Below are 70,017 nucleotides of genomic sequence, written 5' to 3'. Positions count from 1 at the left end.
CAGGGTGTGAGTCTTAGCAGGATTGTGTCGTTTGTGAGTACCTATGGGTATGTCTGTGTGCACACATAACATAGCATATGCACTGTATTTTTCAGGTATTTGGTATGCAGTGCAACCTCAGTATTATAAACCCCCTGGTGCCCCAGGGGAGAAGCTCATTAAAAGAGGTTGTTTGCTTTAAGAGGGATAATCAGTTTGCTACATCATTGTCCTGGAAAGATTAGTTGTTGGGTTTGTAAGAGGAGGGCACTGTTATAAACAGGGTTTGTTATTATGAAGTTGTTGTATTGTAACAGTTCTAGCAAATGATAGTTCTAATTTTGTCACCAGAATATAAATAAGGGTCCTTAGAAGAGCCTTTTTGGAGATAAAACTGGAAAATATATATTCATGACACTCTTTAAAAACGATCAGACTTTTTCAATGTGTTTGGCTTGAGAACTCTAAAGGGCAGACACTGATAGACAGGGCAAAGGTAGTAACAGAATCAGGCTAATCATGTAAACTGTGGTGGCTGATTTTAATATTTTATCTTTTTCAGGCAAGTCCAACATAGAAACAGAATTCCCTTGAAGATGGAGACAGGAAGCTGTTATCATTGATTCTTGGACACAGAAAAGAGTGTGTAGGCCACTACTGAGGCAGGCTGGCCATATTATAATGGCCAGCTCCACTGGATTCCTAGAGTTTTCTTTTTTCTCAAACTTGTCAAATAGCTCTTATATTCAGGTTTATTCAAAAGAGGTTGATTTAACTTAATAAACAGCTTTTGTCCTTGTTTCTGTTTTTCTTTTGGTGTTCACAGACATGTTTCCTCAGAACCTGGCTGCAAAACAAGTTCTCATTCAGCCACATATGCAGGTCTTCCGTAGTCTTTAGACATAGGAGCCAAACTTTGAGGACAGAATCCTGTTTCACTTGACCCACCTACATGACAGATGCCCGCCTGTGTAGCTGCTGCTGCTGGCATTAATACTCAGTTTCAGAGTCCGGGGCCCCCTGTGGCAAAGTGGAATCACGGTGTTTGCCCAGATGCATGCTGACAGAAAGGAATGGTTGGCAAACAAAGCCCCTCTTGTGTTTCAGCCCAATTTTCTAGTGGTTAGGGGACATTCCCAATTCCTGAGAGACACTGGTTCTAGGTCCTTCTCACCCAATGGGAGTTTGAACCCATTTCCCAGCACAGTGCCCTAATCTCCAGCTCCAAGTTAGGCATTATCCAGTGCCCCTCTTGGAGCTGACCTGCTTTATTGTGCATGTGACATGCCCCTGAGAGGGCTGGAGCCCAGAAGCCAGGCCTAGAATAATGGGTCATGGCTGTTGTACCAGCCATAGCAAAGCGGCAGAAGCCGAGAAGGCTAGAAGTAAAGAAAGGAAGACCTGAAGTGGCCTAGAGAGGTAGGGTCACGCATCCCACCTGATTGGTGACTCAAAACACCTGTGAGGCATGAGGAGTGGTGTAGGGGAGGAAAGAAGCCATGCAATTAGTCATTAAGGCATGGATCCTGATGCCTAGAGATCATTACTGTAAGATCAGGCCAGCCTCTTGTGCTTTAATAACATTTTACATCAAGACATAGTGGGCAAAAGAAGGGTGGACTGCCCTGAGATCAGAGTGTAAGGAATTTGCTCAGACTTCAGGGACGTCACAGCCATCCCTGGGGATGGTGCCCTGTTATAGTGCCCTAATCACTACGCTACAGATGAACTTTTGCATAGCTACTGTCTCAGGACTTCCTTACCCTGACCTGGGCAGCTATCCAGCATGGCATACCTGCCAGGCAGCTCTCCCTCACTATCTTAGGTTGGCATACAGAAGTGGAAGTGCCTTCAAATCATTAGTTGCTCCTGGAGGCAGTCATTCCTTTGTAAAGCACTTCACTTATCGTGACTGAAGAGCTTGGGGAGTATTGTGGATTTGCTGCCTGAACAAGATTTCACTGATGGCTGTGTGACAGCTAGAAGGAATCACCCTCAGGTTTTGGAAAGCCCAAGGAGTTCCATCACTTCAAAGCAGCAGAGATATGTGTCCTGCATCTTTATTACATCCAGTTAATAATTCTGATGCTTGACCTTACGAAGACAGAAGTACAGGGCTGGGTGACTGCATCACAACCATCAGGTGAAGGTGGGGGCACCCTACTGGCCCATCACAGGCACCACATTGGCCTTCTTCTAATCTTCAGGCACTTCACCAGAGCGCCAGGAGTTCTCTAAGACCCGTGCCAGGGGCTGGGCTATGACGCTTGCCAGCTCCTCGAGTACCCTGGGGTGTAGATTGTCAGGGCCAGCTGACTTGAAGGTATGCAGCCTCTCAAGGTGTTCCTTCACAAGGTCAGCATTGATGGAGGGCAGGGGATCTCCCTCACCTGTGCATTCCTGTCCTGTAATGGGCATGGGCGTCCCATGGGACTGATGAAAGACCGACGCAAAGTACCCATTTGATAGGTTGGCTTTTTCCTGGGTGTCAGTTGTCAGTTGTCCCATCTGGTTTAGCAGGGTCCAATGTTGCCCTTGCTTTTTCTCCAGCTCCCCAAATGTCTGAAAAAGGACTTTTTATTATCCTTGATACTTGTAGCTAGTATCAAGTTGTAGTTGGAGTTCTGTCGCAGCATTGGCTTTCCTGGTTCATTCCCTGCAGATCCAGACCAGGACAGAGTATTCCTCCTTGGAGGTGGATCCTGTGGCAGGAAGCCACCTTTGTTTCTCCCCAAAATCTCTGCTCTGTGACAATGTGATTAGGATGGGCCCAGCAGAGGAGACACACCTTTACCCTATCTCTTTAGGTAAGTTACACTCCTGAGGGAGGGGGGAAACCTGCTCCCTCTGCCTACAGGACTGGTATCACCTACCTGGGTGGGGGGCTCCTACCTGGTGGGCTAGAGCCTGCCTGGCTACTAGTGATGTATTTCAAATTGGTTGGCTGACAGCCAACAGGTGCTGGCCTCCATTGGACCAGGTGAACGAGGTCACGGGGTTATATAAGTTAAGACTGCCCAGGAGGAGGGGGCAGCAGCCATGCGGGGGACTCAGACTTAAAGATGAGCTTTACCATCTGAAACTGGCTCTCTCCCCTATAACTCATGAGCTGGGAATGGCCTGCTTCCAGAGGGAAACTTCAATAGCCTTGGGATGATGCTTGTGAGTAAGCTACTTGAGATCTGGGTAGATATCTAGCTGGCAGTAACTCAGTTGCGTGATCAAAAGGCTACCTCAGCCAGACTGTTTTGCTCGATGGGATTTCTATGCTATTGCTCTATCTTGTACCCTATTTTCACCCTACCCCTGTAATTGATACAGTTCTCCTTTGTGACTGGCGTAGTAGACTTATTGAGGGGTGGGTCTAAGAGGCCCCTTGGGTCTGCGGACTAAGAGGGACTTTCCTTTTTGGCTCCGACTTGGGGAAGTGCCCCAAGTGCCTGTTCTGGGTTGAGTACCCATAGGACTATTAGGCCTGTGTTCCCCCAAGGACACAGGGCCAAGACAGTCCCTTCTCGGGGTGGTGGCAGCACGTTATCCCTGGACTCTGTGGTGGGCCTTGGAAGGGGGTCTGCCAGGGCTTAGATGCCCCTGGAGAGACATGTGGAGCCCAAAAGGTGGATGGGTGTAGTGAGGAGGGAGGCTGAAGCAGGAGCTCCCCCTACTGGTCCACCACAGAGCCCATCCTCCATCATTTATAGGTCTTTCTTTTTAGCCACTAGAGGTCCACTAGTTCCCCAGAGAGCCAAGAAGGGGGCTGCTGTGCCCTCTTGCTGCCTTTCCTTAGATGGAATAGCCTGAGCTTGTGTATCACAGCTTGCTCCCTTGAAGAGCAACCATTCTTCCTGAACTCCCCTCTCCTTGGGGTCAAAGTCCCTTAGAGCCTCATCGACAAGCCTCCTGAGCTTGTCAAAGTTAGCTTTCCTAAAGTCAAGGGCTTCTGTATTGCTGAGAGGGAGTGAGCTGAGAGGACACAACCTCATATGGGTGTGTGAGGGGACACTTAATCCCAGTGTTTGCACAAGGTGTATTTCCAGAATGAAACAAAGGGTTGCCTATTGCCTGCAGTAGTTGTCTAGAGAGTTGTTTGGCTGTATGGCCAGGAAGGATCAAAGGAGTCCATTTTTCCCTGGAGCAGCAGAAGCCTCGCTTCTACCATCTAGTGGCTGATCATAGATATTGTTGCATTGCCATTTATTGCATGGGAGGTGGTTTGTGATCTTAGGAGAATCAATTGGGTTATGGGTAGGGGAAACTGTTTAAAGGGTTATAACCAGGTGAATGTAATTATTGAGGCTGGACCACCCAGTGTGTTGGAATTATCCACCTAATTTTGCTTTGGCAAATTTTATCCAAATTGTTGGTTTGGACGCTAGCTTGGGACTCTGGATATGCAGGGTCCTTTTCCTGCCTCCTTTGTGTCCATGGGGCTCGGGCACTTCATGCCAACATCCAGAGCTGTTTCAGCTGCTGGTTGACACCAAGACAAGGCTCTTCTGGCCAGCCCATGAGAATGTCTCTTGCTGTTCCTCTTCATATAAATTAAAGATAGGTTGGACCAGAAAGGAAGAAACAGCAGGACACCACCTTTCTAGTGGGGAGGCCGGGCATCCACTGGGGTGTGCGATTCCCGGCTTGAAGCCCATGCGAGAAAAAGGAGCATCTCCCCCACACCCCGGGCTGCAGCCCTGATGGCCAGGTGCCAGGGGAGAATCTCTCACACTAGATTTTCCTGAGGAAGGAGACAGGAGCCTCCCTCTGTGCACAGTGAAGAGCCAAAGGGTCTCCGCTGGATGGAGTTGGTGCCCCATAATTCCCACCCGCTTGCCAAGGTGGCTCCTCCCCCAGTGCCAAGACCCTGTGGTTTGGGGCAGAGGGGATCCTTTTTCTCCCTTGCCCTGGATGGCTGAGTGTGAGCTCACCCCGAGGGTCTTGTGCAGTCACCCAAGGGCTGCTCTACATCGTGCGCACAGGGGTCCCCTCCACAGACCCAGGGAGGCCGTGGCCCCCAGGGACTGCCTTGCTGCATGCATGCACTGGTGCCTGAGGTGTGGGCAGTCAGATGGCTGTCGAAGGGAGGCAGCCCCCTCCCGGTCCTCAGGGACCAGCCACATGCTGGAGCACTCGGCAGCCAGGGAAGATGCCAAAAGCAGGTGGCCATTATGGCTACCCTACCCGGACACCCCCTCCTCCCGCAGACATGGCAGCAGCATGGTTGTGCTGCGTCTCACCCTCCCTGTAGCCAGCATCCGGGGCCCAGGACAGCAGCTCCCAAGACCTCACCTGCTCCACTGGACCTCTACCCTCCTCTGCACCGCACGGGACAGCACCGATAAGTCCTGGGTTACCCCAGCTATTCTCTCGGGCTCCGTGTACTGGCAGGTCTGCTTTTCCCCTTAGCTTCCCCCCACAAGCACCACTAGCAAGACACCAGGACCAGCACAGTCTCTCCAGGGATTTTAACTGCCATTCACAGCTTCATCTTTGAGAGCAGACTCTCCTAAGCCAGACAAGCATCGTCTCTTTGGAGCGGTCTCTCTTCCTAGGATGACCCCACCCTGCAATTTTCCTGCTGGCCACCCTGCACAGAAGAGGACAAGTATAGATCAACGGAGATTGGACCTGGACTTTGACCCTGTACAAAGAGCCCCGTCCTCCTCCATGAGCCAAGCAGATTTTCAGTGCAAAGGGTTCACATTCACGGGAGCTTCTCCTCTCCTCCACAGTTTGGCGCTTGTCAGGGTTGTGCCCACTGGGAGTTGCACCGTGCATGCTCCTTCAGGCCTGTAAAAGACAAGGTGAGCGTAAGAGATCTCGCATCAGTTCCCTTGACAGCCTCTTTGGTGGAGGCAGTGAGGGTCTGCACAACCCAGGGTCGCAGCTGGGCTTGGGAAAATAAATGATCAGCCAAGCGACCCTATTGCTGCCCCGCTGGCAAGGGAGCCCCTGCTCTGTTCTCCTCAAGTGTCTGAGACCAGGAGCCCAAATCCTGGTGGGCAGACTGAACAAAAAGTCAAAGATTAAAGTCGTGTTGCAGTGATGGTGTAGCCATGATGGTTTGGGGAGTACACGCGGGGCAAGGATTTTTGTGGGTGGATCTTTTATTGGACCAACTGCAAGGTTGGGAGGTGGAGCCCGACTGCGCCGCTTGCGTGATGAAGCGCTGAGTGTGATGCGGGGGGGACCGGAGGGGCTGCTGGGGCCGGGAGGGAACAGGGCAGGCATTGCAGCCCCTGCAACGTAAAATCTGCCGGCAGCCGAGGGGCTGCTCACACCCTTTGGGCAAGTCAAGAAGGAAAGTTCTTACCGGGGCCATCGGCACACGTGGCTTTTTTCTCCCCTGCAAAGCAAACGGATGGGATTAAACAGCTGTCGGCCACAGAGAGATTCACCACCTTTGCAAGGCTGGGCCTTGCGTGCAGATGCCTGACTGGACTCCCACAGCCAGCGCTCCATTTCCAGCTTGGCCACGGCTGGGGATCTCACGGAGGCCAGAGGAAATGCTACCAGGACAGGCTGAAGGCAGACCTCAAGGAAAGTGTTGCTCGCTCTGACAGTACCGCAGCCTCAACCAAGAGTCAGCCCTTTTCAAGACGAAGCGCCTTGCCCTCAAAGCAGGGCAGAGCGAGCAGAGGAAGAAGGAGAGGAATCCCAAAGACTTGCAACGTCTGCGGATGGGTCTGTGATTGGACTCTTCAGTCCCCACCAGACCCATCCACGAGCATCCTCGGACTGAGGGATGGCCAGTGACGGGGAGATCCTTCAGGCTCCCTCCCAGGCACCTGCTGGGAAGATGGAGAGCCTCACCAGGCAGTGCCAGGAGCTCGGCAAGCCTGGCCCCAGTTTGCAAAGGGGAACAAACCAGGGTCCCCTTCCCCGCTCCCCCCCTCCCAGCACAGCCGCAGTCACATCAGGCCATTGGGACGGATGCTCCTGGGGCTCTGACCATCAGTAATATGGACCGTGAGGCCTGGCAGTCCGGCTGCCGGACACCCATCATGCGAGTCTGCTTGACTCTGGATCAGATCATGTCCTAAATCCCGGGTGTCCCCTGCTCCCGCCTCCCTGAGGCCGCCCGGGAGCGGGTCCCAGCCCGCCAGGCACTCACTGCCCAGGTAGGCGCAGTTGAAGTGGCTGCAGGTGCGGTTGGTGCTGTGCAGCACAATGACACTGCTGTCTCCCTGCCGGGTGACGTTGGACACGGTGAACACCTCGCCGGGGGGGATCAGCACCTCCTTCTCGAAGCCCAAGAAGGAGAGCGCCTCGATGTGGGCCCCGAAGCAGGAGCGCAGCATGAAGACCGTGGTGTTGCCATAGCCCTGCGAGACCGCGGCGTCCAGGGACGAGGAGGTGAACTGTCCGAACCGGACCGGGCCCGCCTTGCGCAGCTTGAAGCGGATGGAGCGGACCCCCCGGTAGAGCTGGCTGCGGTACATGCGCCCGCAGTCCTCCCGCAGCAGCTGCAAGGCTCTGCTCAGGTAATAGTGCAGGGCCTTGAAGGGGAAGGTGTGCAGGTAGGTCTCTCGGGATTTGCCAGCCTCTCCCACCGCCTCGTTGAACTCTTTGTAAAGCTGCTGAGTTCAATGGAGCTTCTTGTACAGATTGCTGGAGGAGTCGGTGTAGACCAGGACGGCGATGCTGTGCGCATCCTGAAAGCCCACGGGCAGACTCAGCCCTTTCTTCTTCTCGGCCCAGACTGCCGACAGGTTTGTCCACATCCCATCCAGCAGCGGGTGTCTGGCTCGCTCCTCCTCCAGCAGCCATGGAGCCACAGCCACCTCCATTTTCTCCGTGCACCCGATGTACTGGTCATCAAAAGAGTCGGGTGCCATCCCCAGGGGCCTGGAGTCGTGGCATTGCACCTGGAAGGGAGAAACAGGGATGCCAGCCAGGTCCTCAGGGACCAAGGGAGCCCTGTGATGTGGATGCTCCCAGGAGCGGTGCCCGTGATGCAGGGACGAGGCAGGGCGCTGGGTGCCCTGAGCTGCATCACCGTGGGCAGGATGGAGCCCGGTCACCACAGGCCCACAGCGCCGGCACAGCAAACCACACAGCTCTGGGGCAGCTCGCTGCGGGGCTGGTCTGGAGACAGAGCCCCACGAGAGCAAGGGACGCAGCACCCCACGGGAAGGCCCAGCTTCGCTTACCCCCATGAAGGCACCTGACCCTGTCTCCTCTCTACCGCTCTGGGGGCTCGGGCCCATGGAGGGGGCTGAAGGGGCGGCCTGGTGTGGGGAGGGGATGATTGCCCACCCCTCCTCTCCCCCACAGGCAGCAGGATCCTGCCCCTGGCCATGGGGTTGCATTGGGATGAGGTGTCGCCGCAGCACAGGCTCCACCTCCTTGCCCCGGGGAACTCCCCGCTGGTGCAGGATGGTTTATGATTTACAGGGCATGGAAGGGGAGGGCTGCGAGCTTGCCAGGGCCGGGAACGGCTTTTGTGCCATACTTCGGGGTGTGGAGCGAAGGAGAAGCGGTCGTCGCGGAGCCCTGCCTGCTCTCATCATGCAGCGGTGACTTCCAGGAACAGGAGTCTTCCTGGCTGGAGGGAGTCTGGTCCCTGCGGGGGGCTCGGCCAGGTCTGTGCCCACAGGGAAGTCAGGGCGAGGGCCAGGGGCCTCATCTCCATCACCCGGTGCACCGCGAGGCAAGGGAAGCCCGGCAGTGATGTCGCGTCCCCATTGTGACGGCTCTGCCACTGCATCACAACAGCAAAGCTTGCGGCCGCTGCGGAGCCCCTGCTCCTCCGCGCCGGGGGGAGTTTCCCTGTGCTGGGAGGGACCCCCTGGTTTCTGGGAGTGACATCTCTAAGCCCACCCGGACTCCCTGCATTGCCCCAGGGCTGGGCTGGCTGGAAAACCAGAAAGAAATGCTGTGAAGGTGTCCAGGTTTCAAACGGTCTGCGGCTTCTTGGTGATTTCTGTCTTCAGACACCTTCTCCCAAAAGCTCCTCTCTTGTGCTTGCTGGACACACGTATAGGCAGACACCCTGATTTAACCCTGATTTTACAGGTGCTGTCTCCTGAATGCTGCACCGAGCGTAGGGTCTAGCTCCCACCCTCCTGCCTGGGATACGAAGGCTTGGAAATCCGGGCTGTGAGCTGGGGCCCGAGGAGTCGGCCTTTTCCATGCCAGCCAAGGGTCCGACCCTGAGAGGTTCATTTTCTGGGGTCGTCGGGCCCTTTCCTGACAGCCAGGCTTCGGTGCACATGGCCAGCCCAGGGGGCTCAGAGGTCTAGGACAGCAACCCCCATCAAACCCCTCCATGTTAGCAGACCTAATAGTACTATGCTAGCAAGCATAGTAATATGTTCACAAAGCACAAATTGACTGGCCAGACCATGCTGAATGCTCCCAGTGTACAGCAGAAACCGCTCCAGATTTGGAAGCAGCAAAGGTTACAGGACACCACGATCATAGCGGAGGCAGCTGGAGCCACTCATGCTTTCTATGAGAGGCTGAAGACAGTCAGCACCAAACCTGCATAAAAATACGTGGCCTGGGGAGCCCAAGCCCGGGGGAGCACAGCCGTGCATGCGGCAGGGGATTTTCCCAGCTCCTGGCAGCCTTGCTCTCAGGTCTGTGCATTCAGACTGAGACACCCCCCGCTCTCCCCATGCTGGCTGTGCCCCCTTCCCTGCTTCGCCTGCTTGCAAGAGACCCTCACAGAAACACAAGGAAATGACCCCGCAGAGACAGCACCCAGAGTGACTTTTCCGAGCCCCCGCTGTCCCTGCGGACTGAGACCTTTGGGAACATGAAAACAGAGAGGGGCTTGATGCGGGCTGCTGCCCCAGACCTCTGAGCCTCCCGGGGGGGAGCAGCAGAGACAAAGCAACAGGCAGCTGCCAGGAGAAGGGAACCATTGCACGGTCCCATCTGGGTGCGGTCGTCTGCACTGATCCAGGAGAAGCGTGGCCAGCGCCTGGCCCCTGCCACGGCCTCTGCTCTGACGGCCGTGCCTGCGCTCACCTTTGGGGCACCCGGGGCAAAGCCCGGCCGGAGAGATGGACCCGCTGGGTGCACACAATGGCAGTGACGAGAGAGGTTCAGTGAACCTGGCTTGTACTTTCATTTTTGTCCTGTGCTTTCACTTTCGCCTGCCAGGGTGCACGTCCCTCTCCCCCCGCAGCTGCGGGCAGGGAAGTGAAGCGCAGCTGCAGGCTTGCACCCGGGCTCGGTGCGCAGGGCCGGCCTGCCCAAGCACCGAGGAGCCCACGGGGAGGTCCGACGGCTGTGTGCAGACAGGCTTAGCCGGCTCCAGCCACGAAGCACGTGCCTCAGGATCGGAGCCAGCTCCAGCTCCCCAGATACACTGTGAGAGGGATCGGAGCTGGGCTGGACGGCGGTGCACGTGTGGGGGGCTCTCCGGATCCAGGAGGGGCCCTGCCCCCTTGCTTGTGGTTACGTGAGCACAGCAGCTATTTCCACCCCCAGTACCCTCAGCCAGGGGCGAATTCTGCAGGCCCCACAGATCCCCCCGGCTGGGAAGTGACGCTTCGGGGTACCAGGGGACATCGGCAGGTGGACCCTGGCAATGGGGTGTCCCAGGAGGGCAGGGGCTCAGTGGGCATCAGCCCTCGGTGACCTCCTCTGACCACATCCCTGCTTGAGCTATTCCAAGGACCCACTGAGATGTCCTGTCTTTAGGGGCCCAGCATCCCTCTAGGGCCTGCGTTGTGGTCTTGCTTCTGCTTGTCCCCGGGACGTGTTCAGCCCTGGCGGAGGACGGGCTCCCGTAAGAGCAGCTTCTATTCCTTGCAAGTCGAGAGCTGGTCTGCCTTCCCCCATCCCCGAGAGTCCTGTTCATGGAGCACGTCCACGTGCTTGTCTATACAGCCATCACCAATAAAGTACCCGTGCCGCACACCTTCGTCCTCCTGCCCTTTGCCACTTGTTATCCAATGGCTCTCCCTCCTCACCGGTGCAGCTGTCTGCATCCATGTGTGCAGCCTCCCCTGGCTTTTGCTGCACAAGCTGGCATCGTGGGCGAAGGTAGTGAGAGCTGTTCGATGCCCAGCTGTGGGGATGGCTAATAAAGCCTGTAGGAGCTGCCACCTGGACCCAGGTCTGCCCAAGGGAGTCAGGTATCCAGGGGTCAGGTTGTAGATCATATCCTTGGCTTATCCCTTCACCTTGAAGGCATTAAGCAGCCAGGGTTTGAGCAGCAAGGCAAGGCAGGTTGGGATGGAGATTAACCCTCCCTTCACCACCCCACAGTGAGCACTGAGCTCCATGGACATGCCTGCCCCATGGCAGCAGAAATAGCATTGAAATGAGCCCTACCCGTGCTCCTCAAGCCCAAAGCGATGTGACAGGGATACCCCTAGCACCCTGCTCCAGGCTTAGGCTTCCAGTCTGCTCAAGGCCTCTGGCTCACCTCTCCCCCTCTCTCCCAGGGGCTGACTTTCATGGGGTGGGACTCACTGCTTTAGCAGCGAACTGAGCTCTGCCACTGCAGCACAGACACATTTGTGGCCTCCGTGTCAGACTGTGGGCTGGAAACGTTGCTACGTTGAGCGGAGCAAGGTGAATTCTGACAGCACAGCACTGCGACTGGTCTGCAAACTAGGACCGTCCAGCACCATGGCTGGAGCAGGGGCTCTGGCTACTGCTAGCTCAGCCCTTACTGACCTCGTTAGGTCGAGGCCATTCTTGGGAAATGCCAGCTCTTAGTTGTCACTGCTTTTTTCATGACAGAAATGTAACGGAGCCATTCTTCCATGGCACAGACTCAGAAAGACCACAGCAGTGCAAAAGGCTGTTATCACTCTGGACTCTTACGTGGGTTTATCTTGCAAATGATGTTTTCATGCCTACCAGTGCTAACATTGCTCTTGAAAGGATTTCCAGGTTTAGCAGCCCGAGCTGTCACACCTGGAACGCTGTGACCACAGTGCCTGGTCAGATCTCACCTCCTGCCTCATAGCACGGGCTTTTCTGCAGCCCAGCGTACTCACTGGGTGCATCTGCATGAGACGCTAACTGTGCACTAGACTAACAACGCTGCGCAGTAGCTTGCTGGACAAAACCCGTGCTAATACACTCCTATGTAGTGTTATAAGACTTCTGCGTAGTTAGTGTCACAGGGCATGTGTAGATGAAATGGGAGTTTATTTTGCCCTAAACTGAAGCGATAGACTTTTAAAAACACTGCTTCAATTTAGGATGAAGTAAACCCCCATGTCAGATACGCCCGTGTCTTGCCTGCCCCTCTGGCGGTGGGGAGGGGTGGGCGAGCTGCCGGTGGGTGGAGCAGTCCCTGGGCTGTGGGGGGGAAGCGGGTAGGTGATGCTTTTGTCCGTGGCAGGGGCGCACCCCCCAAGATGGCATCTGCCTGCAGGCATCCAGCTCGGGCGGTCCTGGGAGTCACCACAGCTGTGTAAGGAAGAACCAGGTCCCTGCACAGCTCGTGCAGGCAGGCAGGCTCTGGCGGGGGATCAGGCTCACCAGGTTTTTTTTTTTTTCTTCAGTGGAGCCTGCTTTCCTGGGCTGCTGCCAGGCTGCCTGCATGGTCTGCCTGCACAGCCCCTGCGCTGCACGGAGCCCAGTCTCCGTGGCTGTAGAGCAGAAAACTAAAACTTAGAGGTGTTTTATTTTGTTGTGCCCCAAAGTCATTTAAGGTGCATTACACTTCTGAATGTGCTACAGAAGCTGGAATTAATGTGAACGTGCAAACACCAGCGCCATTAAAGCAGTGCAAAAGCATTTAACCTGCTTTAAAGTGTCGTGCACACATGTCCCTCGTTTTGTCTACACACGTCCACATGCACCTGTGCTACTGTGCAGTAGCAGCAGTTAATGCACATTGATTTAGTACTTGGTTATAGAAGGACTTAATTTATTGGGCAGTCACTACAGCACATTAATGAATGTGTAGATGCATGCAGTGTGCACCTCATGGACAAGACATCTTCCCTGGAATTTGCATGTGGGGGGACGTCCAGCAGATGACCTTGGAACCAGACCCTGGCTTGCTGCATACTTCTACCCCAGGTGGCTATGGCTTATCAGTCAGTATTCACAATCCCCAGGCCACTTCCATGCCTGGCTCTGCTCACACAAGCGTCCATCTTTGTGCTTCTGCCATTACTACTGTGAAGACTCACCTCTCTGGCCTGCTTCTCCAGCACACAGAATCCCATGGTAGGTTATGCACCCTCAAGGTCTACAAGGTCTGTCTACCCTGGGGAGCTCAGAGCCCTGACAAAGACCAGACCCTGGGTGGTGGCACCGGTTACCTCAGGCTTGCGGGTGTGCTCCAGGAAGCAGGTCGGCTAGATGTAGGTGCTCCAGGAGAAGCACTCAGAGCTTGGTTTTTGGTCGGGTGCAGAGGCAGGTGGCTCAGTGCAAGAGTGCCCCCTACTGTCCCACCACAGAAGGTGTTATGTGTATTCTTAACCAACCAAATGCAATTTCTTTATCTAGGTCATATGAGCATCACTGATATTTAATGGTTGAATACCACAGTGACACCTCAAAGTGTGTATGGGTAATATCTTTGGCTAAATGCCTCTTTTCCTAAGTGTCATCATCAAAATAATATTTGTACTGTTGAGAAACAGATCAACTGGTGTCAAGGAGGATATATTGTCAGATGAGCAATAACAATGAGAATCATACAGTATCAGTTCAAGGGGTGCCTAGCCCATAACCATTTTGGAGATCACAGAATCATAGAAAATGAGGGCTGAAGAGACTCAGGAGGTCACATTTAGTCCCACCCCCTGCTCAAAGCAGGACCAGCCCCAGACAGATCATCCCCGCCAGGGCTTTATTGAGCTGGGTCTTCAAAACATCCAAAGATGCAGATCCCACCATCTCCCTGGGTAGCCTGTTCCAGTGCTTTTACAACCCTCCTAGGAAGGAAAGTCTTCCTAATATCTAACATAAACTTCCCTTGCTGCAACTGGAGCTTATTGCTCCTTGTTCTGTCATTTGTCACCAGTGAAAACAGCCCAGCTCCATCCTCTTTGCAACTCCTCTGCAGGGAGTTGAAGGCTGCTATCAAATCCTGCCTCAGTCTTCTCTTCTCCAGACTAAATAAGCCCAGTTCTTTCAGCCTCTCCTCACCAGTCCTGTCCCCCAGCCCCTCAACCATTTTCATTGCCCTTTGCTGGACTCTCTCCAATGTGTCCACATCCTTTCTGTAGTGGGGGGCCTAAGACTGGACACAGGACTCCAGAAGTGGCCTCCTCAGTGCGGCAACGAGTGATTGTGAGCATGACAGTAATGGTTCTTGCACACACTTTTCCATGTTTGCTCCATGGAGGAGGACTGGTCTTCAAGGGTGGGAGCTGGGGATGCTGTTCTTGAAGACTGACTTTTTAAACATCTTTATGGCTGAATGAGGTTAGCCTGCCAAATCTGTACCTTGCATTGACACGGTGTGGTCCTAGAGGCTGGCAAGGGCACTTGTAGCTGCGCATGTTCCATGCAATCCTTTTCCCAAAATTATGCGATTCAAAGAAAAGCTGCGTAGCTGACACAAACTTTGTTACTTGGGCTAGTGTGATTCTACAGGACGTGGGCACTGCAAGCTTACCCAGCTCAAGCATCCAAGGGACACCAAGGGTGAAAGCAGCCATTATTGCTGCTGATACTTAGTGAGCACTGTCTTCTTCCTGGTTACCCTGAATACCCCAGATCTCTGCCTGTCTATTCTTTATGGACATCCAATGGGTCCATTCTTGAATACATTGCTTTGGAGCAGTAGCTGTTTTGAAGGCATCCATTTTTGTGTGTCACAGGCAGTATCTACATAAGATGCTTCACTGTGCAGTAGACTAATCTAGTGCGCAGCAAAGCATCACTGTCTATACATGCAGACATTTACTGTGCAGTGAATTATCCCACTGGGCAGTAATTTACTGCACAGTAAAGCCAAATAGCATTAACTGCACGTGTAGACATGCCGACAGTGTCACGCATCAAAGAGCAAAGTGATCATAGCCATATTGCTCATAGTTTTTTAGCTATCTCTTATGTAAGCAAGCATGCTCAAGTATAAAACCTAGTTTGCAGGCTCCACATGTGGATTTATGACGCTCCTTTTCCATTTGTAAATCACTGAGTGGGTAACACTGTATCATACTGTGTTTATCAGATTTGACAGAAATATATGCCTAATCCCCAAGAAATCCAAGAAAAGAAAATCAATGTGTATTACTAAGAGCAATTAAATCTATGGAGCCAGATGCATATGGCTGCTTCTTGAGTGACAGATGGGTGTGAAATCCAGATCCAAACCTTTCTGAAGGCTGGAGTGTTTGACCTGAATATCTGGATTTGGCAGTGATGCTTTTTTTCTGCTGATTGAACTCTTGCAGGATGCCTGCACAAGGAAACAGAGCACCGAACATCTCTCAGACACAAATGTGAGGGTTTCTGAGACTGGCGCAATACCTAAACCCTTTCATGTCTTCCTCCCGGTCAACTCAACAGGGGTGACTGGACCAAAAGAAGTCCTGTCACTCAATTGGCTTCTATTGCTGTTTGCTAAGTGCTCTACCATGACTCCTTGGCTTGTATCCATGGAGCCTGGGATTTCAAGATGGTTTACCTTGCAACCCTTGCTGAGGCCAAGTGCATTCAGTCTGGTTTGGCCACATCAATCACGTAGCAGTCAATGCAGGACGTGTACATGGGAGAAGAGGTGCTGGGAGAGGCTGAGGAGGTGTGGAAGGCATGGGGTTGAATTGGCTGGAGGTCGGGGGCAGGAGAAGGTAGGTGGTTTTGCTGCTGAGTTTGTTGTAGGCTCCTATTTCTGCACACAGACCCTGTAGCTGCTTTTTTTCCAGCCAGCTTACCTGCTGCCTTGCCTGATAGGACACAACTTATCTACAGGACCTGGTGAGTGCTAGGATGTCATGGGATTACCCATGGGTGCCTGAGTAGAAGCACATCACTTATTATATTACTCAGCACAAATCCCTTTGTGCATGATAGCTTCATAACACTGTTTAACCTCTCTCCAGCCAGCGTAAGCTGCTTTCGGTCACAGGAAGTTACAAGGGGCTGCCTTCTGCTCTGGTAATGCCTGATAAAAGTCTAAAAGGCATTGAGCAATGGGACGATGGTTGGGTGTGCCTCAGCAAATAGGATTATTTGAGGTGCCAATTCTCAAGCCAGTCCAAGTATTCATCTCATTGTAGCTAGCAGCTAAATTACAGAATGATTTTTAATTGGTTTAATTTATTATGCTGAATTAAAGGATAATCATAGATTTATAGAAAATGAGGGCTGGAAGGGACCTCAGGAGGTCACATCTAGTCCAGCTTCCTGCTCAAAGCTGGACCAGCCCCAGCTACATCACCCAGCCAAGGCTTTGTCCAGCTGGGTCTCAAAAGCTTCCAAGGATGGAGACTCCCCCACCTCTCTGGGTGACCTGTTTCAATGCTGCACCACCCTCCTAGCAAGAGAGATTTTCCTAATATCCAACCTCAACTTCCCTGGCTGCAGCCTGAACCCATTGCTCCTTGTCCTGTCATCTGCCCCCACTGAGAACAGGTTAATCCAACAATAACTAAAACACCCCCAAACCATATACCATTTTTCCCATTGAAACCAATCTACATTGGCTTAGGAATGGGGTGTTTCTAGACTTCCTCCAAGGGGTGCTCACACTGCTTCAAGGGATTGCTCTCTTAGCTTAAGGAACGCAAATGGGGGCTCTGCTCTCTGCTGCCTCCCTCAACACAGAGATCTTCTGGGCACCAGTACAGGCAGCTTCAGGGATATGTGGATCAGCAGTCAGGAGCAAAGTAGTCACAGCCCAGTGTGGGACCTGGGCAAGACCCTGCTGTGGCTTCCCATCTGGGAGCCAATTTCTGGTCGGAGCTGATGGATTGCTAGAAAAGCTGCCCAGACTTGGGGGTTTGAGACCATCCCAAAAGTGGTTGTGAGAAGACCACAACAGCAAGTGCATGCAACTGCTAATAATTTGGTGAGAAAAAACAAGCAGATACAGCCAACAAGGAAAGCAAAGGAGAAGAAAGGAAGCTGTGCGTGAGAACAGGTTGAACTCATTTGTGGGGGCATATTTCTTCTTGGTTGGGAGAGAGAGAGACGTCGCAGTGCCTTACGGGATTCATTTAGAAACTGAGACAGGGAAGAGGATTCAGACTCTTCTGAGCACCAGCTCCAGTAAGTACTCTGCAAACATGCAGTGTGCTCCACACAGCTCAGGGGGCTGAAGAAGAAGCATTTAGCTCATGCGCACATTTAGCTCTTCCACCTAAATAGTGGTTGCTGAAGCAAATGCTGGTTAAAGGAGGTTTTCACACCTGTTCCTGGGCACCAAACGTTTCGCCAAGTTTGTTAGCTACGGATTCAGTAAAGCTGCTGCAAACGCAGACAAGACGACTCCCTCTGGTGTTAAGAGCGGCAGCACCCAGGGGCAACGATCCCCTCACCATTGCCCATTTACCCTGGCCAGTTTTGCAGGGCAGTGTCTGAGTTGTTTCTACGCTTCGTGCTCTCCTGTGCTGCCTGTTCAGGCTGGAAAGGGAATCGGGTGTCCTGTGCAAGCCCAGTCCCATGTTCTTCCTGGAACAGATGGTTTGTCTAATTAATTAGCTCTTTACTAAGAGAAAGAATGAGCTTTCTACTAAGTAAAGTGCTGCACAGTTCTGTACCTTGGTGTTAAAGTCAGCTCTTGGTCCCAGGGCATATTCTTTCAGGAGAAGAATCCTGTCTGGGGGGGCAAGGGATCCTGAACCTGGAATCAGAGGAAGGTAGAAAGGGGGGGGGGGTTGTGGGTGCAGACAGTACCCTGAGGGCCTTCTCAGCATTTTGAAATACAAACCGTGACCTGGAGATGCAACCCAGAAGACCAAAACATCCTGGATCAGAAATTCCCATCGCCGAGCCTGGCACAGTGCAGGCGAGTGAGACAATTAGACGGGTGCTGGTGTTCGCTTTCTCACTTTGCACTAATAAGACCATTTCCTGCAGCCCCACCCCGGCCGTGGAAAGGATGTGGAGTTACGGGATCCTCGTCTTCCTGTGTGTTTTGGGTTCAGCCCAGGCTCAAAAAGGTACAAATGTTCCTTTGAACTCCTCTCCCCTGTCTCTGAGCAGAAAAATGGCTTGTTGCACGTGTGAAGGGCACCAGAGCAGCAGCATCCAACACCTCATGTTAACACTGCCAGGGGGTATGTGCAGGCTCCAAGGAGAGATGATAAGAGCCATCTCCAGACCCTGGCTTGAGACTCAGACCAACTCTAGACCTGGCACCCAGGAGGAACGGGGGTTTCCTGCTTCTTCCAGGGAATGGGTGGGGAAGGGGCAAAGCCTTGGCTTACTGTTTTCTTGCCTGAGCAGCTGAGCACTGACACCAGGTAATGAAGGGGCCTAAAGCAAGCGCTGTTCATCTCTGTGCTTTGTCTGCTCTGCAGATTATCTCGCATGCATCCTTCCTGCTGTTGCGAATGCTTCTTTTTATTAGCTTTCCTTTCCATCCATGCATACAAGCCAGCTCTCTTGTATGTCGCTGGCCTCAGGGCTGAGTCTAATGATTTTAAAGCCCTTATGCTTTGCCCTTGTGCTGTGCTTCACTGCCGTCTTCATTGGGATTTCCCAGGCTATACCGAGCATCAGCAGGCTGCTTTTGCCTGCTTTCTCCCCTAAGGATATTGAACTCAGGTGCACTTTGGGGTGTCTTTGCTAAAGTGATTTCTTGACCCGGCTCCTGTGTTCTCAGGGAAGTCCTGAGCAACGGCCTCTAGCTGTGTGCTGCATTTACCCAAATCCAAGATGACTTCAAACTGAGATGACATCGCCACCCCCCACATCATGAGACTCTATATAGGGAACATGCATAAATTCCATGTATAGAATCTAATTGTCGGAGGTCATTTTAAATTAGTCCCCCTCTGCAGAGAGAAAGGGTGATGGTGAGGTGGGGCAGGTGGGAGCAGACAGGTGCTATGGGTCTAATTCTTGCCCTGACTTGCTCAGAGTCAGAGCTGCAGCACATGCCTGTGCCCCTCTCCTCCCGGCTTGTACTTGAATCCAAGGCGAGGGGCTTTCTTCCTCATGTTGAATGGAGTGGGGAGTCATCTTGGATTCAAGTAAATATGGTAATTGCTCTAAGGAAACATTGAGGTGTCTAGCAACTCTTGGCGTAAACCCTGTGGAAAGGGGATGCACAATAAAAGACCATGTACTTGCTCATAATGGCGTTAATGTGCATTGTGGCAGAAGGCCACCTCTGTGTCTCCCAAAAAACTCTGCTCTGTGACAATTTGGTTAGTATGGGCCCTTTAGAGGGTACACACCTTACCCTGTCTCTTTAGGTAACCTGAGCTGGATACATTGGGTGCCAGGAACGGTTCACAGGGTGCAGAGCTGTGGCTCTGGGCTTCCAGGGGACCCCAGGGAGTTCTTGGGTGAGGATGTCCATGCTGCCCTGATCCTGGGTATCCTGGCTATGCATTACATATTTGCATAACCAAATACTAAATCCATGGCTCACAACTTTTACCGACACTAACTGTGCAGTAGCCTATGCTACTGCAAAAGTTGCATATTAGCTTGGGTTTTACCTGGCACAGTGCTGCACAGTGCTGCTAGGCTACTGCCCAGTTAGCATCTCATGTAGATGCGCTCAGTGAAGAGGGAGCAGAACAGGGTCTGGAGAGAGAAGCCCAGTGGGCTGGGAGCACAGTGTCCAAGTGCCAAAGCCCAAGAAAAAAGGTTACCCCATGCAGTGTGCTAATTGGTAAAGAGCAAAGCTGCTGCAGCCCCTGATGGAAGCATTTATGGAGGCCCTGGAGCCCGTGATAGAGGCTCTGTGAAAAATGATCAATGCAAAATTCAGAGGAATGAGCTGGAGAGACAGCATGCAGTGTGGATTCATGCCAGGAAGAGATGCAAGGGACTCTGCCTGTCCCTGTGCAGCAGCTGCAGGAAAAGTTCCAGCTCCATGAGAGGAAACTGGACCTAATGCGTGTGGAGTGGAAAAAGACACATGATGGATGCCATGGTGGATTGTGTACCCATGTGCCAGGAGCCGAGGCATGCCTAAGAGTCAGAAAAGGCTCACAGAGAAGCCGGGAGGGTGTCACACACACGTGTGTTCCCAGCAGGGGTGGGTCCACATCAGGGACCCAGCGGATGACCCGTGAGTGGCTGCTGCTGCAGCACGGCTCTGGAGCACCGCTGTTAACCTTGATGGTCCTTGTCCATCCTCTTCCCCTTTCCCTTTCCACCACCCCAGGGAGACCCCCTGATGCCTCTGCTCCTGGACCCCCAGCAGCCTAGGGCTGGACACCTCTGCTCTCCGCTCTGCACACAGCTGTAACTCCAACCCACAGCTGCTGGCCACTACCTGCGTGCTGGCTCAGGGGGATACAGATGATCCAGGGGATGAGATACCTCACTTGTGGCAAAGTTTGAAATGAGAAAAGCCACCTGGTCCACAGCCCAGGGCCTGTGTATAGGACCGTGCTGCCCACCAGTCACGCAGGAGCTGCACAGATGTGATGGAGGCAGGATTTCCCCTCTGTACCCCGCCTTGTCAAGAGAAAAAAATGCAACAGAAATGCCCACAGTCAGGGCTAAATAGTTCAAGGGGCTGTTGGACTGGACGGTGGGTGGCCCTAAACTGGACACAGGACTCCAGATGGTCAAACAACCAATCCTGAAGGCACCGCTCTTTGATAAACCCTTCTACGTCGCCACAGACACCTCCGACGCAGGACTAGGAGCCGTACTCCTACAAGAGCACCAAGGGACGTGGCACCCCGTGGTGTACCTAAGCCGGAAGTTAATCCCTCGGGAGCGAAACCTGTCATCTATGGAGAAGGAGTGCTTGGCAATCGTCTGGGTACTGAACATGCTGAGGCCCTAGCTGTGGGGGCAGCCGTTCACTGTGCTACCGGACCGTGCCCCACTGTAGTGGCTGCAGATGATGCAAGACTCCAATGCCAAGCCGCAGCGATGGGCCCAGCAGCTTCAGGAGTTCAACTTCACCGTCGAGCACACCCAGGGAAGCCAGGACGTGGTCGCAGATGCCCCGTCACGAAAGGCCTCGGGGTCGTGGGTCGGGTGGACTCAGGCCTGCTCGAGAGCGCTGGGGTGGGGAGTTCCTGAATGTGCTGTTATGTTTTATGTGTTTTATTGATAAAATCAGTATTATGTGGTGTGTAATTTCTCTGTAGGGTCGAAAGGTGACCCCTCCAAACTAGCACGCTTGTCTTCATACCTCTGCAAAGCTATGGATCCAAGCTTTATAAAGAGAGGGGGGAAGTGTGGCAGAAAGCCATCTTGTTTCTCCCCAAAATCTCTGCCCTGTGACTCTGTGATTAGAGGGGCCAGCACAGAGGAGTCACATCTCAGCCTGTCTCTTTAGGTGACCTGAGCTGGCTGCAGTCCTGAGGGGGGGAACCTGCTCCCTCTGCCCACGGGACTGGCATCAGCCACCCGGGTGAGGGGCATCTACCTGGGATCTGCCCGGTAACAGGTGATGCATTTCAAATTGGTGGCTGACAGCCAACTGGGGCTGACCTCCACTGGCCCAGGTGACTGAGGTCACAGGGGCTGTATAGGTTGGGGGGGAAGAAGGCCCCCTCTCTCCTCTTCGGCCATGAGGGGAAGCAGCACCAAAGCAGGGGAGACAGAGGGGCCTTGCCATCGGGACCTAGCTCTCTCTCACCCCCAGACTCCAGAGGGGAAACTGGAGACCTCTGGAAGATGCTTGTGAGTAAGCTACTCAATCGGATTAGATATCTAGCTGGCAGTAAGGCAGATGCGTGATCAAAAGGCTACCTCAGCCCCACTGTTTGCTCTTTAGGATTTCTAAGATATTGCTCAATCTTGTACTCTAGTTTATCCTAAACCTTGCAATCAATAAAGTTCTCCTTTTTGACCGGTCTGGGAAACTTATTGAGGGGTGGGTCTAAATTATGCCTAAAAGACCCCTTAGGTCTGCGGACTAAGGGAGGCTTTACTTTTTGCCCCCTTGACTTGGGGAAGTGCCCCAAGTGCCTGTACCGGGTCGAGTACCCGTCGGACTATTAGGCCTGTGTTTCCCCGAGGACACAGGGCCAAGACAGTCCCTTCTCGGGGTGGTGGCGCGAGGTTACCCCCAGGCTAGCGAGTGTGCTCCAGGAGAGGGGTCGGCCGAGCATAAGGCGCCCCTAGGGAGGCATTCGGAGCCTGGCAGGTGGTCGGGCGCAGGGAGGTGGGCGGCTCAACGCAGAAGTGCCCCCTACTGGCCCACCACACAGGTAACCCGGTCAGAGGCTACGCGATGTGCATAGACCTGGGTGTGCTGGAAGGGGCTCCGGTCCCCATCCTGGTGGGACGGGATATACTTAATCAAGACCTCCTGCACCGGGAGGTAGACCAGGCCCTAGAGCTAGAGCTCTACCGCATTAACACGGTGACTCATCTGCAGAGCAAAAAGGCTAGACGGGGAGGGTTAGAAACTTCCCAAGAGACAGCCACACCATTGGCTGCCCTGGGAGAGGCCCCTGCAGAGGGGGATATCACACCAGTCCCTGAGGGAACTAGCAACCCTGAGGGTGGGTTAAGTGACAGTCCCAGGGAGGCGTCCAGTCCATGAGTGGCAGAGGGAGGCGAGCCTCTCAGGGAGGAGTCCAAGGAAGTCCCTGAGGGGGAAGGTGCACTCCCAAACTCTCTGCTGATGGCTTAGCTGGGCAAGGGGAGTTCAAGCAGGAGGTTCTGGTGGACCCCAGCTTGGAGGCCCTCCAGCAGATAGCTCAGGGGCAAGAGACCGAGTTCACCACAGAGAAGAGGGAGCAGGAGGTCTGGGATAAGGGACTTCTCTATCGGTTGGGGGTGCCCAAGAACTGCGCCCAGACCTGGGAACCCCATTGCCAGATCATAGTACCTCACAAATACAGACAACGATTGCTTTGCGATTTACCGTGTGCTGGTCACATGGGCAGGGAATGGACATGCTGGCAGCTGCAGGTGAACTTTTATTGGCCCAGAACTGCCCAGAATGTGACGGACTACTGCTGATCTTGTGAGACATGCCAGTGGACGGGCAAAAGTGACAAGATCGAGGCCATTAAGGACTGGCCGCCTCCACAAACCAAGAAGCAAGTCAGAGCCTTCCTTGGCCTGGCCGGATATTACAGATGGTTTGTCCTGCGTTTTGGAGCGACAGCAGCTCCCCTACGTGAGCTGACCAAGAAGGGCAGCCCTGATCTGGTGGTCTGGAGGCCGGGGTGCCAAGAAGCATTCGACACCCTAAAGGCCACCCTGGTCAAAAACCCGATCCTGAAGGCACCGCTCTTTGATGAACCCTTCCACGTCGCCACGGACGCCTCCGACGCGGGACTAGGAGCTGCACTCTTAGAAGAGCACCAAGGGACGCGGCGCCCCATGGTGTACCTCAGCCAGAAGTTAATCCCTCGGGAGCGAAACCTGTTGTCTATGGAGAAGGAGTGTCTGGCAATCGTCTGGGCACTGAACACGCTGAGGCCCTATCTATGGGGGCAGCCGTTCACCGTCCTACCGGGCCGTGCCCCACTGCGGTGGCTGCAGATGATGCAAGACTCCAATGCCAAGCCGCAGCGATGGGCCTGGCAGCTTCAGGAGTTCGACTTCACCGTCGAGCACGTCCAGGGAAGCCAGGACGTGGTCACAGATGCCCTGTCACGAAAGGACTCGGGGTCGTGGGTCGGATGAACTCAGACCAGCTTGAGAGCGCTCTGGTGGGGGAGTTCCTGAATGTGCTATCATGTTTTATATGTGTTATTGTTAGGATCAGTATTATGTGGTGTGTAATTTCTCTTTAGGTGTGAAAGGCAACTTCCAAACAAAGCATTCTTGTATCCATAGCTCTGTAAAGCTAGGGGTCCAAGCTTTTAAAGAAGGGAGGGGAGAGGAAGTGTGGCAGGAAGCCATCTTTGTTTCTCCCCAAAATCTCTGTGCTGTGACAATGTGATCAGGATGGGCCCAGCAGAGGAGACACACCTTTACCCTATCTCTTTAGGTAACCTGAGCTGGCTACAGTCCTGAGGGAGGGGGAACCTGCTCCCTCTGCCTACGGGATTGGCATCACCTACCTGGGGGAGGGGCAGCTACCTGGTGGGCTAGAGTCTGCCCGGCAACTAGTGATGTATTTCAAATTGGTTGGCTGACAGCCAACAGGTGCTGGTCTCCATTGGACCAGGTGAACGAGGTCACAGGGGTTATATAAGTTAAGACTGCCCAGGAGGAGGGGGCAGCAGCCATGCGGGGGACTCAGACTTAGACAGGAGCTTTACCATCTGAAACTGGCTCTCTCCCCCATAACTCATGAGCGAGGAACGGCCTGCCTCCAGAGGGGATCTCCAACAGCCTCAGGATGATGTTTGTGAGTAAGCTACTCAAGATCTGATAGATATCTAGCTGGCAGTAACTCAGATGCGGGATCAAAAGGCTACCTCAGCCACACTGTTTGCTCGTTAGGATTTCTAGGATATTACTCAATCTTGTACCCTATTTTCACCCTACCCCTGTAATCAATAAAGTCCTCCTTTGTGACCGGTGTGGGAGACTTATTGAGGGGTGGGTCTAAATTATGCCTAAGAGGCCCCTTAGGTCTGCGGACTAAGGGAGACTTTCCTTTTTGACCCTCGACTTGGGGAAGTGCCCCAAGTGCCTGTACTGGGTCAAGTACCCATAGGACTATTAGGCCTGTGTTACCCCAAGGACACAGGGCTGAGAGAGTCCCTTCTCGGGGTGGTGGCAGCTTACATTACCCCCAGGCTAGTGAGTGTGCTCCAGGAAGGGGGTCAGCCAGACATAAGGCGCCCCTAGGGAGACACTTGGAGCCTGGAAGGTGGTTGGGCGCAGGGAGGTGGGTGGCTCAACTGAGGAGCACCCCCTACTGTCCTACTACATGGCTGTGTCCAATTTGTTTGGGACCTGGGGTGCCAGGTAGCTCTACCCCTGCTCAGTTCACCTAGGAGCGGCAGCCAGAGGCTTCCTGAGAGGACAGGTTCCCTTTACAATGGAAAGACTTTGCCAACATATAAATAACTATTTACAAAATTTAATTATATACAGGAGGTAATTGCTACATGCCAACAAACATTGAATAATATCAAAAGTTTTGAACTCCCTATTGAGGGGTGACATGATAGCCGCCTACAAATATGTCAAGGGAGAGCACCAGGATCTAGGGGAGCAACTGTTCAGAAAACCCCCCCTGGGAGGATGAGGTCCAATAGGCACTAGCTAGTCGAGGAAAAGTTTAGTTTGGACATAAGGAAGAACCTCTTTTCTGTATGTGTAACTACAATCTGGAGCACACTCCCAGCAGAGCGGTGCAGTCGCCATCCCTAGAGGTGTTCAAGAAGAGGCTGGACAAGCACCTTGTTGGGCTTGTTTGAGCCCATTTTCCTCCTCCCACGGCAGGGGACCAGACTTGATGATCTTACAGGTCCCTCACACCCCTTCTTTCTATGACTCTATGATTTGCAATACCGAAGTCTGAGTCTATTCTAGAATTGGTAACTATTTATACTACCAATAAATAGTATCAAATCAGTGATTTGATCAAATCAGTGAATACATAGCTAATAGCTTAGGCCCCCTGACTTACACCCAAAGAATGGAGGGAGGGGTAGGCCCTCACTCCTCACGTCACACGCTTGTGGGCTCCTCAGGACATCCATAGAGGCCCAGGTGTCTCACGGTCTGCAGAAACTGTTTCCACTCACTTGCAAAACACAAAGTCTCCTCCACGCACCTCTGTGTGCTCTTTTCTGCCTGAGCATGACCTCTCCTGGTGTCCTAAATTGCTTTTTGAATCTTGCATCCCCTTGCTGGGGATAATCCTAAACCACAAGCATGGTGTCCCTGTTGGGACGATCTCCCTCATTTAGCTAGATCCTGATGTAGAACATCTGGAAGGTAAGTGCCCCTTAAACTGCCTGTTGCCCATGTTTGTCCGTACCCGGTATTGGGGCCATTCTGCTTGGGATCACTGATGCTCTTCTAATAGTCTGGTAAAAGGAGGAGTCCCGTGCTAAAAGGAAGGATAAGGTGCAAAACCAAGCTCAAAAGTAACTCAAGCTTTAATGCAGCGTGCTTGCCCCCAGGCTTCAGGAAACACCTGGTACTTACATGCTCACATGCCATTTTCTTTCCATGGGACCCTGTGCTCATTCACTAGGACATGACAGCGCTGCAGGGGGGTGATGGGGCTGTGAGGTCATGAAGTGCCCTGTCTCCGGGATGCCTGCTTCATGCATTGCAGAAACTGGGAAGTGAGCAATGAGTAAGGGTGAGCATTGCAGGGCGGGATTTTAAAGGCAGTTGAATGCAGCCTTGAAGAACTCGATTCAGTCCATGTCTCCACTCCTGCCTTCCTGCACCGTGCTGAGCAACCAGCTTTCCAGACATGCTCCTCCTTCTTCTGGGGACTCTGTTTATATCCTGGAGGTCTCAGGTGCAGAAGCATTGAGCCCCTACTCCTAGAATATGGACCCATGGGAGCTGTATACTAGGGCTGTCCAAAACCAGCTTTTCGACGGAACGGAATTTTGCTTCGAATTTTGTTTTGATTCGAAACAGCTTTTCCGTTCTGTTCTCTCGAAACAGGGTTGAAACAGCAAAACTGTTTCATCGGTGGCACATTGGGTTTGTGCAGCCCACACCTCTGTGCTCGGTGCAGCAGCAGGGTGGCTGGGGGGACTGGCAGGGGTGGACTACTGCATGCATGAGTGCGTTGGTGGAGGAGGCTGGAGAAGACGAATGGGAAGTGATCCTGGCCAGAGGGTTTTGCCTCCCCATGCAGGGTGAAAGCAATGCCACACTTGGGGTTAGGAGGGAATTTTCTGCCCTGGGCAGATTGGCAGAGACTAGAGGGGTTTTGCCTCCCTCTGCAGAAGAGACGTGGCCCCTGCCTGGCATCTGTTAACAACCTGTTGTTGAAGGAGGGTGCTGGCTGCCATGGCTCCCCTGCTCTGCCCGTGGCCAGTTCAGGTGTGATGTCTTGTGTTGCTTCAGGACTGGCTGTGTGCTTTGGCTATGAGGTTAGATTATGGAGTATACAGGATGGCTTGGCTAGGGATAATCCTGCTTCAGGGTGGAGGTTGGACTAGATGTGACCTCTGGGCATCCCTTCCGGCCCCACTTCTCCATGACTGTCTGAGTCCATGGCTTCACCTCACCATAGGGTAGACCCCTGCAGCTCCAGTGCACACAGCGGGAATGTAGGTGCAGGTCTCCTAGGCCCGGACGTGCCACTTAATGTGCAGAGCTGTTGCTCCAGACTGAACTGGAGGTCAGAGTGAGATTGGTGAGCACGGAGACTATTCCAGTCCCAACTCACAAGCTTTATTGGGGCACATAACAGTAAAGACTTGTTTCTCTTCACAAAGACAAACTTACATAGCTTTGGATTCAAGGGAAAACAGGACCAGTGCCCAGACTTCTCTCTTCCCTTGGGGACTCTTGCTGACTTGGATCCACTTTTTTGCTGATCTTTGGAGAAGTCCAATATCACATAGTTTAACCATGATTAAAGACTTCAGACCAGGCTTTTCATATTCGGTTGTGCTCTGGAACTACACCAATCCTTTTCCATATGCTTTTATGATGTTTGTGCATCTTATCACTGTTTATGGCCCCTGCTCAGCTGACATCAGTGCTATATAGGTCAAGTTCAGGTCACATCATGACATGAGCCATTTTACCCATGGCCGAAAGCTGGTCATGGCCTTCAATCCACATATGGCCATCAGAGCTGATCATTAGACATCACAACTTTTGACAAAATGTGCCACAAACGCAATGAGACTTGTAACTGTAATATCATGGTTACAGATTCACTGAACCACAGGCTCTTGGTTACACGGTGGTATGACTGAGAAGGCTCAGAAGGCTTTCACTGTTTCCAAGTCATTTAAAGTATTATCAGATTGCACCTGGGATGACAACAAACGATTTATCTAGTTTCCGTATAGCCTTGTTTTGCCACGTAGGGTAGGTCCCATCTGAAGCAAGCCAGCTTATGATTGTGGTGTCATTCAAGGCAGCTTTCGTACCAAGAGAAACAAAGCCCATTCCTGCCACGGGTGTATGTACCGCTGTTTTTTCTTCTCATCTGAAGTGGAAGCAGAGGATTTCAATGAGTAGCAGTCAGTCCAGCCAGGGTTTTCAACAGCAGTCTGGTCACTCCATTTAGGGTTCCTTCTAGCCCAGTCTCCTGTCCATTACTGACCTCTCTCTCCAATGCTCCCAGTGGGTCATTTTGGAAGAACCTGCCTAAAGGGACTTTTCTTGCCCCCTCTAAATTAATCCATGTGAGGACATGGGTGGCCAGGCCGCTGGGACAATCAGGGGCCATGGCAGAGTAAAAGCCAGTGTTAGAAAGGGCCAGGAGAGTCCCGGGATGAGGTGAATAAGGAGCCAGGGGTCAAGGGCAGAGCAAAGCTCATGAGCCACCTGAGTCAGGACACAAAGAGGTCAAGAAGTAAAGAAGCTGAGGCCCTGGCACGGGTCTTCGAGAGCTCTTGGCACTGTAAAGTGCCTGAAGATTGGAAGAGGGCCAATGTGGTGCCGATCTTCAAGAAAGGGAGTAAAGTAGATCCAGAAAAGTACAGGCCCATCAGCCTGACCTCTATCCTGGGGGAGGTCTTGGATATATATCTTGCCTTCAAAAAAGCCTTTGATCTGGTATCCCATGATCACCTCTCGGCTAAACTGGCCAACTGCGGCCTTGACCTCACCACAATCCTCTGGCTTGGGAACTGGCTCTGCGGTAGGACCCAGAGGGTGGTGGTTGACGGGAGCTGATCGTCTTGATGCTCTGTGACCAGTGGAGTCCCTCAAGGCTCTGTCCCAGGGCCTACACTATTTAACATATTCATCAATGATGTGGACATTGGTGTCAGAAGTGGACTGGCCAAGCACGGGTTTGTTGCAGGTAGGTCTTGTTTGACCAATCTCATTTCCTTCTATGACCAGGTGACCTATCACCTGGACGAGGGAGAAGAGATTGATGTCATATCTCTTGACTTCAAAAAAGCTTTTGATCTGGTATCCCATGATCACCTCTTGGCCAAACTGCCCAGTTGTGGGCTTGGCTCCACCACGATCCGCTGGCTGGGAAACTGGCTCCGTGGTTGGACCTAGAGGGTAGTAACTGATGGCAGTCACTCATCGTGGTGCCCTGTGACCAGTGGGGTCCCTCAAGGCTCTGTCCTGGGACCCATCCTGTTCAACATCTTCATTAATGATGTGGACATTGGAGTCAGGAGTGGACTGGCCAAGTTCGCCGATGACACCCAACTTTGGGGCAAAGCATCCATGCCAGAAGATAGGCGGGTGATGCAGGCTGACCTGGACAAGCTCAGCAAATGGGCAGACGAGAACCTGATGGTGTTTAACACCGAAAAATGCAAGGCTCTCCACCTTGGGAGGAAAAACCTGCAGCACCCTTATAGGCTCGGCAGTGCTATGTTGGATAACACTACAGAAGAAAGAGACTTGGGGGTCATCATTGACCATAAGATGAACATGAGCCTGCAATGCAATGCTGCGGCTAGTAAAGCGACCAAAATGCTGGCGTGCATCCATAGATGCTTCTCGAGCAAATCGGGACGTCATTCTCCCCTTGTACTCGGACTTGGTGAGGCCGCAGCTGGAGTACTGCGTCCAGTTTTGGGCTCCACAATTCAAAAAGGATGTGGAGAAGCTTGAGAGAGTCCAGAGGAGAGCCACGCGCATGATCAGAGGTCAGGAAAACAGATCTTACGATGACAGGCTGAGAGCCATGGGACTCTTTAGCCTGGAAAAGCACAGGCTCAGGGGTGATCTGGTGGCCACCTATAAGTTTATCAAGGGTGACCACCAGGATCTGGGGGAACGTCTGTTCACCAGGGTGCCCCAAGGGATGACGAGGTCGAACGGTCACAAACTCCTGCAAGACCGTTTCAGGCTGGACATAAGGAAGAATTTCTTTCCTGTCCGAGTCCCTGAGGTCTGGAACAGTCTGCCAGCGGAGGTGGTTCAAGCACCTACATTGAACACCTTCAAGAGCAAGCTGGATGCTTAACTTGCTGGGATCCTATGACCCCAGCTGACTTCCTGCCCTTTGGGCAGCGGGCTGGACTCGATGATCTCCCGAGGTGCCTTCCAGCCCTGATGTCTATGAAATCTATGAAATCTATGTATTAAAATTATGGGGTTTCTCTTTCTTGGACTATTCCTCTTCCCTGCTGGCCAAGGCATGGGGTGAAGGTTGCACTTTTCTTCTTCTGTTTTTTATTTGTAGCATGATCTCCATGCTGATGAAATAATCTACAGGGTCTCAGTCCGGGTGATTGGGGACTCAGGTGTGCCGTGATATATTTTTTTAATGATGCTGCACAACATTAGTATTGTGAGTTGTGTATACATCTGCATATGAATCATAAATTAAATGGAGAAGTTTAAAAAAGAAATCAATAATGTCAAAATATGCTGATTTATTTTGCCATCTTTGAAAGATCTGTCATTTCTTTTTTAATTCAGGGAATGAGAGAGTTACAAATCAGCATGTTTATCTGTTGCACAAATTACCAGTTAGTTCAAATGATGAGTGAGATCTTATGAGGGGGATAAGGCAAAATGCATTGTTTATTGATTATAATATTAAAAAGAGGGCTCATACATACATTCACACAACCCCACACACACACTCCTAATTCTTCTGCAGATGTTATAGTTACCAAAGTTTTTGGCTTAAATACTATGCCCTGGGTGGCCAGCCTAGTTACTACAAGATCAGGAATGGGGGATACAGATGCGTCTGTGGTCCAGTGAAGTTTGCAGTGTTACCCCTCTTCTTGCTGGTAAGTCTCCCTCCTTTATAAGGGTTATCAAGTTGGGCTTGGGTGACTGGTCCGCCGTTCCTGACTCTGTAGCTTCTTTGTCTAAAATCTCAGTACTTTTCCATTCTGACCAGTGGTTAGGCTCATGCACCATTGTCTTTAGGTGTTGCTCTTCAATCACTCCATTTACAAGTGGGTTGTCGCCGGTGTGGGCTGCGTCCAGAGTCTGTAGCTTTGAGATGCTGCAGACCTTGTCTTCAGTCTTATCTTTTCTGTTTATATTTCTTCTTCCTCTGGTACAGACTGGATTCTTAACTTACCTCTTCAGCCTCTTCTCAAAATAACTGACCATTTGGTAACTTGTTTGTTAACACATAGCTTATTTCTGCTCTTACCAATCACTTTACACTCATTCATGCATACATCCAAGTATCATAAAAAAGAATACAAAATGAAACAATATTTGTTTTGCTATATATAAAAATATAATAACAAAATATTAATGTACAATAACAAGCTGAATTTATAATAACAAACTTAAAGCCACTGCATGTCAAGGACTATCTCAGGCTGCTGACATATGCAAAATATTTCCCTGCAGCAGCTGGGAATTGAACCCAGATCTACTTGGCTCACAGGACTTCTTTCATTGAACCACCAATGCAAGTCAATGACTTGCCCCCTTTGTAGGGTCTGGAAGGTAGACCCCCAGAGAGAGAGAGAGAGTGGGGTCATAGACTCACACCTGTCTGGACATCCCCTGACTGGTCAATGCTGGGGCGAAGGACCAAAAGGGTCCAAGCGTCAGGGGCTCCCCGTGAGGAACGCCCAAGAGCTGAGGGCCTGGGGTTCTGACTGGCCGGGAGGTGGGCCAGGCCTGGTAGCAAAAGGTCCCGGGGGGGCCACAGAACTGGACGCAGTTCTCCAGCTGTGGCCTGACCAGTGCCGCATAGAGGGGGAGGATCACCTCCTTGGACCTGCTAGAGATGCACCTGCGGATGCACGACAGGGTCTGGTTAGCCCTGCCAACCGTGACCTCGCGTTGTCGGCTCATGTTCATCTTGGAGTCAGTAATGACTCCCAAGATCCCTTTCTGCCTCCGTGCTCTCAAGAAGGAAGTTTCCCATCCTATAAGTGTGCTGCTGGTTACTACTGCCCAAGTGCAGCACCCTGCACTTGTCAGTGTTGAAGCGCATCCTGGTTTTGTTAGCCCACCCCTGTAACCTATCCAGGCCTTGCTGCAGTCTTTCCCTCCCTCTTAGCGTGTTCACCTCACCCCAAATTTTGGTATCATCAGTGAATTTAAACAGGGTGCTTTTCACCCCGTCATCCAAATCGCTGATATAGAGATTGAACAGCGTGGGCCCAAGGACCGAGCCCTGGGGACTCCGCTGCCCACTTCTCACCCAGGTCGAATACGACCCATCCACCACCACCCCCTGAGTGCGACCCTTGAGCCAATCTGCAATCCATCTGACTGTGTAGGCACCAATGCCACAGTCATCTAGTTTTTTAATGAGGACAGGGTGGGAGACGGTGTCAAAGGCCTTGCTGAAGTCCAGAAAGACTACGTCCATGGCAACACCTGCATCCAAGGCTTTTGTGACCTGATCATAAAAGACAATCAGGTTGGTCTGACAGGACCTGCCCCTAATGCAACCATGCTGGTTGACCTTGAGCATCATCCCTGAAGCCGGCCCATCGCAGATGTGCTCCGTGATGATCTTCTCAAAGAGTTTCCCTAGGATTGAGGTAAGACTGACGGGCCTATGATTGCCCGGGTCCTCCCTCCTCCCTTTTTTAAAAATGGCGACCACGTTGGCTACCTTCCAATCATCCGGCACCTGGCCCGAGCACCACAAGGGCTCATAAAGCCGTGCCAAGGGCCCTGCAATAACCCCAGCTAGCTCCCTCAGCACCCTGGGGTGGAGAGCATCCGGGCCCGCTGACTTGAACACGTCCAGCCCCTCCAGAGCTCTCTAACCCCGTCCTCCCCAACCTGAGGTCTGGAGGCGTTTCCCTCGAGTCCGTCTTGTGTCACGGTGGGGAAGTCCCAGTCCCTGCCCAAGAAAACAGAGATGAAGAATTGGTGAAAGAGGTCTGCTTTCTCCTCTGGCACAACCACCAGATTGCCCAGAGGATCTTGCAGGGGCCTCACATTTCCTGGTGCTCTCTTCATCCTCCCTATATATTGAAAAAAGACTTTTTGTTATCTTTGATCTTGGATGCTAGTCCTAGCTCTATGTCCGCCTTAGCTTTCCTGACAGCCCCCCTACAGGCCCGAGCAGAGGAGGTATAGTGCTCTTTGGAGATAGCACCCCGCTTCCACGGGGTATACACTGCTTTTTTGGTGATCAGGCAATCCCAGATGCCCTTGATGAGCCAGGGGGGCTTTCGGGCACTCCTGCCCCTTTGCTTCTTGTTGGGATGGTCACCCCTTGGGCCCTGAGTATCGTCTCCTCAAGGAACGACCACTCGCCCTGGACACTGAGTTCCCCTGCCCTCAAGGACCCCAGCGCCTCTCCCAGTAATTTGCTCAACTCGTTGAAGTCGGCCCTCTTGAAGCCTAGGGCTACGCCTTGCTGCTGGCCCTTGACACCCTGCGCTTCATGGTAAACTCCAGCAAGCAATGATCGCTGTCACCCAGGTGGTCGAGGACCTCGAGACCCCTCACCAGGTCGTTGCCTGTGGCCAGGACCAGGTCCAAGAGGGCATTTCCTCTGGTGGGACTGTGCACCTCCTGAATTACGTGGGGGTCCTGTATCTTGGCCAGGAGCCTCCTGGAACGGTCTGACCCAGCTGAGTCTTCCACCCAGCAGATGTCCGGGTAATTGAAGTCACCCATGACAACTACATCCCTCGCCTTAAGTGCCTGTGCAAGCTGGCCCGAAAATTCCTGGTCCAGCTCCTCCCCTTGGTTGGGGGGTCTGTAGTAGACCCCCTCCGTTAGATCCCTCTCCCCTCGGTCCCCTTGAATCTTGACCCAGAGCACTTCAGCCTGCCCCTCCTCTGACCCCATCCTGCTAGCAGAGGATGTGTAACGCTCCTTGACACAGAGCGCCCCGCCGCCTTTCCTTCCTTCTCTGTCCCACCTGTAAAGCCTATAGCCCTGATGCTGACTGCCCAGTCGTGGGCCGAATCCCACCACATTTCTGTGAACCCTATTATGTCTGGGTTTGAACTGGCTATTCTGAGGGCAAGTTCCTCCTGCTTATTCCCCATACTATGAGCATTGGCATATAGGCATTTAAGGCCCTGCCTAGCTGTGTGTACTACCCCCCGATTCGGGAGACTGTCTGGACCCCTGTTTCTTACCTGGGCACTCCTAGCATTTGTTACCCATCTTGCTCTTTTTATAAATAAAAAAAGTATATTTATAATAGTCTATTATTTCATGGTGTTAGGTGATTTAGACTGCTGACAGAGCAGGATTCGTCTTCAGTGGTGGGTTTAGTTAGCAATGGTTATGGTTGCACTTGTGGATAGATTGAATTGGTAGGAATAAGACAACAAGGAGCTTGGCTCCTGTTAGGTGAATTTGACTTAAATATTTACCATGTATTATGCATACTTTTGGCTAATAGTGTTCTTTCTTATTTATTTTTTTGAGGATGCTTTATTACTACTTGATCTCTTGCTTGGAGTTTTTCTGGGTTACCCTCCTTAGGCCGCTCTACTGCCGGCTCGTGGGGATTACTTAATCCAGAGGTTTGCTGCATGGGGTTACCTCCCGGACGGGGTTGGTTATTGGTTTAACAGATCACTTGATTCAGGTGTAAGTCCCAGTCCTTGAGAGCTGGGCCAGCGGCCAACTGCAAATTGTATTTGAGGATGCCATCGGCTCGCTTTATCAATTTGTTAGCTTGCGGGTGGTATGGGATATGACAGGGTTATAACGTGCTATGTTTTGCAGTTTAGTTATACACAAGAGGGTTGCGGAAGTGAGGGCTATTATCGCTCCGTAGTTTTATCGGTGGTGGATACACAGCTAGCAAAGTTTCTAGTGCTGCACAAGTGTTTTGGGTTGTAGTTGTTGCTGAGGCACGGGGAAACGTCATTTTTGTGACAACCTTTACAGCTATAAACACGTATTGTCGTTTCTGGCAAGTTTGAGGGAGGGGGTTTATGAAATCACATTGTTATACTTCCCTCGCTGCTTTTCTTTCGCGTAATGACAACGAGATAGTCAAGTAGGGCTTTTGTGGCATTTTTGCCTCACAGCAGGTGACGCCGCACGGCATGCGCCAATTATTTTTTGTGGTTTTTTTCTTAGTTACATGGATGCCCCAAGATGCGGCCAGGCGGGCGGTTTCATCGCGCCCGGGGTGCCCGTGTTGTCCATGTAGCTGTTCTGTGCATCGTTCCCCCACTGGGAGGAGGAACTGGGTAACGATGGATTAGCTGCTTTATTTTTTTCTTTAACACACAAGGTTTTTGCGCTTTCTTTTCTTGTTAGCTGATTAACTCGCTTATTCTACTTTGCCTTTGCGGGTTTTTTTGCTTTATTTCTATGTGCTGCATTCACATGTTGGATGTGTAGAGGAAGCTTATTTTGGGTTAACGTTCATAGGGCTTTCCACTCTTCCTGGCTTCAAATGTTTTGTCCTTGTTTTTTGGTTGTCTTTACGCCACAGGGGTAGCCATTTAGTACATCTTTCTACTACCATCCAGGAGTTGTTATAAATATAGATGGGCTTGTTAGGATGTGGCTTTTCTGTTAGTTCCCACACAGCTACGCTGAGTATTGCTTGGAGCTCAGCAGACCGCGTGCTTTTTCTGAGGCTTCGTGATATCACTCGCTTGCCGTCTTGAACTCTCAGGGCGGCTGCTCCCCAGGCATGACTTCGAGTGGATTCCTCTGGGAATTAGACTTCGACATCGGCTGAGGTTTCTATTTTAGGTGAGAAGGGAGGTGTTTTTTTGGTGGGTGAAGGTTCACTGCAGCTAGTTTGATTAGCATAAACGTTAATTGTACTTTCTGGGATTTTTTGGACTAATGCAGGGCGTCTCTTTGGGGTTACTCACTGGATTTGGCTTAGACTGGAATCAACCTGCTTTTGGACCGTGGTGCCTCGGGCTCTCCCCGCAGGTGGCAGCTGGCGGTCTGACAGGGCCATTTGGAGAATCGGTGTCGGAGTAGTGGTGACGGTGGGCAGTTCTCCTCCCAGCGCTCCTGTGGCTGCCAGGGCGGCTGCTGCTGCACACAACATCCGTTTTAAGAGAGCGAACTTGGTTTCCGCCTCTTTAGCTTCGGCTTTAGAATCTAAGGGGTTTTTCTTTTGCTTCTGAGGACTTTTTCTGCTACAGGTTCCAGTGCGGTTTTCTTTTTGAGACGCCAATATGGAGCGAAAGCTCTCCTTCTGCGTGTCGTGCTGCTAGGGAGGCGTGAATAGCTACTGCTTTTTAAAGGGTTTGTAAAGCAGCCCCTTGCCTGATCGCTCCCTCCGGCTTTCTCTGTTTTCTGATGCTGGGATTGGTTCATGGTTCCTTACCTCCACTTGTTCGTGACCCCCTACTTCCAGTCCTCTCTAACTGGTTATCCAGAAATACAGCCCTCACAATTAATAAAGGCATCAAGGACCCCACAGAGGTATTTTGGCAGACCCTAACCACTTGTCCCTCAGACTGCTAGACGTCGGGCACAAGAGCTACCAAGGTATCTGACAGCCATCTTGCACCACCCTCTTTGGTCACTGTCGGAGCAGCAGCGGTTTTGCTCTGGTCCCGGGACAGAGAAGCCAAGTGGATGGTTGGCTTGTAAGGAAGGAATGATTTTCCTCCAGGAGGAAAATCATGGCACAAATATTTTGTCTCTGCTCCGTAGATATTATTTTCATTTATAGAAGTGCCTGGCTACCTTTGCAGACAATTTGCCAGTTAGCTCCAGGAAAACCTTCCTGGCCCTTAGCTCAGAGGAGCAAGCAATAGCCAAGACATCTCTGCTTTAGATGTGGCAGCACTGCCTCACAAGCCGTGGGCCCGGCACGGCCATGAAACATTACTCCTGGCTCCAGGTGTCCCGTTTCCTGAGGCATGTGCTTAGCACTGAGGAGAGACGTCCTTTCAAGAGAGCAGAGCTCTTTAATTGCAAAAGAGATTTCACGCTATATACCTTGAAGGAGTTGAATGCATCCTTCCTTTGCTTGGTGCCCGCACACTTGCTCCTAAGTGAAAGCATAGGCACCAGGTCTTTTCCAGTGAGAGAGACCTGCACCAGTTCTCTGCTCATACTCTATTTATTGGCAGTCCCCAAAGCTAATATGAATCCTGGCCTCTGATGTACAACAAAACCAGTTGCAGGTTTTTGTATTGTTAGTTAACTTATGGGAGAGGAAGGGGAGCCAGAGAGAGAGAGAGCGAGCATGTGCACAGGCAAACGGTCCTAAAAGTACCTGGGTCAAGTTGTACTAAAACACTTGTTACAGCTGTACCAGTAACAGCTGAATGCAAATAAAGCATAACCTTGTGTCTCTTTCTCTTTCCAAGCATCCTCCAGTTATTATAGGAATAATAGTAGGAAGCATCATTCTCCTTTTGGTTATCACCATTGCAGTGTTTAATATCGCTCCTCGCATTCAAAGGTCAGTAAAATTTGCTAATATCTAAACTGTTTCATAGATTTCATAGATATTAGGCCTGGAAGGGACCTCGGGAGATCATCGAGTCCAGCCCCCTGCCCAAAGGGCAGGAAGTCAGCTGGGGTCATAGGATCCCAGCAAGATAAGCATCCAATTTACTCTTGAAGGTGTTCAATGTAGGTGCTTGAACAAACTTGACAAACTTATAGCACTTCATGGATTTCTTATCTCAATTCCCCTCTTTCTTTCTTTTAAGAAATGCTGGGGTGTTTTGGCATTTTGGAAATGGAACGTTTTCTACCTTCGTTACTAACTCTGAATCCATACTGATTGAACTGAGTTCATAATTGGAGCCCTGTGTCGAAAACTTCTACACGCGGTAGTACTCACAAAAAATTGAAGAAAAGGTTAGAGCCAGTTCTGACCGGAAAAAGAAATGATTCATTTTTCTGGAACTTCAGAATTTTTGTTGCACATTAGGAAGAAGTGAGACTTTCCAAATTTTCTATGAATCACCTCAGAGAGGGATGCTCCAGCAGTCATGGCAGAAACTTGGAATATAGCAGCCTCAAATTCAAGTTCCTGGCTGTGGCCACGGGGCGTCCTGTGGTCTTTCTGTCATTGATTAGGAATTCTTGATTGAGAGAGGCACTGATGAGAAGCTTCCTCTGTTGAAAGTTGTCATAAATTGTAAGAGAACTGGGAAGGCCAAGATATGATTTGAGATGTAAATAGCAAGGGACATAGAAAACAGTTAAAAAGGGACTCTATTAGTATGTCACGAGGAAGAGGAAGACCAAAGAAACTATATAGGACCTTTATGGGTTGCAGAAGGCAATCTAGTTACAAACGATGCAGAGAAAACCAAAGTATCCAGGGCCTTTCTTCCTATAGTCTTCCCAAGTCAAGGCAGCCTGCGGGGTGATGAGCACAGTTGGCAGCAAAGAGAGAGGAGACAAAAGGCCTAGAACATGGATGCTCAACCCCTGCAGCAGTGTCATCCAGACCACCATATTCCCCACGGGTCTGGAAATTTGGAGCCGGGCTTGCAGGGAAACAGATACTAAGAAGAGAGAGGGGGAAGAGGAGGAGAAGGAGTGCTCTCACATTGACATCTGTAGCTGCGCAGTGTCTGCAATCTATCCCTGAGGTCCCTTCCAATCCCAGTGCTCTGGGGGAGGGACGGCAGCTTGCTGTCATCCCTGCATATAGATCTGGGGGCCCTCACCCACCCTGGAGGAGTCTGGCTGAGCTCCACAGCCCTCCCGGGAGGTGTGGGCCTCTGGATCTGCATGCGGGATGACAGCAGACTGCCGGTGCTGGCAAGTGATACGAGTTTTTCTTTGAAGAGCTTGAGGTGCTGTTTCACAGAACCCCTGCACCAATATCCTTGAAACCTGGCTGGGCTCATGCCCTCGGAAGGGGCTACCATCTCTGCAAGTTGCATCAAAATCAGGCCAGAAATGACAAAATTATAGACATTTTAGCGATTCCCCATTATAGCCTATGGCCGAATCACCGAAACAGCGGTGAAACACCGAAACAGATTTAGCTGAATCAAAACAGAACAGTAATCTGAAACCCTGAAACAAATCACTGTCCCTCTGAAATGGCTGAATCTGAAACCGAATCGAAACATAGCTGCTTCTCACAGCCCTAGGGAGTAACTGAGTATCAGGCAGCTCAATTGCTGAGCCTGGTCCTCGTTTCAGTGGTGGCCTTAGGGCTGTTGGAGCCCTGGGCAAGAGAGTCATTTGGGGCCCGTTAGAGGCTTAATTTTGATGACCTATAAGCAAGTTGGACATTGCCCTATTCATGAACCTGCAATGAAAGTATCTTAATACAACATTGATAATACAGACATTCAGGGTAATTAATTTTTATTGGAACTGGAGTGGAGAGATATTATGAATATAGAATGGCAGATTTTGGCACCAAAATAAATTTGGAGTCAATGGTCAATCCATTGCTCCTACACCTGTTTCGATAATCAATATTCATAAGTTGAAGAAAGAACAATGTTTTTCATAAGTTATGGAAAGAAAGAGTTTTTCCAACACTAAGCTACATTCTCGGTTTGTTCTAGGTTCTCAGAATGGCTCTGTCAAACCGCCGGCTGCCACCTGGGGGAAGAGCCCAAGGCACCATGGTCCAGAAGTGGATTTATTACGTCTTGAGCCAGGTCCAACGAGTAACTCCAAAGAGACGGCTTGCGTTACTTGAAAGGACTTGGCTGAGGACCCGGCAGGCAGGGCAGGCTCAGCTGAGTGGACGTGATGGGGCCATGGCAGGTGGGGAGCGGCATCTGGCTCCTGCTGCTCCATGTTGCCAGTAGTGGGGCAGAGGAAAACCGAGTCTGTGGCTGCCCCGGTCCCGCTGTGTGCCAGGGGTGGTGGGACTGGCTGCACGTGCCACGGCTTGGACTGCCCCCGTCCGCGGGATGGAAAGAATCGTGCTGTGGGCCAGATCCGAGCCATAGGCTGCATTTTGCCCAGCTCTGAAAGCTCAGGGAAGAGCAAGGGAGAGGGAAGTTCAAGGGGACAGCAGAGCCAAGCCACCCCAGGACTGGGAAAAGAGCTGGCGGTGCACGAAGCACAAGCCAGAGCTTCTGCCAAGACGCAGACCAGGATTGCTGGATGCAGAGTCCAGGCTGCGGGGCATCGCACCACACTCCCTGCGTCGGGGGCTGCCCCAGGCCTCTGTGCAGGAGCCTTGCCAGCCAGAGGCCCCCTGCCCGGGGCAGCCTGTCCCCAAGCTACCCTGAGTGTGTGTGGGGAAGAGCTCCCGAGGCTGGCGGGGCAGTCGGACGCACATCCACTGCTCCAGCTGCGCAAGGCTTCAGAAAGAGACCCTCTAGCCACCCCCCGAAGGGGAGGAAAGGGGCAAGCGTGGAGCTGCTTCCCCTCCCCTCTAGCGGGCGGCTGGAGCAGCAGCAGCCATCTCCACAAGCCCCGGCTCTCCTTGGTGGCTCAGGGCTGAGCAAACCTGTGTTTCAAGCACGAGTCCTGGGTCCCTGCCCTCTCTCTCTGCCTATTCTCTGGTGCCATTCTCTTCCCTCCCCCGGCCATGAAGGTCACGAATGCCCAGGAAACCACCCGGGAAGACTGAGATCTCCAAGTCGGCACCCAGAAGGGGTGAGGCAGCCCTCCAAGTATTTGCAGACTGCTGTCAGCCTCTAGCTCCCACAGTCTCTCTTCGGAGGACTTGCTCTCCAAGGCCTTGCCCACCTCTGGCCCGTCTCTAACGCCCCCGTGTCTGTTTAAACACAGAGCCCAGAGCTGCTCCCGGGAGCTCAGACAAGGCCGCGCTCAGGCTGGACAGCGGTGCGGTAGCCCCTCCGGCGTGGCGGCCCTCTTGCTCGAGGTGAGGGCTCCGGCACTCGTGTTGCTGCTTCTGCTCCCCCGTCCCACACTGAAGGCCCCTCGTCCCTGTAGTCATCTACCGAGACAACCCGTCATTTTCCCTCGTGCACACACCCCACCCACTCAACCACTGCACACTCGTGTGCCCAACTGCTTTTCTCCGAGTGAAGCCCCCTGCTTGACCCGCTTTTCTATTGCTCTAGCGCAGGGGTGGGGGACGTCCGGCCCACGGGCTGGGGACTCCCTTTCCCAGCCAGCCCTGTGCACGGCTTGTGCCGCTCTCCATGGAGACCCCAGCCTCAGCCACGCTGGTGGCACGCGGCAGAGCAGCGCAGGGGCTGCTCCAGAGGTGCTGGGCACGTGGGATGGGGCGGCTTGCTCCGGAGCCAGGGCAGAGCCACAACCTGTAGCCTGCACGCTCCGGGCAGGGCCACGCGATAAGTTGTGAGTTCAGCAACAACACTCTGCTCACTCCGGCGTTCGACTAACAGTTATTTATTATGCCCAGTCCTGGTGCGTGAGAGGAACCAAATGCCCACTGGCTCCTCGTGGCAGCGAAAATGGAGTCACCAGTGCTGCAAAACTGGCACAAGCACCTGGGCCCGGCAATGCTGAACACGGGGCCTTGGCTGGGAAGGGACAGTGCAAGCAAACACAATAAGACACGCAGGGGATCGTGGCTCTGCCGTGGCTCCAGCAGGCTGTCACTGCTAGGGATGCTGCCCCCACAACCTGCCACCCAAGCACCCCTGTGCCCCAGGCACTGAGGCAATGTGTGTGCACTGGGTCCGGGTCCACTTGTGCAGTCCTACCACACGTGTGGCCCTAGATGTGGTGCGTGGCCCTGGACGCGTGCACCACACAGCTTGAGCACCGCTGGACTCACGGACTCTGAGACGCATCAGCTTTCACGAGCACGCGCTCACCCCCTCACACGCCGTGGCAGGAGGCGCAGAGAGCAAAGGACAGGGCGAGGACAGGGAGGAGGACAGTGCTGAGAGAGGAAAGCAAAGTCCCGGTGACAAACCACGGGGACGGCTGGGGCCTGTACGTGAAGCATGAGAGTTTGGAGCCGGTCCCTCCCAGGCCGTGCACGTGGGATTGGGACATGAAGCAGCTCCTGGGATGGAGACCCCACCCCTGCCCCCACCCCGGGGGCACCGAGGGGCTGGCAGTCGGGCGCGGGGGGGACAGTCTGTGCCGCGGGTCGTGGCAGGGACAGGGATTGCCTCAGGGCTGGGCTGGGACCGGGCACAGGGTCAGGGGAGCCGCGTTGGTGCCCCCAGCATTGAGACCAGGATAGAAGTAAGGGCGCAGGGTCCCGGAGAAGGAGTCAGTGAAAGTGAAGAGATGGGACCTGTCGGTCACGTTGTAAAATGAGACCTCGCCCCCCTCGTAGTCCAGGAAAACCCCCACCCGCCTGGGCTGCACGCTCACGGGGAGGAGGGTCGGGGGGGAGGTGAGGGCCTTGTATCCCCCATCCCACAGCCACACGACCCAGTATCCATTGCCAGGTTCCATGTGACCTTCCCCTTCCTGCGCACAGACTCCCTGCACACGCCCAGGACCCCAGTCCGTCTTGTCTCCCACCTCCACCTCCCAGTAGCGCCTCCCGCCCGCGAACCCCTCCGCGCCCAGGACTTCTGGGAAAGTGTCAAATCTCTCCGGGGTGTCGGGCACATCCCGTCGGGTGTCTCCGAGTCTCACACATCTCCGATCCTCAGACAGGACGAGGTCGGGATGAGCCGTGCCTGGGTCCAGAGTCACGTCCGCTGGGGAGAGAGTCGCGGGTCAGGGCGGGGGCAGGCGGGACCCGAGGTCACGGGGAATTCGCCGCGTCCCAGGAATCGCGGGTCGGTCCCGGCTGGGAATCACCGTCGCCCCGCGGGGAAATGGGGGAACAGGAAATGGCCCCGGGGCAGAGCGGGACATTCCCACCCGGCCTCTTCATCCCTGGGGCAGAGCGGGGGCAAGAGGGGCGGGTGCTGAAGCCATGGGGAGAGGGCAGGGGCAGGTGCCAAGGATGGGGGCAGGGCACATCGGAGGGGCATGAGATGACATCATCACTGCAGGTCCCTGCCCTGCCTCTCCCCCAGCCCAGGCCAGGCTGCTTGGCCCCACTGGCACAGCTGGGGGTGATGGGGCAAGAGGGGCAGTGCCTCCCCCATGAGCTGGTGTCGCAGGCACTGTGGGGAGGGGGCGGGGGGGCCGGCAGGGAGGCTACAGGGGGGGACGGGCTGGGCGACAGCAGGGAGCAGAGGGGCCCATTGCAGCCTGCCCGGGGGAGGGGTGGCAGGGGGAGCAGAGGGCAGGGCCCGGGGGTCTCTGTGCTCTGGGCCGGGGTCACTCGGTTTGCTGCCAACAGCAGGTCAGTGCCTGCCCCCCCACCCCAGGCTGGGCTGCTCTGCTCCAGGGGGACCCCCATGTCCCCAGCCCTGTGGGCACAGCACTGCAGCCAGGGCAGCCCAGCCAGCGCCTCCCCAGAGCCAGCCCAGGGCAGGGCCATGCATGGGGCTGGACCCAGGGGTGGGGAGGGAAGGGGAAGGGCAGGGGGGCTGACAGGGGGACTAAGCACGGGAGAACAGGGCCCGTTGCTTGGGAGTGTGAGATCAATGAGTGAGGAAAAGGCATTTCCCCACGCACTGCCCCCTCCCTGTGGGCTCAGCTGCATCAGGGTAGGTCCCAGGCCACTCCTGTAGGGCACGTAATCTAGGGGTCTGCATTGCAGAAACTGCCCTGGGACAAGGACTCCCTGTGTAGACATGGCCTGGGACACTGCTGGGACTGGGGCCTTCTGCCCGCAGCATACCGTGGGGTCCACACCAGCAGCCCTCCCTTGTGCCCGATGCTGCACATAGCGCTGGGAGTCCAGAAACGTGTCTGAATCAGTCCAGAACCATAAGTGGCCTTACTACGGGCAACATCCTCCGCCCTCATCGGGGGATTCAGATGCTCCAAATCCTTTGGTGGGCAACCTATGTACAGGCCGAAGCATGGAGACTTGGGGTTTGGCTTGCCCTGAGGAGCAAGCCAGGGAGGAGTCTCCCATGTCCATAAAGTGGGCATAAAGCCAAGATAACTATGCGTTACCTACATGGGTGCTATCCCATGCCAGCAGAGCGGTCTGCCCCAGCTGTCCCCTAGGAAGCCACCGCAGTATTTCCCCATGCTAAGCACAGGCACTATGCTGGCTCTGAGCTGATAAAGAGGCTGAGAAAAATCCCAGCAGCTGCCCACAGCACATCAGCTCCTGGACCCCTTCAGACCTGTGCAAATCCACCCCGAGGAAATGCCAGGAGACCAGAGCCAGCAGTCAGTGAAAGGCAGGCTGGGGAGGGTGAGCAGGGTGTGGGGGTCTTTTCAGAGCATTCATGTGAAAAATGCCTTTTCTGTCCCCACGACCTGCTCTGAGATTTTCCCTTTGGGGATCGGCCCCTGCCCCCATCCTGACCACCCGGCTCAAAACTGGCTCGGGTCCAGCCTGACACGTCTGCCCAGAGCAATTTCTCCCCCAGCATGTGCCCTGCTCCCAGAGCCTGGTGCAGAGCCCAGGGAATGAACGGCACCTTCCCCCGTCTGCTATCGAGACCCAGCCAGCGGCACAGCCAGGGCCGGGCTGGGGCAAACCTGCAGGGCCGGGGCTCTCACACCCCATCCGGGTGCCGACTCGCCCAGGCCAGGCCCTTCCCAGAGTCACCCTGCTCCAGGCTCATCTGACCCACCACGGCATGGCGACAGCTCTGCAGCCCTGGGCATGTGCATGGACACGAAGAGGGGGAACGCCAGGTTTCCATGCAGCGCCTGAACCATTTCTGAGAGCCCCAGGGATCATCTGCACCACACAGCTGCCCTGGGTCATCAAACCCCTTGAGGACGGACCTATCAATCCTTCCCAACCCAGGCACGCGTCTCCCACGGCAGGCCCATGGGATTGCTGGGCTCTGGATGAGTGTGTGGGCACCACAGAGACAGGAAAGACCAAAAGGAGCTACGTGTGGCCCAGATGGTGTCCAGATGGACTCAGGATCCCAACATCCTCTTCAGCCTGGGGTCAGATATGGGCCAGGGACCAGCCCTGCCCAGGGCCAAGCGCACACAGCGTGTCCGGCGCTGGAGCGGTGAGGGGACAAGGCAGGGGGCTGCCGTGATTCCTGCTGCTCACAGCAACACAGCTCATGTCTGGGGCATGGCACTGGGGCAGAAGCGGCCACAGGGAACAAGGCTCTCCAAGAGGGCAGCTCTGGGGTCACCGATATGAGGAGAGGTCACTCACCTGCATGTCCTTGGGCTCTTCTGAATCCTGCAATCAACAGCAGAAAGAGGTGAAGTCACACACCAGTCACCCCAGCAGGACCCAGTTCAAAGAGCCTGGGGCAAACCCTGCTGTCCCCACCGGGCCAAACCCCAGGGGCACCAGGGCCGTGGTGCTGCTGTGAAGCCATCGCTTCTCCATGCCCTGGTGTCTGGGGGGTCGCTCTCAGCCCTCCCTTCCCAGCACCCGACTTGGCCCCTCCACGTGTCCGGGGGTTTGTGTCTCACACCGCCGTCGTCTCACAGGCGCGCGCCAGACCGGGCGCTGCAGGCGCTGCTCTCCCCAGGCCCCCGGGCCTGCTGCCCCAGCACCCGCTCTGCACTGTCTCTCTGCGGGTGATGCTGGGAACGGCTCCGCGCTGCCCTGGGCTGTTCTGACCCGTGCCCCTCTCGCATGTCCCCGTGATGGTTTCTCTCTCACTGCACACCGCTCAGCGCAGAGCTGCCCAGACGTGGGAACAGGTGCTCCCTCCCTCCCCTTGCTCCCCCAGGACTCACCTCTCTCCGCAGCCGTCCTCTCTGCAAGGCAAGAGAACAAGCCAGATATCAGTCCATCCTGCTCTTGACTGAACACTGGCGCTGGTTAGGAGTCCCAGGGCTCCTCCCGGGGCTGCCGTTCCCCAGGGAGCTGGTGAGGATGGGCCCCAGTGCACAGGCTGGTGGAGTCCAAGGGCTCGGGGAGGTGGATCAGGCATCCTCGCTGGAGGCCCGGGCCAGTAGACTGTCTGTGGTCACATCTCTCACCTCTGAACCACCAAGACCCTCCCAAGCAACCCCCCACCCTCCCCTGTGCCCCACAGGGATGCACGGGGAGGGCTCTGCCCCCCACAGCTGGGAGCTGTCACAGGTGGGTGCAGGGGGAGGACACGGTCAGGGAGGGCACGCAGCCAGGGAGAGCTGGGCAGCAATGGCCCTTTCCCCTCTGAACGGCTCTCCTGGAGCTCCACGATGCCGCAGACCCTCCCGCGAGGACTCGCTGGGCTTGTTCGGGGAATTCACCTCCACCCCCAGGTCCCTGCTGGCAGCTGTAGCTGGGAATGCTCCAGGCTGGGATTACTTCCGGAAGGCTTTCGACACTGTCTCTCACCCTGTCCTCACAAAAAGCTGGGAGACCCTGGGAAGTGAAGCCCCAGCTCCCTCCCTGTGTGCATCCGTTCTGACTGGGGCCTCTGGCTCCACAGTCCCAGCTCCGAGTGTCAGGTCTGAGCCTCCAACAGCAGATCTCAGAGGGAGTGAAACACAGGACACTTCTGTACAGCCAGGACCGCCGAGAGCACCAGCCTGTGCTAAGCGCCCAGGGCCGGAGCAGGAGGTAGTTGAACCACTTGGATTTGAAATGACAAATGATGTGCCCGGCTGCACTCATCCCCACGGAGTCCACCCGGCGCAGCCCTGGGGACTGGGGCGCCAGGGGTATTCCCAGGATTTGGGGCACTCTGGGCTGGACCAGCTCCCCAGCTTCCCCCACCTTTACCCCTGGTGCAATGAGACGGAGGCCTGGGAGCGCCCCTTACCCAGGAATCCCGTCAGAGCCTCCTGCAGCTCGTCCTCTCCAGGGAAATCCCGGAGTCTCTTCTCCAGCTCGGGGAACTGGGGGGCTGGATGCAGAGGTGTCTCCTCCTCGCCCCTGCAGACACACGCAGGCAATTATTCCTCTTGCTCCTCAGCCAAGACCCCACACCCTCAAGGCCACAAGAGGAAATGGTGGGAGCGGGGGCACCGGGCACAGACTCTGTGTGACAGGCCGTTCGGTGCCCGCGAAGGCTGCTGGCTCCCAGCCCTGGCACTGGCAGGTGAAGCCGATACTCATCGGGCTTCAAGCAGAGTTATGCCACAGGTCTGCACCACAAACCCTTCCCGCGCAGCCAGCGCTCACACCAGCAAAGCACCACACTCCCCCGTACAGCTTGCCCCAGGGGCAGAGAACAGCTGTACTGGGAGCGACCTGGTTTCTCGTGTCATCGAGTGTGCTCCAGGGCTTTACCTACACAGTGCAGGGGCTGGAGATGTTAACTCTCCTAACAGGCCCTGGACGTGGTCCATCCTCAGAGAAAACGCAGCCAGGCAGAGACAGCCTGAGCCCCTGATATGTGGCCTGACCTCCGCCCCCTCTGGGACAGGGACAGGGACAGGGACAGGCTGCTCCTGGGACCCAGGGGCCCAATCTCTGGGCCAGGCTGTGCCTCAGTTTTATTCCCAGCATCCAAAGGCCAGGTCCCTGGTGAGGTCTCTGCCCATGGACACTGTCCCACTGGGGCCTGGGCTGACACCCTCGCCTCATCTTGGGTAATGGGAAAAGAGGGGTGAGATGAAACCCGAATGTACCAGCTCACGGCGCTTCTGACACCCTGGAGGGGACAAGAAACAGAACAGAGTCACTGTCACCGCCCAGCGCAGCCCTTCCTTGTGCCTCCAGGACCGCGGCCTCCGTCACCCCGGCCCCTCTGCAGGGATGGACGCCCCTCTGCACTGGGCCCGGGACTACGACAGGAACGGGATCAGCCTTTTCTTACCCCACCCTACCTCCCCAATGCCCCAGCCCGTGTCCCTGCCGTCCAGGGCCTGGCATGCGCTCTGATGCCCCCCTACCCTGCATCACCCTGGGGCTCAGGGGCCATCACCTCTCTGGGCCGGGCACTGGGGCACGTCTGGCCCCGTCTCACCTGCAGGAGCTCAGGCGCCGGCTGCTGACACTTCCCCTCCAGCTCCGTGATCAGGGCGCTCAGGCGGGCAGCCTCCTCGCACAGGCGGGCAGTGTTGTCCTCCCTCCTCCTCTCAATCTCCGTGTCCAGCTCTCCCAGCCGGGCCAGGCGGACCCGCTCGTGTTCAGCCAGGAGCTGGCGCAGCCCCTCGCACTCGGACACCACCAGCCGCCGCTCCACCTCCGTCTGCCTCTGGGGTGGGCAGAGCCGTGCAGGGGCAGGGCAGGGCCGTGGGCACAGGGGTCAGGAGAGGGGACCTGGACACTCGGGGCAGATGTCCCCGAGACTCTGACAGGCTGCAGACAACGCCTCATGCCCGCCCCACAGGGTCCAGGCCAGGGCATTTCGGGCATGGGATGCGGTTGCACCGCCCGTCCCCTCCCTGCCCAGCCCTGGGGGCACGGCCAGATGCTGCTCTTCTTCTGCCCCTGGAAACCCTCAGACTTCTCCTTCGTTTCAGCACTGTCACTTCCACTAAGGGAAGTCCTAGATTGAGCCCTGCAGTCGGGATGTAACCCTCAACCTCCTCCCAACTCCCAACACAGGGAGCAGCAGAGACCCCCGCCCTGCCCCCCCGCTGCCCCCTGCCCCGGGCACCTACCAGGAGCCTGTCGCTCTCCCGCTCCCAGGCGCGCTTCAGGCCCTGCAGCTCCTCTCTCTGCTCCCTCAGGTGCTCCAGGCGGCTCTGGATCCGCTCCTGCAAACACAGGACATGGCTCCGGTGCCTGGTTCGGGGTTTGTGCCCAGCAAGAAAACCTGCCTTGCACAGAGCGAGGCTGCCTGAGCGCTGCCCCCAGCTCGCACCCCCGAGCGAGCGCCCCCAGCCCCAAGGACACTGCGGCCAGAGAGGCTGGACCTGCCCCGTCCCCCCCCCACCGCTGTCTGCAGCCATGTGCCTGGGCCCGTCCTCGGCCCTTCCCGGCTCTGGTCCCGCTGATCGGACACCCCCGGGGGTGCCTGGCCGCAGAGCGGCTGGAGCTGGGACTCCCAGGCCGGCACAGCCGCTCCCACCTTGTAGTCCTGGGCAGCCTCCTCCACGGGCACCACCGTGTGAGCGCGGTGCGCCTTGGACTCCCTGCAGATCACGCAGATGGGGGCTTCGTCCTCCTGGCAGAAGAGCTTCAGGGCCTCCTGGTGCCTCTCGCACACGGGCAGCCCCGCGGGCTCCCTCCCTGCCTGCAGCATCAGCTGTTTCACCAGCTCCACCATGTTGCCCAGCTGCCTGTTGGGCCGCAGGTTCGCGTGCGGGGCCCTTGCCCTGCACTGCGGGCAGCAGACGTCGGGCTGAGCCTCCCCCCATCCCTGCCCGATGCAGGCGCGGCAGAAGTTGTGCCCGCACTCGAGAGTCACCGGATCCGTGAAATAGTCCAGACACACCGAGCAAGTCGCCTCCTCCTCAAAGCTCCCCACCAGGCCCCTGGCAGCCATGGCTCCTTGCTCGGGGAACAGCAGGACCAGGGAGTTTCACTTTCACGGCACAGACGCCTGTTTCCTTCCTGCTCTCCGCAGGGCCTGGGTGGAGCTCAGCCCAGAGCCCGCGCAGAGAGCCGGGAGCGGGCAGGAGCACCAGCCCTGCCCCACACGCCATCTCTGCAGGGCCTGGGGCTGGGGCCAGATCTAGAAACCCCTGCGCTGGGGCTGCAGCCTGGGTTGGGATCGGGGGAGCTCCTGGCTCTGGGTTTGGGACAGAGGATGGACCAGTTGCTGCCTCCCGCTGTGAGCAGGAGCCCGGGCTGAGCAGGGCTCTCCCCGGAGCGGGTGCGTGCAGGGAGAGACCTTCCCCTCTGCCCAGCCCAGGGGGCACTTTCTCGGGGGCTGGAGCCAGCCCGAGGGCAGCCCTGTGCTCTGGGCACACCAGAAAATGCCAGCTCTCAGTGTCACCTCCTTTTTTGAGGCTCGAAGAAGAACAGAGCAAGTCGTCTGTCGTGAGAACTCAGAAAAGGCAGAACGGTCAGGATGTTTCCAACACTCCTGGCTTCTCAGTGAAGCCCCTAGGTGCATCGCAGCACTCTCCAACCTTGTTACGGTGAAGATCACTTTCTGGAACTACGGGGCAGCCCGAGACCTACTGCGCTGCCCGCCCCGGACCCAGAGAGCGCCAGACCCGGCTGGGCCACGGCCCCTCGTCATGCTCGCCCGGGCGCCGGGTGGACGTGGCTCAGCACAGCTGCGGTAGAGCTGGGCTCGGGCCCTGGCCTGGCAGGGTCTGGGACTCTCTGTGGTTCAGAGGCACGGGGGGAGGCTCCTGCCATTGGGCACAGCCTGGCGGGGGCCCCGGGGGTCCCTGCCCCTCCCCTACCTGTGGTCTGGTTGCACTGGGCAGCCTGCACCAGCAGCTGGCTCGTGCCAAGCACAGGTGACGGGCCACATCGCCCAGGGCCTCTGCTGGGCTGCGCGGCTGGGCTGAGGCCACCCTGATGCGAGCCCCCCCGATTAGCTGAGCCGTGCTTGCAGTGAGGCTTGAGGTGCAGCAGTAGCAGCCTCTGCCACCTCGGCCCCCACACAGATGTGGGGGAGACCCCACGGCCGTGGAGGAGCCCCCCGGGCTCCAATCTGCCCAGCACCCGACCAGCCTAGGGCCCCACCTACCTTGCCCTGCTCCTTGCTGGGCTGCAGGGGCACTCGCTCACTGTGGGGGCCTCTATCTGGCCCCCAGCCCTTCCCTGCCCTAGAGACTGCCCTGCTGGGGCTGGGGGCAGGTAGAGGCCCCCACAGTGAGTGATCCTCCCCCAGCAGGATCTACCCAAAGAGGCTCCAGGATCTACCTGGAGATCGGGATCCCTGGGGTGGTGGCCACTGCTGTGCTGTGTGGCTCACTTCTGCACACCCAACAGTATTAACGCGGGGGGCACCCACGCACCCTGCCATGGCGCCCTGGCCGGGGCTCCTGAGCGTGTGAGGCTTTTTTTTTTTTTTTTTTCCTGTTTTTTTTGCACCGGTCCTGGAAGCACTGCAATACCAGGTCAATGCATGGAGTGGATGGAGCACGCTCCGGTTCCACCACCCAATACCAAAAAGAATATGCTCAATATAGACCTCCTATGGAGGACATATCAGAGACAATTACCCTGGGGAGCTCGCCTACGTGGTCACGCTGCTTCCCCTGAGCGTGTGAGGCAGCTCCCAGCGCTGGGAGCGGCTGAGCTGTGGGCCCTGCTCTCCGGGGAGCCGTTCCACCCGCGTCCCGGTGCCCCGATCCTCCCCAGACAGGGGTGGGGTGCCAGCTCAGGAGAGTGGGCAGGCACTGGCGCTGCGCCTCCTGGCCGCGCAGGCACCGCCAGCACCCCGCCCTTCTTGAGAGGGCGCCAGGAGAGGCCCCCCGGCCCGGGGTCCCCTGGGAGACGCTGCAGCCAGCAGCAGAGGCCCCACGGGTTCCCCGCTCTGCTTCCAGCTCCTCCAATCAGGGGCCAGGCAGCTGGATGGAGGCGGGGCTCCGGGACCGCTAGGGCCGCTAGCTGGTTGGAATAGCGCCCCCAGTGGTGGCCGTGCGGCGGTGCTTCTGCCGCCTCCTGAGCCCTGGGTTCAAGTCCCGGCAGAGATGACTTGGGGTGAGTGCGGGAGCTAGAAGCAAGCCTTCCTGCAGTGGAAAGGGGCCCCTGTGTTTCTCCCCCTCCGGATACCCAGGCCCTATGTTTCCTTGCCATTTTCTGCCTTTTTATATTTCACCAGCCCGTCTTGTTTGTTCTGCTGTTTGTGTTTTCTATTTTGTTAACCCTGTTTTTGTAAGACCTTTGTTGAATCCTGCCCCTTGGGCATTGTAGTGTCCACTGTACCCTCTGATTTATGCCTGTTCTGTTCCCAGTATTAAAAGGTATCTGGTTAAGTCCCCATTGATGGTCTGGCTCTGCTCTATAGGGGAGGAGAGTCCCTGCCCCTCCCACAGTGCAGTCCCCCATTGGGGCAGCAGCCATGAGGAAAACTCAGAGAGAAGAGCTGGACCATCTGAAACTTCCTCTCCCTCAAAACCGATGATCCAGGGGCTGCCTGCCTCCAGAGGGAATCTCCACCTGCTTCTGGATGATACCTGTGAGTAAGTACCTGAGATCTAAGTAGATATACAATTTTCAGTAACTCAGATGTGTGATCAAAGGCCACTCCAGCCACCCTGTTTGCTCTATGGCATTCCTCTGATATTACTGTCTGTACCCTATTCCAACCCTACTCCTTGTAACCAATTGTGGAAGTGCCTAAGGTGGGGTACAACGCGTGCCGTACCATCTGTCCTGAGTGGGACCCCCCCTCCCCTCAACTCTCCTGCCATGACTTATAGATTCATAGATGTTGGGTCGGAAGCGACCTTGCAGATCTTCTAGTGCAACCCCCTGCCATGGGCAGGAGAGAAAACTGGGCTCAAATGACCCCAGCTAGGTAATCGTCAAGCCTCCTCTAAAGGACCCCCAGGGTAGGAGCCAGCACCACTTCTCTTGGAAGTTGGCTCCAGATCCTAGCCGCCCTGACCGTGAAGTTGCGCCTCCTGATGTCTAGTCTGAACCTACTCGCTAACAACTTATAACTGTTATTCCTTGTTACTCCAGGAGGCGCTTAGGGGAACAAGGTCTTTCCCATTCCCCACTGGTCTCCCCTAGAAAGTTTATAGATGGCCACCAGGTCCCTCTCAGTCTTCTCTCATGAAGGCTGAACAGGTTCAGGTCCCGTAGCCTCTCCTCGTAGGGCCTGCCCTGCTGCCCCCGAGCATGCGAGTGGCCTCCTCTGGACCCTCTCCATGCTGCCCACATCCCTCCTGAAGTGCGGCACCCAGAACTGGACGCAGTACTCCAGCTGCGGCCTGACCAGTGCCGCATAGAGGGGGAGGATCACCTCCCTGGCCCTGCTCGAGATGCATCTGTGGATGCAGGACAAGGTGCGGTTTGCCTTACTGGCCCCTTCCTCACATTGGCGGCACATGTTCATCTTGGAATTGATAATGACTCTAAGATCTCTTCCTGCCACTCTGCTTTTGAGAAGAGAGTTCCCCAGCCTATAGGTCTGCTGCTGGTTCTTACTGCCCAGGTGCAGCACCCTGCACTTTTCAGAATTGAATCCCATCCTATTCTCTTTTGCCCACCTCTGTAACCTGTCCAGGTCCACCTGTATCCTGTCCCTCCCTTCTGGCATGTCCACCTCACCCCAAATCTTGGTGTCATGCACAAATTTAAACAGGGTGCTTTTCACCCCCCTCATCGCAAGAAATTGAACAGTGCGGGCCCGAGGACCGAGCCCTGGGGGACCCCACTGCTCACATCCCTCCAGGTTGAATATGACCTGTCCACCACCACTCTCTGAGTGCGACCCTTCAGCCAATCTGCAATCCGTCTGACTGTGTAGGCATCAATGCCACAGTCACCTAGCTTTTTAATGAGAATGGGATGGGAGACAGTGTCAAACACCTTCCTGAAGTCCAGAAACACTACATCCACGGTGACACCCGCATCCAATGCTTTTGTGACCTGATCATAAAAGGCAATCAGGTTGGTCTGACCACTGGGGAATGCTTGCTCTGGATGGCCAGCCTTTCACCTTTGTTGAGCGGCCAGGGTTCAGGTGGCTCCTGGCACTGCTGGATCCATCCTACCAGGTGCCCGCATGCACCACCTTCAGCAGGACGGTGGTGCCCTCCCTATACGAAGCATGCAGGGAGCACTTGAGGGAGGAGCTGCACAAGGCAGGTCCGCAGGTGACCGTACACTTCACCTTGGACATCTGGAGCAGCCAGGGTGGAGGTCATGCGTACCTCTCCCGCACAGGGCATGGTGTAGCCAGCCAGGCCATCGGTGGGCTCTTCTTCACGCCAAGGCGATGGATGAGTCCTACACTGCAGCAGAGATAAGGGAGGCCATGAACTGCATGGGGAAGGGTGGCTGGGGGTTGGGCAGGCTGAGCTCACCCGTGGCTTCATGGTCACTGACAATGGGGCCAATATGGTCAAGGCAGTCTGTGATGCCAACTTTGCTGGTATTCGCTGTGTGGCACACAATTACATCTGCTTGTGAGGGATGCCTTGGAGGGGGACAGGGCTGCCGGTGATGGTGCCAGCAACACCAGCAGACTCGTTCCCAGATGCAGGAAGGTGGCAGGCTACTTCCACCGGAGTATCAAGGGGGGCAGAGCTAAATGTCCCACAGCACAGAATCATCCAGGATGTGGAGACTCGGTGGGACTCCACATACCTGATGCTCGAGAGGCCGGTGGAGCAACAGAAGGCCATCCATGAGCTGGCCTTGCTTGGGGAGATTGGGATCAGCGGCCCCCTGACCAAAGCTGAGTGGCATGCCATCTCCCAGCTCTTGCTGGTCCTCAAGCCCTTCCTCGAGGCCACTGAGACCCTCAGTGCCGCTGATGCCTTTCTCGGCCAGTGGTCCCCAGAGTGAAGGAGCTCCGCAGCCGAACGGAGAGCTTCCTGGGGGCCAGTGTTCCTGGCTGGGGCAGCCCGCTGTCACCAGATGTGCAGGCACTGGTGAGGCGGCTGAAGGAGGCCTTAAGAAAAGGCTTGAACTCTTGGGGTCCGGCACAGTGCGTATGCTGGCTGCTGGCTGTGACCCAAGGGTGAAGGGCACCATATGTGGCAGCGAGACACTGAGTCACTGCAGGGAGGTACTTATGAAGACGGTGATGGAGGCAGAGCGGCGGAGACAGGGGGAAGTGGAACAGGGGAATCCACTGCCTGAACCCAGCCCCCCATCCACGAGCCAGTCTTCCCCCCCACCACAGGCGCTGCCAATATGGGCTAAGACCATGGCAAACATTAGGGGGTCCAGGCCCACCAGACCCCAGGATCAAGCAGACAGCCCTCCCACCGTGGTGTCTGCCTATCTTGCCGAGCGTGTGGAGTCCCTGGACTGCGACCTCTTGGCCTCCTGGGCAACCTGCAGCCCGATGTGGCCGGATCTCAGCACAGTTGCCTGGGAATACCTGTCCTGTCCACCGACCAGTGTGCCAAGTGAGAGGGTGTTCAGCATGGCTGCGGGTGTTGTGACACCCCACCGCACCTGCCTGGATCCTGGTTTGGGGGAGCAGCTGGTGTTCCTCAAGGGGAACCTCCCGCTGCCGGGGTCCCCACGCGCCAGGTGCAGACGGAGCGAACGCCGCCTCCTCGCTCCATCTGTGTCACCAGTTTTGTCTGTCAGCAGCCTAAGGTACAGTTTCCCCCAAAACTCCTGCACCTATCACTGTGAAAGTTGGCAGGCTTTGTGGGCTCCTCAGGAGCAACCATTCCTGCAGGTCTGAGCTCCCTGTGGCTTTGCACGTAGAAGTTACAGGCAGTCTGCTCTCAAGAAATTGGGGTGCAGTTTCTGTGCACGCCCTGAACCTACTTGTTGAAACTCGGCAAGCTTTGTGGACTCCTCAGGAGTTACCATTCCTGCAAGTTTCATCAAGATCAGACAAGAAATGCCACAGTTATAGCCTACTTCAGCCTTCCCCATTATAACCTATGGGGAAGTCAAAGCAGCTCAAATATTTGACTGAGCTTTGACCTCGACTCGAAGTGGACCCGAAGCGGACGGCAAATTGAAGCGGGACCCGGTTTAATATTCGACATGGCTGTCAAACCAAATATTAGCTGCTCTGCACAGCCCTAGTATCCATAAGCCTCTGAAAGGTGGCTGCCGCACCATTCGGCCTGAAGGGCATCCGTAGAAATTTGAAGAGGCCCCAAGGGGTCCCAGTACCCTTTGACTAGGTCGATGGTAGATATGCATCTGGCTTCCCCGAGTCTCTTAAGGAGGTGGGCAATGTGCGGCATGGGGAAGGTGTCAAAGGTCGCTAAGGCACTTAACTTTCTAAAGTCTACGCACAAGCAGAGCGACCCATCTGGTTTGACCACTGCTATAATGGGGATATGCCAAGGGCTTCGGGATGGCCGGATAATTCCCTGTTTTTGCATTTTTACGATCTCCTGCTGTATTTCCTGCTGCAATCACTTGGGTATTGGCCTCCATCTTTCCCTAACTAGTGCACAGGGTGGTGTTCTGATCTCATGTTCAATTTCTCGCGCCTGCCCAGGGGTTTCCTGGAACACGGCCCGGAAGGCCTCTATTACTCCTGTCAGTTCCTCTCATTGCTTGGCATCCAGATCTTCTCCTAATTGCACTGACTCCTTCATTATGGATTCCCCTAACTCTAGGCAGAGGGGTCCCCGTTCTTCTACCGCCTCCTCTTCCTGCACTAGCCAGCCCTGTGGTGCCTTCCATTCCTTAAGGAGGTTTACACGGTAAATTTGATGCCAAGGCAGTGTCCCAGTTTGAGCACTTTGTAATCCACCTGTCCTACTTGTCGGACCACCCTAAAGGGGCCTTGCCATATCGCGAGGTGTTTACTCGCTGGTGCGGGAAGCAAGACTAAGACCATAGCCCCTGGATGCAATGTACGGGTTTTTGTTTTTCTATTATACTGGGTCTCCTGTTGTTCTTGCACGGCTCTCAGATTTTGACAAGTGATCCACTGGGCCTTGTTGATCTGGTCTTGTAGCTCCTGCCGGTACCTCTCAGCTGATATTCCTGTCCCCACTGGTCTCTCCCACTCCTCCCAGATGATCTGTAACATCTCCCTGGGTCTGTGGCCATATACTAGCTGGAACCGGGAGTACTGCGTAGACTCTTGGGGGGTGTCCCTTAAGGCAAATAGTAGCAGGGGGCCCACAATGTTAAGCATGACATGGGAGAACAGTGTTTCAATTGCAGGCATCGGGTGCAATGGTGCCCTCTGTGGTCTCCATTCCTGGGCCCTCTGGCATCCTGGGCAAGCTGCTCCCCATCTCTCCACCTCTTCCTGCAAATGTGGCCAAAAGAGTTCTGAAACTAGCCTCGTCCAGGTCTTGGTACACCCTAAATAACCACCTAGTGGGGAATCAGGGGCCAATCTCCAAATAGAACGGAGGAACGAGGATGGCACCACTATCTGCCGTCTTTCAGTTGTGCCCTCCTCACCTCTTTGGACCTTATATAGCAGCCCCCCGATTACCTCAAAGCTGAAGTGACTTTGTGACATTCCCTCCCTGGGGTCCTCTGTCCCGAGCCATTGGAGCTCCGGATCTCTCCGTTGAGACTGGCAAAACTGCGCCGCTCTGGCCACCTGCTCCAGGTCAATACTATCTCGAGCTGCTTCCTTCTGGTGAGGGGGACTTTCGGCAGCCCAGCCCTCCCTGCTTCTGAGTCACTTCCTCTCCTCCTCAGTCACTCATACCCATTCCAGTACCGTGTAGAACGGCCCCCATTCTCGTCTGAGGATCATCTCACAGGCCAGCACTGGAGACAACCTGACCCATAGTTCCCCTCAGAACTTCATCACCTTCAAGGGAAGGTAGCGGCTCCGGAAATGCATCTCACCACTCAATATGCAAGTCATTGTCAAGGGTCCAGCTTCCTTTACTCCAGTCTGCAGGGCCAGGTCTGCTCAGAGTAGGGACTGGAAGCATCCCGTTTCTAGGGTTGCCCTTACTGCCTGTGGCAGGGCACTGCTTGTGTCTGCCACTTTAAGGGCCGGAAGCCAGCAGCTGGCAGGTGCCTGATTAGGGCAGCCATTTTGGGATTCAGGGCTGCCCATACAAACAGGGGTTTTTTCACTGCCGGAAGGCAGGCAACAACATCACCTGACAGCAAGGCTATCTCCAAACAGGAGTATACCTCCTCTGCTCGGGCCTGTAGGGGGGCTGTCAGGAAAGCTAAGGATGAAGAAAGCACCAGGAAATGTGGGGCCCCTGCAAGATCCTCTGGGCAATCTGGTGGTTGCACCAGAGGAGAAAGCAGACCTCTTTCACCAATTCTTCACCTCTGTTTTCTTGGGCAGGGACCGGGACTTCCCCACTGTGATGCAAGACAGGCTCAAGGGGAATGCTTCCAGACCTGGGGAGGACGGGGTTAGAGAGCTTCTGGAGGGGCTGGACGTGTTCAAGTCAGCAGGTCCAGATACTTTCCACCCCAGGGTGTTGCAGGAGCTAGCAGGGGTTATTGCAGGGCCTGTGGCACGGCTTTATGAGCACTCATGGTGCTCAGGCCAGGTGCTGGATGATTGGAAGGTAGTCAACGTGGTCCCCATCTTTAAAAAAAGGAGGAAGGAGGACCCAGGCAACTATAGGCCCGTCAGTCTTACCTCAGTCCTAGGGAAGCTCTTTGAGAAGGTCATCATGAAGCATATCTGTGATGGGCTGGCCTCAGAGATGATGCTCAAGGTCAACCAGCATGGTTGCATTAGGGGGAGATCCTGTCAGACCAACCTGATTGCCTTTTATGATCAGGTCACAAAAGCCTTGGATGCAGGTGTCGCCGTGGAGGTAGTCTTTCTGGACTTCAGCAAGGCCTTTGACACCATCTCTCACCCCATCCTCATTAAGAAATTGGGTGACAGTGGCATTGATGCCTACACAGTCAGACGGATTGCAGATTGGCTCAAGGGTCACACTCAGAGGGTGGTGGTGGATGGGTCATATTCAACCTGGGGAGAAGTGGGCAGCGGAGTCCCCCAGGACTCGGTCCTTGGGCCTGCGCTGTTCAATCTCTTTATCAGCGATTTGGACAACGGAGTGAAAAGCACCCTGTTTAAATTTGCTGATGATACCAAAATTTGGGCTGAGGTGAGCACACTAGTAGGGAGGGAAAGACTACAGCAAGACCTGGATGGGCTACAGGGGTGGGCTAACAAAAACAGGATGCGCTTCAACACTGACAAGTGCAGGGTGCTGCACGTGGGCAGTAGTAACCAGCAGCACACTTATAAGCTGGGAAACTCCCTTCTCGAGAGCACAGAGGCAGAAAGGGATCTTGGAGTCATTACTGACTCCAAGGTGAACATGGGCCGATGATGCGAGGTCACGGTTGGCAGTGCTAACCGGACCTTGTCGTGCATCCACAGATGCATCTCTAGCAGGGCCAAGGAGGTGATCCTCCCCCTCTATGCGGCACTGGTCAGGCCGCAGCTGGAGTACTGCGTCCAGTTCTGGGCGCCGTACTTCAGGAGGGAAGTGGACAACATGGAGAGGGTCCAGAGGAGGCCACCCACATGATCCGGGGACTACAGGGCAGACCCTACAGTGAGAGACTGCGGGACCTTCACAAGAGAAGGCTGAGGGGAGACCTGGTGACCAGCTATAAACTGACTGGGGGGGACCAGAAGGGTCTGGGAGAGACCTTGTTTCCCCTAGCGCCCCCTGGCATAACAAGGAATAACGGCCACAAGTTGTTGGAGAGGAGGTTTAGATTAGACATCCGTAAGAACCACTTCACATTAGGGCGGCTGGGATCTGGAACCAACTTCCAAGGGAAGTGGTGCTGGTTCCCACCCTGGGGGTCTTTAAGAGGAGGCTTGATGCCTACCTGGCTGGGGTCATTTGAGCCCAGTTTTTTTTTTCTCCTGCCCTGGTGGGGGGTCAGACTTGAAGATCTATAAGGTCCCCTGCAACCCGACTTCTATGATTCTATGAAGGCTGCTGATGTCATCTGGAGGTAAGGGAGGAGCTGTAGGGGACATATTGGAGGCTCCTGGTCCTGGGCATGACCTAAAACTGCACCCTGCCAGGAGTGGGTGGCCTGGTGTGGCTGTCAGTGGTGTGGAAACCCCCAGGAAATGCCTGGGCAGTTACCACCCCAGTGAAAGGCGGGTTGGGGCACCTTAACCCCTAGCCCCCACAACCAGGTGGGTTACCCCCTTTGTAGGGTCTGGAAGGTAGACCCCCAGAGAGAGAGAGTGGGGTCATAGACTCACACCTGTCTGGACATCCCCTGACTGGTCAATGCTGGGGCGAGGACCAAAAGGGTCCAAGGGTCAGGGGCCCCCCGTGAGGAACGCCCAAGAGCTGAGGGCCTGGGGTTCTGACTGGCTGGGAGGTGGGCCAGGGCTAGTAAGAAAAGGTCCCAGGGGGGCCACACCCATAAGGGGAAAACAGTTCAGGGAGCTTTGTGCCCAGAATGAAGGTGGAATAGGCCGTCTGAGGAGAGGAATCCAGGCAGGGTTCAACTAGTAGGATTTTGGGGCCCAGTGTGGGGCTGGTGATATTGAGAACATCTGGATGCCATCTGTGAGGCTTGTGGTGCGGTGTAAGGGAGAAACAGACCAGCAGATAGTGCCCCTTGGCATCAGGGCAAGAAATGGGCAGCCTCCAGCTTAATTTACATCAATTAATAAATTACCAACAAGGGGTGGTGGGCGAGAAGGCAGGTGGTTAGCCCGGAAACAGGTAGGCAAGCCACAGGGGAATTGGCCCCAAGAGGCCCCCTATTACACTGCCCTATCCCCAATCCAGGCTGTAATGATGGGGCAGTCCCATCCTCCCTCATGTGCGACAGAACCACAGTTTCATAGTTTCTAGGGTCAGAAGGGACCTGAGTAGATCATCTAGTCCGACCCCCTGCCATGGCAGGAAGGAGTACTGGGGTCAAATGACCCCAGCAAGGTGTACATCTAGCCTTCTCTTAAAGACCCCCAGGGTAGGAGCCAGCACCACTTCTCTTGGAAGTTGGTTCCAGATCCTAGCTGCCCTGACTGTGAAGTCGTGCCTCCTGATGTCTAGATTAAATCTCCCCTCTGCCAGCTTGTGACCATTATTCCTGGTCACTCCTGGCAGTGCTCGGGGGAACAGGGACTCCCCCAGTGCCTGCTGATCCCCCCTGACCAGTTTGTAACAGGCCACTAGATCCCCCTCGGCCTTCTCTTGTGGAGGCTGAATAGGTTCAGGTCCCATAGCCTTTCCTCATAGGGCCTGCCCTGCTGCCCCCTGGTCATGCGAATGGCCTCCTCTGGACCCTCTCCATGCTGGCCACATCCCTCCTGAAGTGCGGTGCCCAGAACTGGACGCAGTACTCCCGCTGCGGCCTGACCAGTGCTGCATAGAGGGGGAGGGTCACCTCCCTGGACCTGCTCGAGATGCATCTGTGGATGCATGACAGGGTCTGGTTGGCCTTCCTGACCGCGTCCCCACACTGCTGGCCCATGTTCACCAAAGCTACAGTCCATGGGCTCCACTCGCTCTGCCTCCTTTCCCCTTTTGCGGGGCAGGGTGGATGTAGTCGGCCTGTGCCCCAGTTTGCTCAGGCCCATACCACATTCCCTGGTAATATGCCCAGTTCGTCCACAATGGTATCAGATGACACCCCTCAATGTCCCCTTCTGTGGGCCCATTTGCTTTTCTTCTTCTCTGGCCGTGCTCCCCATTGGGTGCCTGGTACCTCGCCCACGCCCACGCTCATTTTCCAAGCTGGTAAAGGCCTCGGCCAGGCAGAGGGCTTCCTTACTGGTCCGGGGTTGGTGTCTGCACACCCACACCTAAGTGTCTTCCTCCAGGTCCCAGAGGAATTGCTCCAATAAGACCTGGTCGATGACCCCCTCCCAGTTGAACCAGCCTGCAGGTAGCCATTTATTAAGCATGTCCCACAAGTATTGCAACAAACTGCAAGACTGCTTGACCTCTTTTGGCTTTCAGGCTCGAAACACCTGTCTGTAGCTCTCTAGGGAAATCTTGAGTCTGTATAGGATCGCAGCCTTCATGGTATCATAATCTTGGGCGTCCTCCCTCAACAGGGCCCGATAAGCGGCTTGGGCCTGATCAATCACCAGGGTGCCCAACTGGCTGCGATCCAACCCCATCTGAAGGGCGGTCCTCTCAAATGCCTCTATATAGGCCTTGGGATTGTCTTCCTTTGTCATTTGTAGCATCTTAAACAGGGCGGCATTATGGGGCATCCACTCCTGCTGGTGTGCTCCCTGCAGCTGCTGTATTTTTAACACCTGCCCTATAGCTTGGATGGCCTGTGTTAGTAGCTCTGCTTGGGCTGTCGCTGGTGACTGCATGTCTGCTTGACCTGGGATGTGATTTCTATCCCGTTAATGCCAATGTTCAAAAGGGATCCCCGCCATTGCATCACTGTGTAAGTGCCTAAGGTGGGGTATGACGAGTGCCATACCATCCATCCTGAGCAGGGCCCCCACTCCCCTCAACTCTCCTGCCACACTTGATGTTAATGAATGAATGGAGGGGTTCAGTGGTGATCCTCGTCCTGGGGATCTGGGGACCCTGGGGACGGTGATACTCACAGTCTTGATGTGATGTTCCTTGGGACTCTGCCTTCCCTACACCCCGTCCACTTGCCAACCAACAGTGCAGCCTGCATTGTTCTGCCATGCCCTGTAGACCCCTTTCTTCAGGGGACCAACATCGGCATGGGTACTGGTGCACTAGCTCAGCTGTCATGGCAGCTACTGCTTTTGCTTCGGGTGGTGACAAGTGAGGCTCTTGATTTCCGGCATCTTCCTCGCTGCCTCTGGGTGGGACACCTCTAACGATCTTCAGTAATGTAGGTAGCTGGACAACGTGGGCTGTGGACTGGGTCTTCCCTCCCTGCCTTGCCCAGGGACTCCTCTCCCCCTGCTCTAGATGCCAGCACTGAGCTGGCTGCAACCCTCCTGTTCGTCAGAGGAGCCTCACCACGCCTGGCATGCTCCACGCCAGCATGCTCCCTCTTTCCCTCCCTGCCGGGTTCTGGTGGGGCTTTTTAATCTTCCTGCAGAGGCTGCTCCAGTCACCATGATTGGCTTAGCTTCTCCCCGCCCCGGGAACAGCTGATTAAACAGTCGATGTAATGCCGACTTGCGTGGCCTTGGCTCCTGCTCTGGCTCCAGCTGTGCTCCCAGAGGTAAGTTTCCCAGTGGGGAGGGGTCTGCTTGTGTGGCTTAGGACCCACGGGATCTACCCCATCTCCTCCAAGAGCCTGTGGGGGCTTCTCGCCACTACACTAGTAAAGTTCTCCTTTATACCTCATGTGGGAGAGTTATTTGGAGTGGGAGCTAGGAGCAGCGGGAAGAGGAAGAATACGGGCTCACGTGTGTCTTACACACACATGTGCCCCCTTACCGGACCCGGAGCAGAGGCGAGAGCAGCAGAGGCGAACGGAGCAGCAGCAGGGGCAGCAGCAGCTGATCCCCCTAAGGTGAGTGGGGCGGAGGGACCGACGCAGCTGAGCCGGATCTGGAGGGGAAGCCCCCGGGATCCCTCTTAGCTGAGCCGGTAGGGAGCCGCACGAACAGAGTGTGCAAACAGGTGTGGTCTGTAAGAGCGCGCCAGCATTTGCACCCGCGTTCGCACCAGAGGGTGAGCAGGAGGGGCCCAGAGGCTGACTCCTGCTAGTGTGGGGCAGAGGACCTGAACTCAGCTAGAAACTCAGCAACTCCTACGATGGTGTCGACACGGAGTGCTGCCAGGGCCCCTGCCCGGGGGGCGCGACCTTCCAGGGGCTTGTCTGAGGCCTCCACCCAGACGGAGCCCATGGGGGGGCTGGCGTCCCCCAACCCCCTGGCTTGTGGGAGCTGCCCAGCAAGGGATGGGGGGGCAGGGACTGGGGACCTCCACACCTGTCCTGCAGGTGCCCGCCTTAGGGCCCTGGAGGCGCAGGTGAGGGAGCTCCAGGAGGAGGTCAGCAGGCTGAGGGGAATCAGGGAGGTAGAGGAAGAAATTGATAGCTATTTTCTTTCCCTTCAGGGTTGAACGACCAAGGAGGATGGACCTCAAGAAGAGCCCTCCACTGCTAAGTGGCAGACGGTCACCTCCCGTGCCAGGGCTGCTCAACACACGGCAGCACCAGTTCCTCCAGTCTGGCTGGAGAACAGGTACGAAGCCCTGGCAGCCCAGGAGGAGGAGGAAGTAGAGGACAAAACCAGGGAGGAGGCAACTCCACGCTCATCGCGTCCCGTGCAAGCTGAAGGAGGCAAGCAGGCCAGGAGGAGGAAGCATTGCATGATCGTCACTGGTGACTCCATCCTGAGAGGTATGGAGGGCCCCATCTGTCGCCGGGACCCCTCGGCACGCGAGGTATACTGCCTACCTGGAGCGAGGATTCAGGACGTGACAGGGATGCTCCAAACCGTAATCTGGCCCACCGATTATTACCCCATGGCCCTAATCCATGTGGGCACGAATGATGCGTCCAGGAGGAGCCCTGACCGCCTGATGGAGGACTACCACGCTCTGGGGTGCGTGCTGAAGGAGATGGGCGCACAGGTGGTTTTCTCTTCTATCCTGCCAGTGAGTGGATGAGGCAGACGCCATGAAACGTGCATCGCGGAGACCAACTGGCAGCTACAGGAATGGTGCTTTAAGGCGGGCTTTGGCTTCCTCAGCCATGACCAACACATCATGATGAGAGACATGCTGGGGTGGGATGGGCTCCACCTTTCCCCTAAAGGTAAGTGTGTGTTCTAGGTTGGCGGACCTACTCCGGCAGGCTTTAAACTAGGCTCGTTGGGGGAAGTGCTAGATGAGGGTGGAGGAAACATCCGACTGCCAGACCAAACAGCACCCACAACTACAGCCCAGCCCAGACCACCGAGCGAAGCGAATAAACAGGTAAGAGATAGGGGCCAGGGTAACTCTGGGACTAGGAGGTCAGGACACACACCCACAGGAGGCCTCAAATGCCTCTACACAAACGCTCGTAGTATGGGCAACAAGCAGGAGGAACTCACCCTCCTGCTGGCTGACACCAGCCCAGACATAGTGGGGATTACGGAAACGTGGTGGGACTCAACGCATGATTGGGCGGTGAATGTCAAGGGCTATGGGCTGTACAGGAGGGACAGGATAGGAAACAGAGGTGGGGCGTGGCTCTCTATATTAAGGAGGAATACACATCCTCATTAATTAGCAAGGAGTCAGGGGAGGAGCACTCTGAAGTGCTTTGGGTTAGGGTACAAGGCAGCCGAGGGGAAAGGGACTTAACGGTGGGAGTCTACTACAGACCTCCCGACCATGGGGAAGAGCTTGACCAGGAATTCTTGGGTCAGCTCACAGAGGTAGTGAAGGCTAAGGATGTGGTAGGCACGGGGGACCTGAACTTCCCGGACATCTGCTGGGAAGAGCAGTCAGCCAGGTCTGACCGCTCAGGGCTCTAGCCCAAATGCGGGACCTCCATCGAACCCCAGAGGTGCACAGCCCCACCAGGGGGGACGCCTTGTTGGACCTAGTGCTGGCCACGGGTGATGACCTGGTGCGGGGGCTGCGGGTGCTCGACCCCCTGGGCGACAGCGATCATCGCCTGCTGGGATTCACCATCCAGCGCAAGGTGGCAAAGGCAAGCAGTAAGGCAGTGGCCCCAGATTTTAAGAGGGAAAACTTCAATGAGCTATGGAGGATAGTTGGAGAAGCGCTGAGATCCCAAAGGGGAGGGGAGCCAGGTGTCCAAGGAGAGTGGTCGCTCCTTAAGGAGACGATCCCCAAGCCCAAAGGAAGGTAACCCCAACGAGGATCAAAGGGAGCAGGAGGGCACACAAGCCTCTGTGGCTCACCAAAAGCATCTGGGAATGTCTCCTTGGTAAAAAGGAGGCGCACACCCAATGGAAAGAAGGGGTCATCACCAGGGAGGACTATTCTGTAGTTGCTTGGGGATGTAGGAGGGTAGTTAGGAAGGCCAAGGCGGAGATGGAACTGGGGCTAGCTTCCCAGATTAAGGACAATAAGAAGTCCTTTTCTAAATACGTAGCGGGTAAAAAGACAGTCCCGGGTAATGCGGGGCCCTTGCAGGACACGTTGGGAAACTTGGTTGTCACACCAGACAGCAAAGCTAACATGTTTAACGATTTCTTTGCCTCCATCTTCCTAAGTAGGGACCAGGACAGCCACCTCCCTACTGGGCCCTGCTTGGGCCCCAAGGAGGCACACCTGGGCTGCAGATTAGTGAGGACTTAGTTAGCAAGCTACTGGAGGGGCTGGATGTTTTCAAGTCAGCCGGTTGGGATGATCTCCACCCTAGAGTTCTAAAAGAACTGGCTGAGGTCATTGCAGGTCCCCTGGCACGGCTGTACGAGCACTCGTGTTGCTCTGGAGAGGTACCGGAGGACTGGAAGAGGGCCAGCGTGGTCCCCATCTTCAAAAAAGGCAGGAAGGAGGACCCGGGAAACTATAGGCCGGTTAGTCTTACCTCGATCCTAGGCAAGCTGTTCGAGAAAATTATGCTGGCACACATCCAGGAGGGGCCAGCAGGGGACTGCATGCTTAGGGGCAACCAACACGGGTTCATCAGTGGCAGGTCCTGGCCTTTTACGATCAGATCACCAGTTCGTTAGATGCAGGGGTAGCAGTGGATATAGTCTTCCTGGACTTCTGGAAGGCTTTTGACACTGTCTCTCACTCCGTTCTCATTAAGAAACTGGGGGCTGTGGTGTAGACCCCCACACAGTCAGATGTGTCGCCAACTGGCAGGAGGGCCACACCCAGAGAGCGGTGGTGGACGGGTCTTTCTCAACCTGGAAGGACGTGGGCAGTGGGGTCCCCCAGGGCTCGGTCCTCAGGCCCGCACTGTTCAACATCTACATCAGCGACTTGGACGAGGGGGTAAAAAGCACCTGTTCAAATCTGCTGATGACACTAAGATGTGGGGGGATGTGGGCACGCTAGAAGGAAGCAACAGGCTACAATCGGACCTAGACAGGTTACAGGGGTGGGCGGATGAGAATAGGAAGGGTTTCAACACAGACAAGTGCAAGGTGATGCACCTCGGGAGGAACAACCGGCACCATCCCTGCAGGCTGGGGAACTCCCCTCTTGTCAGCACGGAGGTGGAAAGGGATCTGGGGGTCATCATGACTCCAAGATGAACATGGGCCAGCAGTGTGGGGAGGCAGTCAGGAAGGCCGACTGTTCCTTGTCATGTATCCACAGATGCATTTCAAGCAGGTCCAGGGAGGTGATCCTCCCACTCTATGCGGCACTGGTCAGGCCGCAGTTGGAGTACTGCGTCCAGTTTTGGGCTCCACACTTCAGGAGGGATGTGGACAGCATGGAGAGGGTCCAGAGGAGGCCACTCGCGTGGTCAGGGGACAGCAGGGCAGGTCCTATGAGGAGAGGCTATGGGGCCTGAACCTGTTCAGCCTCCAAAAGAGAAGGCTGAGGGGGATCTTCTGGGCTTTTATAAACTAGTCAGGGGGGTCAGCAGGCATTGGGGAAGTCCCTGTTCCCCCGAGCACCGCCAGGAGTGACCAGGAATAACGGTCACAAGCTGGCAGAGGGCAGGTTTAGGCTAGACATCAGGAGGCGCGACTTCACGGTCAGGGCAGCTAGGGTCTGGACCCAGCTTCCAAGAGAAGTGGTGCAGGCTCCTACCCTGGGGGGGTTTAAGAGGAGGTTGGATGAACACCTGGCTGGGATCGTTTGACCCCAGTACTCTTTCCTGCCATGGCAGGGGGTCGGACTCGATGATCTGCTCAGGTCCCTTCCGACCCGACAAACTATGAAACTATTATGCCTGGGGTTCCCCTTGGTTCGGTTGACGAAAGGAGACCACTACTTGTGCTTCTGACTGAGGGAAGCAACCCAAGTTCTTGAAGTGAGTCAAGTACCCTTGAGGGTGTGGCAGAAAGCCACCTTGTTTTCGCCCCAAAATGTATGCCAGGTGACAATGTGATTAAATCTCTGTGCTGTGACCATTTGATTAGGATGGGCCCCGCAGAGGAGACCACACCCTTACCCTGTCTCTTTAAGTAATTTGAACTGGTATCAGTTACTTGGGTGAGGGGCATCACCCTGGTGAGCTGGAATCCGCCCGGCAACTGGTGATGTATTTCAAATTGGTTGGCTGACAGCCAATCGGAGCTGGCTTCGTCTGGACCAGGGGAATGAGGTCACAGGGGCTGTATAAGAGGGCAGCAGCCATGCTCCCATGTGGGGGACACAGAGAAGCCTTACCATCTAAAACTGGCTGTCTCTCCTCCTAAACTCTTGAGCAAGGAACCGCCTGCCTCCAGAGGAGAAAACTTCTCCAACCTCTGGGAGAGGATTGTGAGTAAGCTACTCGAGTTCAGATTAGATATCTAGTTGGCAGTAACTCAGATGTGGGATCAAAAGGCTACCTCAGCCAGACTGTTTGCTCTTTAGGGTTTCTAGGATATTACTCAATTATGAACCCTATTTTCACCCTACCCCTATAATCAATAAAGTTCTCCTTTGAGACCAGTGTGGGAGACTTATTGAGGGCTGGGTCTAATTTATGCCTAAGAGACCCCTTAGGTCTGCAGACTAAGGGAGACTTTACTTTTTACCCCTGGACTTGGGGAAGTGCTCCAAGTGCCTGTACCGGGTCGAGTACCTGTGGGACATTAGGCCTGTGCTTTCCCAAGGACACAGGGCCGAGAGTTAGTCTGTTCTTATAGTTTCTAGGGTTGGATGGGACCTGAGCAGATCATGTAGTCCGACCCCCTGCCCTGGGGTGGTGGCAGCTACGTTACCCCCAGGCTAGCGAGCGTGCTCCGGGAAGGGGGTCGGCTGGCCGTGAGGCGCCCCTAGAGAGACATTCGGACTCTGGAAGGTGGTCGGGCGCAGGGAGGTGGGTGGCTCAACACAGGAGCGCCCCCTACTGGCCCGCCACACAGAGTAACTACACCCCAATTTCTTGAGAGCAGACTGCCTGTAACTTCTACGTGCAAAGCCACAGGGAGCTCAGACCTGCAGGAATGGTTGCTCCTGAGGAGCCCACAAAGCCTGCCAACTTTCACAGTGATAGGTGCAGGAGTTTTGGGGGAAACTGTACCTTAGGCTGCTGACAGACAAAACTGGTGACACAGATGGAGCGAGGAGGCGGCGTTCGCTCCGTCTGCACCTGGCGCGTGGGGACCCCGGCAGCGGGAGGTTCCCCTTGAGGAACACCAGCTGCTCCCCCAAACCAGGATCCAGGCAGGTGCGGTGGGGTGTCACAACACCCGCAGCCATGCTGAACACCCTCTCACTTGGCACACTGGTCGGTGGACAGGACAGGTATTCCCAGGCAACTGTGGTGAGATCCGGCCACATCGGGCTGCAGGTTGCCCAGGAGGCCAAGAGGTCGCAGTCCAGGGACTCCACACGCTCGGCAAGATAGGCAGACACCACGGTGGGAGGGCTGTCTGCTTGATCCTGGGGTCTGGTGGGCCTGGACCCCCTAATGTTTGCCATGGTCTTAGCCCATATTGGCAGCGCCTGTGGTGGGGGGGAAGACTGGCTCGTGGATGGGGGGCTGGGTTCAGGCAGTGGATTCCCCTGTTCCACTTCCCCCTGTCTCCGCCGCTCTGCTTCCATCACCGTCTTCATAAGTACCTCCCTGCAGTGACTCAGTGTCTCGCTGCCACATATGGTGCCCTTCACCCTTGGGTCACAGCCAGCATACGTACTGTGCTGGACCCCAAGAGTTCAAGCCTTTTCTTAAGGCCTCCTCAGCTGCCTCACCAGTGCCTGCACATCTGGTGACAGCGGGCTGCCCCAGCCAGGAACACTGGCCCCCAGGAAGCTCTCCGTTTCCTGCGGAGCTCCTTCACTCTGGGGACCACTGGCTGAGAAAGGCATCAGCAGCACTGAGGGTCTCAGTGGCCTCGAGGAAGGGCTTGAGGACCAGCAAGAGCTGGGAGATGGCATGCCACTCAGCTTTGGTCAGGGGGCCGCTGATCCCAATCTCCCCAAGCAAGGCCAGCTCATGGATGGCCTTCTGTTGCTCCACCGGCCTCTCGAGCATCAGGTATGTGGAGTCCCACCGAGTCTCCACATCCTGGATGATTCTGTGCTGTGGGACATTTAGCTCTGCCCCCCTTGATACTCCGGTGGAAGTAGCCTGCCACCTTCCTGCATCTGGGAACGAGTCTGCTGGTGTTGCTGGCACCATCACCGGCAGCCCTGTCCCCCTCCAAGGCATCCCTCACAAGCAGATGTAATTGTGTGCCACACAGCGAATACCAGCAAAGTTGGCATCACAAACTGCCTTGACCATATTGGCCCCATTGTCAGTGACCATGAAGCCACGGGTGAGCTCAGCCTGCCCAACCCCCAGCCACCCTTCCCCATGCAGTTCATGGCCTCCCTTATCTCTGCTGCAGTGTAGGACTCATCCATCACCTTGGCGTGAAGAAGAGCCCACCGATGGCCTGGCTGGCTACACCATGCCCTGTGCGGGAGAGGTACGCATGACCTCCACCCCGGCTGCTCCAGATGTCCGAGGTGAAGTGTACGGTCACCTGCGGACCTGCCTTGTGCAGCTCCTCTCTCAAGTGCTCCCTGCATGCTTCGTATAGGGAGGGCACCACCGTCCTGCTGAAGGTGGTGCATGCGGGCACCTGGTAGGATGGATCCAGCAGTGCCAGGAGCCACCTGAACCCTGGCCGCTCAACAAAGGTGAAAGGCTGGCCATCCAGAGCACTTCCCCAGTGCTCAGACCAACCTGATTGCCTTTTATGATCAGGTCACAAAAGCATTGGATGCGGGTGTCACCGTGGATGTAGTGTTTCTGGACTTCAGGAAGGTGTTTGACACTGTCTCCCATCCCATTCTCATTAAAAAGCTAGGTGACTGTGGCATTGATGCCTACAC

General features: G+C 55.1%; 1 protein-coding gene, 1 long non-coding RNA gene and 1 pseudogene across 2 annotated transcripts; 1 reads left to right on the top strand and 2 right to left on the bottom strand.

Annotated features, from left to right (window-relative positions):
* Positions 1-41,183: 41,183 nt before the first annotated feature.
* Positions 41,184-50,757, bottom strand: LOC149875471 (E3 ubiquitin-protein ligase TRIM39-like). The gene is made up of 8 exons (XM_090030841.1): positions 48,729-50,757; positions 48,319-48,414; positions 47,679-47,909; positions 47,341-47,363; positions 46,530-46,642; positions 45,514-45,534; positions 44,978-45,004; positions 41,184-42,476 (listed from the first exon to the last, which is right to left on the bottom strand). Exons 1-8 carry the CDS (start codon positions 49,143-49,145, stop codon positions 41,935-41,937), a joined length of 1,470 nt encoding a protein of 489 aa, XP_089886967.1. The 5' UTR covers positions 49,146-50,757; the 3' UTR covers positions 41,184-41,934.
* On the bottom strand, positions 50,643-50,797 carry LOC149875470 (U2 spliceosomal RNA; annotated as a pseudogene).
* A 918-nt stretch (positions 50,798-51,715) lies between these two features.
* LOC149875469 (uncharacterized) lies at positions 51,716-67,462 on the top strand. Its single transcript, XR_016439667.1, has 4 exons — positions 51,716-51,743; positions 62,210-62,335; positions 62,568-62,629; positions 63,178-67,462. It is a non-coding gene; the product is annotated as an uncharacterized LOC149875469 (long non-coding RNA).
* Positions 67,463-70,017: the final 2,555 nt, after the last annotated feature.

This window comes from Crocodylus siamensis, chromosome 1, assembly GCF_052110815.1.
Source record: "Crocodylus siamensis isolate JL-2025a chromosome 1, ASM5211081v1, whole genome shotgun sequence".
Lineage (NCBI taxonomy): Eukaryota > Metazoa > Chordata > Crocodylia > Crocodylidae > Crocodylus > Crocodylus siamensis.
This window is presented reverse-complemented; position numbering and strand designations above follow the sequence as displayed.

Excerpts from the sequence above, each read along its gene's own strand:
- LOC149875471 (XM_090030841.1), bottom strand. The coding sequence starts at position 49,145 with ATGGCTGCCAGGGGCCTGGTGGGGAGCTTTGAGGAGGAGGCGACTTGC. Across the intron at positions 47,910-48,318 it reads GGGAGAGCGACAGGCTCCTG|AGGCAGACGGAGGTGGAGCG; the intron begins GTAGGTGCCCGG and ends TGCCCACCCCAG. Across the intron at positions 47,364-47,678 it reads CGGCGCCTGAGCTCCTGCAG|GGTGTCAGAAGCGCCGTGAG; the intron begins GTGAGACGGGGC and ends TGTCCCCTCCAG.